The sequence below is a fragment of the Salvelinus namaycush genome, chromosome 40 (assembly GCF_016432855.1).
Source record: "Salvelinus namaycush isolate Seneca chromosome 40, SaNama_1.0, whole genome shotgun sequence".
Taxonomy (NCBI): domain Eukaryota; kingdom Metazoa; phylum Chordata; class Actinopteri; order Salmoniformes; family Salmonidae; genus Salvelinus; species Salvelinus namaycush.
Genome location: NC_052346.1, coordinates 10,798,967 through 10,871,055, shown reverse-complemented (window position 1 = coordinate 10,871,055; position 72,089 = coordinate 10,798,967).

Genomic DNA, 72,089 nt, shown 5'->3' with positions numbered 1-72,089 from the left:
TTATTGCTCTTCAATACTCCTCTGGAGTTTGCCATTGAGAACGAATGACCTGCATAAAGATCTCTCATCAGGGGACGAAAAACGTACGTTTTCTCAATGAAAAAACAAACCCAGCATATTGATTCGCTTTGATATAACATCCCTTAACTCCTCTTGATGATAGGCAAAATTAAAATAAATGTTCTTACCAGGTGAGTTGTGAGTTGAATGTGAATGATACAGTTTCTACATCCGAACACCAGAGGGTGCTGTGGACACATGAATGAACCCAAGTGGATGCTTAGTGGCCTGGGAAAACCTGGCTTGGAGCCTCATGGGGCCTCATTTCTACCTCTGCAACACTGTCGTGCAGAGAGCTAACACTGAACAGAGCCAGCAGAGACAATACAAAACAAGACTTTATTCTCATTTGGTTGGTCACGTATGCTTTCCGTGTCGCCCATTCTTACTCCAAACCGAGACCTAGCCCTCCGGTGTAGATTTTTGTCAGAAAATAGATTTCCACCATGTTTTTACTCTAAGCCTCCCTCAACCCGTTCCATATTCACGACCCTCCATGTTTGCTACTTCCTGGGGGCAGCAGGCGAAATCATGTCTTTTAGGAGATGAATGTCCACATTCACTCCCGGCAGTTAGTGTGCTGAATGCATGCCAGAGTGATACAAACAACCTGGGGATGTTGGTTAAGTTTAATATCCATTTGGCGGTGCGATTTTATGGGTCAGCACGGCTCCAGTGAGACGAGCGTCAGTCGAGAGACTCTCCATTGCACACCTTGAATTATAAATCTGATGCATAGCAATGTAATCCAGCTCCATTCGCTACAGAAGACTGCAACCAAATAGCATTGATACTATCTATACATTGTATCATTGGGGTGTACACTAACTGGGCCAACTGCTCTGCAGATACTGAGTAGTAGATGGACACAACTAGACTACATCTCTAAACGTTAACTCAATCATTTGGAGTCATAGAGGTGCAGTAAAAGGTTGTCCATTAAATAATAATGACTAATGAACAACGGAAAGATTCTACCTTCTGGTGGTGCAAAACCTGACCTGATTAAAACACAAGTGTAAAAAAAATGTGTATGTATGTGTATGTGCACAAACTCAGTGTGTGTGTGTGTTTCTCTGAGTTTGTGTGTGCATGTCTGCGCATGCCTGTGTGCGTGTGTGCATGTCTGTGTGCATGTGTGTGTTTCTGTGAGAGTACATGTGTGTATGTGTGTGTGTGTGTGTGATTATGCATGTTTTACCATAGTCTCTGATATTCTTCTCACCACATCTGACCTGTAGATTGACAGGAATTTCCAGGGGTACTGAGGAGGATACCGTAAAGCACTTCGTAGGAATAGTCAGCCAGCAACACAACAGGGGATTCAAGGCATCACTCCTTCAATCAACCTGTAGAATTGGAGTGAGCTGCTCAACAGCGGCCCACTCACACTCCAGGGCACAGAGAGGGGATTTCAGAGCCTCACAGGTAGCCCTTTGTAGGCCTGCCAAATCTACGGGAGGGAGGTGGAAGCCGATTTCCACCCCGAGTCCATCTCTCCACCCCTCTGTCTGGACGAGTTTGAAGACTTTTAACCTCAGCCTTCCTTCTTAGGGGTGGGGATTATTCATGGGGATCTAAAGCTGAGATCCTGTGAAATACCATTGGGATTTGACTTCCTCTTACTGTATATTCTCACTATAGGTGTATAGTTCTGTCTACAGTTGAATGATATTTTGAATGAATATAAAAGGTATCGAAACAGATGAAAGCACTTATCACAACAGTGCCATGAATCGACAGTATGCAGATGGGGTATTAGGGATCAATAGTTTGTTAGTCTCTCCTGTTAGACGATCTGTCAAAGGTAAGTGAATGTGCCCATGGACTCTTTGTAAAATGCAAACCTAATGGTTGGATCAAAGGTCGAGCGGCGGAGACCAGCAGTTAAAAATCGATGGCCGGATTAATCTCGTTCCACTGTGCAGCTATTACAGCGGGGGAGTGATCACTAGACCATGGCAAAGGCCAGCATTCGTCTCTGTAATGATCAAATCTGTCGGATGACAAAAGGTCCACTTTTAGGAACCACTGCAACATAGACATAGGCTCTCCACCTTTTCAGCCTTGACAAAGATGCACTTCGATTGAGACGTATGCCAAACACTGTGAGGCATTATTCTCTCTGACATGCTACTGTGCACCTCTATTTCCAACACCTTATCCTTACCATTAAGTGATGAGCACATGATTTTTCATTGACACACCTCCCCGCTCTCACACACAGTGTGATTCCATGGCAAGAAAGAGGGGTGGAAGGATACCGTGAGTAATCCTAAACCTGAAATTGTAATCTTAACTGGCTATTTATAGTCCTTTAGTCTCAACCCTAGCACCCAATAAAACCCCTCAATCTCCTTCCTTACCAACTTTTTTTATAGAAGCAGATTGGCATGGAAGGAAGCAGAATTGAATGGAAACTATTCAAATTGAGACTTTTCTGTATTATTTTCAACCAGAATCCCCTGACAACCAGAGCTGGCCTTTCATATTAACCCTGGCTCCCTCCCCTCCTCCCCCTCGAACCTCCAGCACCAACCAACCACCAGCCTCCAAGGGATCAATTGAACTACACATTCAATGAATTCTTTGGCAGCTCCTGTATTTCCTTGGAGAAACCACTCCTCTAGCTATCCGTCGAGGGGGGAAAAAGAGAGCAAAAAACGAGGAGAAAAAGCGTCAGTTTGCTCTGGGATGTTTAGCGCGTGGCTCTGACTGGTCTTGGCAAAGGAGTTGCTGCGTTCACTCCCAGCAAGGCTAAATACAATGCTGTAAGAGGAAATGAAAGAGGGCCAAAGGATAAGATCAGGAAATACAATAAGGAGCTGTCTTGTAAACAACACCTTGATGGCAGAAACAGATAATACAAGGAAGTGTATTGAACAGCCATTACATTTTTTTCTGACATGTATGTTTGCAGTTTTTTCAGGGTGTGTTTGTGGCTTTTCAGTTTTTTTTAAACTGGTTATTTGCTATTCATTAGAAAAGTTTGAAGCCTAAAAAACAAGTTTAAATTGTGTTTAAACAATTGCTTGTTTAAAATCACCCTATTTCTCGTTCCACTCATGATACATAAAGCACTTTCACGACATTCACCATGCTCATGAATAGCATACATAAGCAAAGATTTGGCATTATCATTGATTTGATTCATACATTAAGAGGCCACCCTTGAAGATAATGAACTTAGCTGGTGTATGCATTATTCACTCAATAGGACAAAAGAATAATATTAGATATTAATATTTGTTTTCGGGTGATTAGTTGTGGGTGTGTGAGAACCTGTTTAGAAAATATGATGAGTGTGAAGACCCTGACGGGAGGATCAACTTTATAGGGCAGAACAAGTGAACCGTTCCACCAGCGTATAAGACGACCGAAACGATGCTGTGACACATTTACTTCCTCAGGCCTCATCTCACCAAGTGGTTGTAGCACACTAATGGAAGAATATTTATAAAAGTTATCTTCCAGCATAATATATAATATAATACATGCCACTTAGCAGACGCTTTTATCTAAAGCGACTTACAGTCATGCGTGCATACATGAAAGATAACTACTTCATTTAATGGATCTAAAGTGCCTGTAGGCCCGAAACATGGAATAGTTATGAAAAGCCAACTGACATTTATTCCTGATTATTATTTGACCATGCTTGTCACTTATGAACATTTTGAACATCTTGGCCATGTTCTGTTATAATCTCCACCCGGCACAGCCAGAAGAGGACTGGCCACCCCTCATAGCCTGGTTCCTCTCTAGGTTTCTTCCTAGGTTTTGGCCTTTCTAGGGAGTTTTTCCCAGCCACCGTGCTTCTACACCTGCATTGCTTGCTGTTTGGGGTTTTAGGCTGGGTTTCTGTACAGCACTTCGAGATATTAGCTGATGTACGAAGGGCTATATAAAATAAACTTGATTTGATTTGAATAGCTAGTTCCATCTCTCACATTATGGAGGCATCTCTTTCTCCTTCTTTCGATTGCAAATGAGAGTTCAGGCCAACAATAACAGCAGCAGCAGCAGCTGTATGTCTGTCGAGGAGGAAGTCTGTGTTCTTCTACAATAGCTGACAGAGCTGCGTTTGTCCACGTCAGCAGTTTATGTGACAGCCCGAGGAAGTCTTAAAGTACTGATCTCCAGGATTGGATGGAGTCGTTTGATCATCACAACACTGTACTTCTTCCAGTACTTTCAGGACTCTCAGCCCCTCTCCTCTTGAAGGTTCGAGGAGCTTCTACCTACATAGCATTGTTGTCTGGAGGAGTGGTGCTGATGGTGGGAAGACTATTGTGTTCTAATAGCCTGACCACCCACACGCACACGTTTGTTGAGTGACACTTTATCAGTGGAAATGTTTCTGCGATGTCCCCATAATTATAAGTTAACTGCACCCACACAACTCGTGCGGGCACTTTGAAGATTCTTTATGAAGGCTGAGAAAGTTTCTGCATGAGGGGAATAAAAATAAAAATGTACTTTTCTTAATGTTGACTAGTGACCGTTCATCTGGTATTGTTATTTGATATGATCTGTTGGAAAATATCTATGTACTGTACATGGTGTACTGCACATTCCATGCAAAAATACGAGTTTTTCCACATCATAGCAGCAAAATGTATAAGATACTACATTTAGTGGGGCATCTATAAGTTAGTTATCACGTCACTTGGTTTCATCATAACAGTTTACAACACAGTTTTAAGAGCCATCCGAGAATATTAGAACATACTCCAGGCCAAGTGGAGGCTGCTGAGGGGAGGACAGCTCGTCATAATGCCTGGAATGGAGTAAATGGAATGGTATCAATCACTTGTTGGATACCATTCCATTGACTCCATTCCAGCCAGTATTATGAGCCGTCCTCCCCTCAGCAGCCTCCACTGCCCCGGCCAGGTCCTCATTTTATCTGATGAGCAACGATGGCCACACCGTCGCCATTCCTCGCAGCTGGTAAAGCTCAAGAGCGACAACACACACACACAAGCCTCTCCCAACCTCCCAACACCCGTGGATGTGTACTGCATGAGTCTCTATGAGTGAGAGGTGAACTTCCGATTAAACACTACTCGCCGCCACGATCATCCTTCCTGCCTCTGTGACATAAGCCCTGGCATTTAGATAACTTAGCTCTTTCTGAATCACTGCCTCTCTCTGGAGCTCACAGTAGCCTCCTCCCCGGCAGCCAAAGACATGGGGAGGAGGATAAGGGTCCATCAGACAAGAAATAACTCATTAGGGTGAAAATATTCCTCCTTCCTCACCTACACCCTTGACTTTGTATCTTCATTCCTGCTCTCTTCAAATGTCTTTCAATGTTGTTCACTTATTTGCAATTTTCCAGTTCAGTGGAACCTCTCTCTTTAACGTCGAATGACAACACGCTCTTCTGAACATGTCCATGTACAAATTACCTTGACTAACCTGTACCCCCGCATAATAACTCGGTACACACCGTGATAAAGCCTCGTTATTGTTATTTCATTGTGTTACTTTTTATTACATTTTTTACTTTAGTTTATTTAGTAAATATTTTCTTAACTCCATTTCTTGAACTGCATTGTCGGTTAAAGGCTTGTAAGTAAGCATTTCACGGTAAGGTTGTTATATTCGGCGCATGTGACAAATACAATTTGATTTTAACCATCTGGAATAGAAAAGACTGGACTTCCATGCATTTTTTTTTATTCCCCCATGACTGGTAGACTCATTTGTTAGATAACTTTGTTCTGGCACACTGCGCCTGAATAAAAAAAAAAATAAGTTCCCAAGGTGATTATAAATATTGTCAGTCCTGGTAGTAGGTCAATTTAAAATGTTGCGACTCTTGAGACCCGGGGCAGATTTCTCCTCCTCCACTCTTTGCGTGAGCTTGTCAACACCCCAAAGTCACTTTCGCTGTCTTTCTTCACAACGGAGTTAGCGAAAATTGATTCTACCTCATTGCCTAAGCGACCTCTGAAACCGACTTCTGTGTCGGGCCAACCTGTGCTGACAACCCCCCACTGGAGTAAAAAGTCGGCACATGGGCGCCAGCTCCCTGCTCTATACACCACACCGCTGTCTCCATGCCCCAGGATCCTCTCTGTTCCAATCCTGATTGACTTCCCTCTTGCTCAAAGCCTGCCAGCTCTGTAGGTCATTCAGCTAGTAGAAAAGAGACAAAAAAATTGAAAGAGAAACAGGGGAGTGAGTGAGAAAATTTAACAAAGAACCCACACTGGCTCTCACAGTGTGGTGCTGGTATATCTCAGTCTCTGTAGACTGTGGAGCATGGCAGAGTCTGTCCATCTGTCCATTTGTCTGTGGCATGGTGAAATTCACTTATTTTATGTCTGGGTATGATCTGAAAGGGAGACGCATTTGCTTGGGGAGAAAGTTAAAAGCATCAAGGAGAGTCTAATATGAAAGTGAAAGTATAGTTTGTGGTTGTGCATTTTCAAGCAGTGTATTAAAATGACCTTAAATGAGGAAGTGCAACCGCTACCCAGGGACTGTAATGCTATATTGTTTTTGTCATGACTGTTTCTATGCACTTTCAACAGTATCCACTTTCTATGCAATTATAGGCACAAATGGGTTTTAAATGGGCAACACTGAGTAAAATAACTACGGCACTCAGTCTCCGTAGCAAAGTGTCTTAAATTGGAGTTGAACATGTGGGTACTCGACGTCACATGTCCTCCTCCTCACCAGCTAATTGGTATTCATTAGCAGGCAAACGTCAACAGAACTTGGCACTAACGAAACATCCTGTTACTTTATGTTTAACCATGGGAGAGCAGGGGGAGCATTAGCTGTAGTAGTCTTTGAAAATAAGCTGTTTGGAAATGATGTGAGTGTTAATTGGGCTGAGGACATGCTCACTTTTTCTGTCTTCTGGGGACTGCCTATGTAGTACCAAAACCCCGGGTCTAGCCAATCAGCATGATACAGTTGCTCCGTTTTCCTGTCAGAACAGTTTGTTCTAACATAACACACCTCTCAAGAGTTCAGAGCTTTCATTTGCTTTGTAGGTATTTTATTTGGGACTTTTTTCTCTTGAGACATTTTTAAATTTGGCACGCACTTCAGAGTCAAATAGGACTACCGAATTCAAAAGAAAAATGTAAATAGCAAAGTGGGATTTTAAAAATGTAACGTTAATTCTCATTACAAAATGAACATCGTTGGAAAATAATCCTTGGCAGTTAAAGCAGGGAATGTGCTAATATTTCCACAAGACTAAATACGTCAAGCATGACTGGAGGGATCCGGGAAGTAGGCCGCCCGCGGAGGGAAGGGAAGTCGACGTGAGAAGATCACTGTGTAGGTGTGAAGGGAGACTGGGGCATCTGACGCAGGCAAGAGAGGATGGGCTGTGTGTGTATGTAAGTATGTATGTATGTGTGTGTGTGTGTTTGTGCATGTTTGCGCGTGGCAAAGGTACACCGGCACAATTTGTAAAATGCAAATATGACCCAATCAAACACGCAGGAGAGGGAGAAGAGTGAGACAGAGTGTAAGACAGAAATAGAAATGTGATTCTACGATAGAAATAGAGAAAGAAAGTGGGATAGAGGGATATGCAGAGAGAAGGTAGGAAGAAGTAAGGGAGGGAGGGCCCAAAATGAAAGCGTTGAGCAACTTTCAGATGAATTATGAATTATTAACAACCGAGGGAGAGAAACCCTCTATGGATTCGAGACGCTGTACTGATGTGTAACTGTGGTAAAAGCAAGAGACTCTTCATACGGTGACTCTTCAGGACTTTGCAGAGAACAAGATACCTGTTGCTGCAATATGTATCCACGTCTTGAACACCAGTTGATGAGCGACTGCTGAAATTAATGATGGCTCTCTATTTCAAATACATTTCATATAAAAGATTCAGGATGGCTAATAGTAGTGGAGAATTACTTTACTCTGTTGAAGCAGGTGATGACACATAATCAGGAAACATAATGACTGTATTCTAGGATCAGTTTGGCCTTTTAGATAATAATGAATGATATTATATAGACAGAGGGGACCTGATCCTAGATCAGCACTCCTACTCTGAGATTCTTTGTGAAATGTGGCCTTGAACATTGAGAATCGGCCGTCAGGCTTTTGTGGTGCTGTCCGTGGTTCTGAACCTCCTCCGTCCCTCCACCGTCTTTCTCATTTGTTATCGTTAGATACACGGGGGGAGATGATTTGCAGTTCCTCAGTAATTGGAATGACCAGATTGTGGCCGGTGCGTGGGCAAAGATAGAATAAAGAACACATCCACCTTTGAAAAGCAGTCAAAACAGAAGGGGTACCAGAAGAGACACACACACACACTGTACACACACACTTGGGCACAAACACACAACATGCATGAGCACACACACACACACACACACACACACACACACACACACACACACACACACACACACACACACACACACACACACACACACACACACACACACACACACACACACACACACACACACACACAAACATGGAAAGATTCTGCACAGTTTATTTGGAAGATTCTCTCATTCATTTGTAACTCGCTTTCTCCTCCTCAACCAGGCAAAATCTTTCTTTGTGACGAGCCCTCATTACAGTATCTCTTCTCAAACACACACACAAACACGTCTGGAACTGGGCACCAAAGTCAACAGAGCTCCTTTAATATGTGGGTCTGAGCAGCAGGGAGAGAGTGAACCCTGCGGCACCACCAGGGCTGATTTCAGTGACCCGGGCCACTCTGTGAGATCTGTGAACTGTGTGTGTGTGATGTATGTGCAGTGGAACCTCTGAGGAAAGAGTTCGCTATTTGAAGTGGAGCAAAGATGAATCAGCTCCACTCCCCAGGCCTGGCGACCTTCAGATCTCAGATCTGTATTTGACAGTGGTGGAAAAAGTACCCAATTGTCATACTTGAGTAAAAGTAGAGATACCTTATTAGACAATTACTGAAGTAAAAGTGAAAGTCAGCCAGTAAAATACTACTTGAGTAAAAGTCTAAAAGTATTTGTTTTTAAATATACTTAAGTATCAAAGTATATGTAATTGCTAAAATATACTTAAGTATAAAAAGTAAAAGTATAAATCATTTCACATTCCTTATATTAAGCAAACCAGGCATTTTATTTGTTGTAATTTAAGGACAGCCAGTAGCACACTCCAACACTCAGACATCATTTACAAACTAAGCATTTGTGTTTAGTGACTCTGCCAGATCAGAGGCAGTAGGGATGACCAGGGATGTTCTCTTGATGTGTGTGAATAGGACCTTTTTCCTGTCCTGCTAAGCATTCGAAATCTAACAAGTAGTTTTGGGTGTCTGGGAAAATGTATGGAGTAAAAAGTACATGATTTTCTTTAGGAATGTAGTGAAGTAAATATACACAATATAAATAGTAAAGTAAAGTACAGATACCCCAAAAAACTACTTAGGTAGTGCTTTAAAGTATTTTTACTATTTAAGTACTTTAACCCACTGGTATTTGACCTGGATGATCAAACCATTTCCTTCAGACAATGCATTTTATTTCAAAGTAAGCCTCTCACTGTGTGTATGCTGTTTTTTTGGGCAGGGTGGGTGGAGAAGTTTAGCTGTCTACAAGTCAGTGGATATCATTTAATTTAGAAGAGAGCAGACAGTGGAATTATTAAGCTACTTCAGTTGTGTTTACCAATGAGCCAGATTGAGATATGAGACCACATGTTTATGTACACATTATAACATATAATTTTAATAAGACATTACAGGAAACATTTTCCTCTACTTTTAGTTGTGCACAAATTCCATCACTCATACTGTATATATTCAGTATTTATCAGATTATTACATAAATTATATTTATCTGCCGGACAGTGGCAGTATTCCAGTCCTTCCAGTCTATAGTGAATGGTTGTGTTGTTTTCAGCTTTTGACAGGCAGCATAAGAGCTGAGGCTTAAATGACCGCTATAAGTGCATCTGGCTGAAATAAAGTAATTGGGAGTAATTTCCTACCGAAGCCATTACATCCATTGCTTCAAATGAGAAATTCAGCTTGACATTTTGAAAAACGCCAAACCTTTCAAGACATAACTTTCTTTCCACTGCTCCCTTCACTCTCTTTCTATCAAATATACCCCCTTTCTCAAAATCCCCTGCACTTTCTGCAGATGAGCCCTCCCAAAAGTAGCTGCAATTACATTCGAAGCCCAGGGCAAGGGATAGGAGTGGAGGCAGGCGGAGAGGGGAGAGAGAAGGGGGATGGGGGTGGTTAGCTGTGTGCGATTGGTCATGCTTACCCCCTCTACTGAACCTCAAAGAGACTGAGAAATGAGAGAAATGGGATTGGCTATTCTCTTCCCCCGGATGAAAGAAATAGACTGGGGGACTGGGTCTTTGGTCACCGCACCCCGTGGCCCAAATGATGACTCATGGCTTTAATCTTGTTTGCTCGGAATTGATGCTTCTGTAGCCTGAGTTCCTACACAAGCTGCCGTAGCCACTCCATACTGCAGACTGGCGCCTAGGCCTACCACATAACAGGAAGAGGATGAAAGAGGCATGCAGCTAATGGAGGACAAAAGCCGGTCAGAAGAGTCGGTGTTTCTGTAAAAGATGAGAGTGCTGTTTCAAACAGGAAGTGATGATGTAGCCTTTCCTGTCATGGACTCTTGGCAGGACGTTGCTTTCAGCATTACACCTTTGTTAACAGAGGTGCTGCAAATCTGAACCTTTCTCCACAGATCCCCTTTAGAAATCCTTTCATTTAGTTTTCCAAGCCTGCTGGACTTGCTACAACATATCATCCCAAACCAGGACAATTAGAAATAATTGCAAATAGCTCACAGTCATTCTGCCTTCCAGAAAATACTCATTTCATCTCCTTTACTTCTAGGAAATATCACCGATTCATAATGCTCATATATGAATTGGCTTCGCAGACACAATTTCACAATTGCCCAATTTAGGACGAAAACGAATGAGTTCTGTTTGCCATACTATTGAGGGACTTTGTGTTATTTTCTCTTTGTATTAGTATTATAAATATGTCTGGACATCATCGTTATTGAGCACCACTTGGACTGTCTACTTTAAGAATTTAGGACAGTTTCCAATGAGTACTTTGGGCTGTTATCGTGAGATTGGGTTATAGTAAATATGGAGGCCTTTTATGGCCACGTACATAACTCTTGATTTCTAAGGACAAGGGCTCGGGGAAGAGTTGCCACTGCTCTGTTTATAGAATGACATTAAACCCCTGGGATTCTCCTGAAAAATAATCAACCCACACCAATAAAAAACAAAAGCAGCTTAATGAGCAAAAGGCTTTCACAAACCCATTATCAGAGGGCTGGAAAGACTAAGGCATCGTACAATTACAAGGCCCTACACTTATCTTGTCGCTGCAGATTCCTGTGGAGGGGAGAAATAAAGTGTCCTGTAAGATTATAATTACTGAGACTGCTGGCATGTCAAGGGAAAGGCAGGACAATGATTCGCTGATTCTCAGGACTTACTGTCATGCCAGGCGAGATATATCACGGTTTATATGATTTATAATTCTGTCACTCCGTGTTAACCATTATGTATCACCAAAAAATGCCATGTTACGATGATTTGCGTTTTGTCCGTATGGTGCTTATTGCTACAGATTCATATTTTTCCCCCGGTGGTTTTAACTTTATCTCTGGAATGGGTCCGTCCACCTGCTTGCCACCACTTTGCAGCTAGCGGATCAATTAGTGAACAGTTAGCATGAGAGTAGATGAATTGGAGAAGGTGTGCAGTGTGTCTGGTAAAACACTGAATCGTAGTGCTCTCGGTCCTGCTGGTGGGTCACTTAATGTGGCCCATTTCATTCTAATTGATCTGAATGTAGGACTACACCGCAGCAGTCTTTTTACCAGTTTCGAATTAGACACTGGAAAAGTTCTACCAAACGGAACAAAAGATCATACTGCCAATAAATACACTTTAAATCACAGTAAGGCCAATATCGTTGGCTAGTCACAATTCAACGAAGGCCTGTACCTCAGGAGTCTTTTCACATGCTTTGAACTGCAGACTGGAAGAGTTCTACCAAAAGTGCACACAACATCATACCGTTAAATAATACACTTTTTGGACCATTGACTATAGAACAAACAGACCCAAACAAAGGCTTAAAGAGAGACTCCAGAAAAAGCACAGAAAAGTTTGTTCAGTCAAAATAGTATCAAGGCCTTATTGCTGAGAAGGACAGCTTCCGAACATCCAAACTGACCCAGTGATTATGTAATTGACCTTGCGCGTCTAGGATTTTAACTGTCACCTGTCGATGGATGTTGGATTGAACTGCAAAATCCCAATGCTTGACCGAGCTGTACAAAGTGAGGCCAAATTGCCGTTATCATAGTTTGTCACCTTGGCAACCACAGTTTATCCAATGAAATGCAGTTGCATCAGTGCATTCTGTAAATGCCCTAGGCATACAGAACAACACGGTACGTACCCAGTCTTTCTTTTCTGTTCAAATTTGGTATTTTGGAGAAAAGAATTACCGTCATGCATTATGTTCTTATAAAATTCTTGCTCCAACTTCAAAAAAATGCATGACCCGCTGTGTCAGAGGTTTTTATTTTTTATCTTACCAGGTAAGTTGACTGAGAACATGTTCTCATTTACAGCAACAACCTGGGGAATAGTTACGGGGGATGAAAGAGCCAATTGTAAACTGGGGATTATTTGGTGACCGTGATAGTTTGAGGGCCAAATTGGGAATTTAGCCAGGACACCGGGGTTAACACCCCTACTCTAACAATAAGAGCCATGGGATCTTTAATGACCTCAGAGAGTCAGGAAAATCGTTTAACGTCCCAGCCGAAAGATGGCACCCTACACAGGGCAGTGCAATCACTGCCCTGGGGTATTGTGGGATAATTTTTAGACCAGAGTGCCGCCTACTGGCCCACCAACACCACTTCCAGCAGCATCTGTTCTCCCATCCAGGGACTGACCAGGACCAACCCTGATTAGCATCAGAAGCAAGCCAGCAGTTGTATGCAGAGTGGTATACTGCTGGCTTACAAGAGGTACTTGTACTGCCCTCACTTCATCCCACTATTAAATAGACCAGGGTCCAAATAATCAAAGCTTGATGGGGAGTTGGTTTGGGAAACCCTGAAATGAGAAAAGCTGCATAACGCCCACTGGTTGCACTGACAGGGCAGGGCCAATGTAGACTTGAACTGGGTACAAACCATGGTAACAATTTAACCACAGAATTACAAAATAGGTTGTTTATTCCATGGTCATTACAATGTTATTACAGTTTCAATAAAAAAGGAACATTGCTTGAGGGGTTCACAAAATCTAGTAGACGTATTGAATTTACGTTGTGTGGGTTAGATACATGTCAAATTTAAATAGGTATAGCACAGAACACGGTAGATTTCTAGCAAATACACAGACATCAGTCAGGAAGTTAAAGCTTGGTCGCAAATGGGTCTTTCAAATGGACAATGACCCCAAGCATATTTCCAAAGTTGTGGCAAAATGACTTAAGGACAACAATGTCAAGGTATTGGAGTGGCCATCACAAAGCCCTGACGTCAATCCTATAGAAAATGTGTGGGCAGAACTGAAAAAGTGTGTTCGATCAAGGAGGTCTACAAACCTGACTCAGTTACACCAGCTCTGTCAGGAGGAATGGGTCAAAATTCACCCAACTTATTGTGGGTGTAACGGTCGTTCTCCTCCTCTTCGTCCGAAGAGGAGGAGTAGGGATTGGACCAAAGCGCAGCGTTGTAATATGACATAATGAATTTTATTAAAGTAAAGAAGAAACACGAAAACACTACAACAAACTACAAAACAAATAAACGATGTAGACAGACCTGACTTACAAACTATGAAGAACGCACGAACAGGAACAGACTACATATACGAAACGACAAACGAAACAGTCCCGTGTGGTAGACATACAGACACGGAAGACAACCACCCACAAACAAACAGTGTGAACAACCTACCTTAATATGGTTCTCAATCAGAGGAAACGTAAAACACCTGTCCCTGATTGAGAACCATATTAGGCTAAATGACAATGAACCTAAACATAGAAACACATAACATAGAATGCCCACCCCAACTCACGCCCTGACCAACTAAACACATACAAAAACAAGAGAAAACAGGTCAGGAACGTGACAGTGGGAAGCTTGTGGAAGGCTACCCAAAACATTTGACCCAAGTTAAACATTTTAAAGGCAATGCTACCAAATCCTAATTGAGTGTATGTAAACTTCTGACCCACTGGGAATGTGATGAAAGAAATAAAAGCAGAAAAAAATCCTTCTCTCTGCTCTTATTCTGACATTTCACATTCTTCAAATAAAGTGGTGACTCTAACTGACCTAAGACAGGGAATTTTTAGTAGGATTAAATGTCAGGAATTGTGAAAAACTGAGTTTAAATGTATTTGGCTAAGGTGTATGTCAACTTCCGACTTCAACTGCAAATCTAACCATTCAAAACGAATACAATCTGAACAGCATAATAGAATATTGCACCATATCAAAGAAAAATAAATAACAATTTGCAAAACTGCAGCATCCCATAAATTTAAATAAATGTAAAAAAGAAGGATGCTATTACACATGTGCATTTAAAGTATAACTTTTTTAATGTATATAAACTAAGTGCATATAAATGTAACAATTCAAAACGAATACAATCTGAGTAACATATGAATAGAATATTGCACCATATCAAAGAAAATAAATAACAATGTCCAAAACTGCAGCATCCCACTTAAAACATTAAACTCATTCCTCTTTTCTCTCTCTTCTTTATTGCCATGTTATATCTAGCAGCACACAGCAATGCTGACCATATATTGCATTTATGAGAGATTTTCATTCAGAAATGCAAGCTGCCTCACTTTTGAGGGGCTGATGTGTTTTTTTCTCTCAGTAATTATTTGTCCCGTTTTCGAGAAGACCTTCTCAGAAGGAACGGATGTGGCCACTATGCAGAGTCTCCCTGTCATGACTTTAGTGAGCCGTGGGTAGACAGAGGCCTTGTTCTTACACCAGGTCAGAGGATCTGCAGATCTTTGGAGGAGGGGCTACTCCAAATAGGAGCTCCATTATGGCATCTGCTGAGGGATTCCTTCGTGCTGCATCCCCAGTTGCTCTCTCGTCAAACAGCATCCAAACAGCAGACGTTTGTGGCACTACTGCTGGTGCTTCTGCTCCATTTGATCCCTCTTCTTCCTGTTGCCTTGGTGCCTGAGCCAGCTGACTGCTGGTGCTGTCCCTCCCTGCTGCTGAGGTTTTTCTTTGAAGAGCCTCATCAATCGCTCTGGCATCACTGAAGGCTAACTTCTTAAACCTGGGGTCAAGTGCACAGTTTCTGATAGCATGTGATTATATTCCATTCTGTGGAACTTTCTGTCCATTGATGAACATAGGGTGTCCATCAACTCTGTCACATGTCCTGTGGTTACATTTGCTTCTCTCTGGCGGCTGGCTGTGATTCGCTGCAGACCCTTACACAGGAGTATCATTTTTGAGGCTGTCACATAGCTGGAAAGAGACAACAGTATCTTATTAGTTCAGGTTCATGTTTTGTCTACTGATACTACATTCTCATCTACTGCTCATATACATATATAATACTGGATTAAATAATGATGTAGTAATAACTGCTTACTGTACCTCTCTCCACTGATCTCCACAGTGACCTGCTCAAAGGATTCCAGGACTCTGCACAACTCCTCCACCACCTCCCATTCCTCTTGGGTCAGAGCATCAACAGGTGCATAGACAATGGCCAGGGTAGAGATGATGGCATCCTTTCACTCAAGAAACAGCTTCAACATATACAATGTTGAATTCCAGTCTTGTTTAGGCCTCAGCTCAGGCATCCCCATCTTGCGTTGTGTAGACTTAGTAGTTTAGTAGTTGTGTAGTTTTTCAGCACCTAAGTGCTCCTGTGTAAGTATTCCACAGCTGCTTTTACTTTGTCCAGTGGGCTTCATCACCTTCAGAGCATCTCTTACAGTCAGGTTGATTGTGTGGGCAAGACATGGATGATGGGTCCATTTGAACATTTATGTTAGCTGTGTTGTCGCTAACACAACAGATCACTTTTCCATCTTCTTGCCATTCTCTGGCCACTCTCAACAGTTCCTCTGCCAAGTTCTCCGAGGTGTGTCTGTCGCTGAACTTAAAGCAGTCCAGAAGACAGCTAGACATCGAAAAATCTTCAATGAAGTGACATGTAACCGACATGGAAGAAGTGGTTACCCTTAATGTCCAGCAGTCAGTGGTAAGGCAAACTGCAGTAGCTTTTTGGACTCTTTCCCACACTGAATCCTGCGTGCTCTCGTACAGTTGAGGAATAAGTGATTTTGAAAGGGTTTTCCTGTTTGGAATTGTGTACATTGGATTTAGACTATTGTTATAATTTCTAAAACCTCTGTCCTCCACGATCGAAAATGGCTGGAAATCGGTGGCAATCATTTTAGCCAAGCAATATCAATTTGGCCTTGTTTTGCTACAGACATAGACTTTGGCATAAACTGGTCCATAGAAGATTGTGTTGCTGTGGGTCGCGGAGTAGGACTACTTGACTGAGTAGATACATCTCCACGTGTGGAGGTGCTGGCACCACCACTATCACTAGCAGGCCCAATGGTTTCTCGAAGCTCCGCTACAGCTAGCTTCACAGTTGGGTGCACAGTTCACATATGCCGGTGTAGGTTGTGCGTAGAACCGGCTTTATATGAGATTTTGTTTTGGCAAATTCTACACTGTGCTCTAACATTGTCTACATTACTAAAATGCTTCCAAATGCTACTGTGCTTCCGACTCATTTTCCAGCTGTTGTTTTCACAGCTGTCCCTCCTCTTTCTCCTCAGCTGCTAAGTGTGTGACTGTGAGTGAGTTGGCTCGGCCCTCCCTCACGCAACTTTGATTCATTGGTTGACACGGCGTGTCTGATTGACAGGAACAACAGGTGAGGCTGCTAGTCTGAGCAGACAGTCAGAACGAATGTGTGCGCTTGAGCATTTAGGCCTATATTTTATTTATTTATTCATTCTTTGAATTAGTTAATTATTTTGATTTAAATCTTTTGATTATTTTGTATATTTTTACAAATAGACTTGGCTCTTCTGATATGTTCGTGACCGACCCATCACTACCATGTTCTCCTCTTTTAAGGAGGGTCACAGGTGTGCTCAATCACCTCGTTAACCTGTAAGCAGGAAGACAAACGTAATGAATAACAGAGCACATTCAACACAAATGCAACACATAAAAAGCAACTAATCCCTTTGAAAATGTGGCATCGATATGTATCAGAAACATTTATTCTAGTGTCAAAATTGACTACAAAGTGTTCTCCACGTTCTGTTTTTTGGTCTTATTTCTTGTTTGTTTCACAATAAAAATAATACAAGCCCCCCAAAAAATCAATTTTAATTCCAGGTTGTAAGGCAACAAAATAGGAAAAAAGCCAATACTTTCTGAAACCATTGTAGGTCCCTAGTGGGGTTGTTTCCCTGAGAGATCTGTAAGAGGGACAAAAGTCCCAGCCGCAGTGGCCGTGAGGCAGTAGAGTGTGTGTGGATGGATAAATTGTCATGCTTGTGTACTAGTACGCTAGGTTGTAGAGAATTAGTCCATGGAGAAGGACTGAAAGAAGGGAATGTGGATAGTTATAAAAGGTGGCCTATACGTTCTGGAGGAGAGCCACATTCATGGTTAGAAAAGCAATAAAATATTTTAACGTTGTTTGAACGTGATTTGTGTGTATTAGCAGTAGCAATAAATAGAGCGGTTGGTTTAGGCCCTATTGGGGCGGGGACACATGACAGATTATGTGGAAGCAGGAAGACAACTGTGAATAATTCTGGTTATGTGTGTTGTCAACAGCAGTGATATTTCATGTGTGTCACTGGTAGAAGACATTAGGTCCCCTGTATTCTCCAGTAATAAATTGGCAGATGCTTTAGTTTTGGTTCTAATACAAGGTATCAGGTCCAGTGACCAAATTATTAGGCACCTATACCATAACTACTCTCCGGGAAGTGAGTATCACTAACTGAAAAATAGTAACAATTGGCATGTATTAGAGCCGTGGGTGAGGAGAAACACCCTGGTCGCCATAAATAATAACTATTTATGGTGACTGACGGCCACGATTCTCCCTTTAAAGAGGGGCAGGAAGACAAGTTTAATAAAGCCATAGAGGCTCTGAAAGAGGCGCACAAGCAATCTAAAATTCGTCTTGAATATGGAAAAAATTTAGCAAACTGGATATAATTGGTCAGCATTTCCCTGCTGATGGAAAATTCCAAACAAATAAAGAACTCAGAGATGCTGTTGTGGTATGGCACAATGAAATTAATGAGAAATCGCAAGCTCAATATTCAAGCGTTTTGATGTTGACAGAAGAGTATAACCGATAATACTCAAATTAAAGATATGCAGGGTCATCTTGTCCAGGTGACTAACAAGTATGAGGCAACTAATAAAACATTTGAAATAACAGATCTAGGACCTCGCAAGGGCTCTGAAAAATAATCAAAATAAAGTCCAACAACTTAAGGCTGCCCTTCAGCAGCATCAGAACACCTGGGGGGGGGGGGGGTATATAGTCTCGCCACTTCCCCACCGTTCGCCCCGGGATATCATGTATATCATGATGGAGAGGCAGCAGAGGGATCATAGATCTGAGGGATCCCAGAAAACATTGAGAGGTGCGCCCGGTTCGTACTCATGCAGTTGTGATGACTCATTATCCCGGGCAGAGACTCGCAGAGGGACGGAACCTCGTTCTGCCAGATAGCCAAACTATAACATGATTTAACAAATGTAACACCAACACCAGCCACTGAGTATTGGTGAAATGCATAGCATAATGAAAGAGTCTGACCCTGTTAAAGAGGGTCAGGTGTTTATCCGTTTCCTGGAAGAATGTTTGGATTCCACGCTGGTGATTATAGTAATGTTATCCGTTCCCTATTGCCGAGATCAATGTTGGCATAATTAATCGGAAACTATCGTACTCCTGCCTGGTCATCCTCTCGTGAGGCATGTGACCCAGTAACTTCTTAGTCACAAATTGAAATATACAAAGGGAGCTCCGAAATCAAAATATTTGTGACAGCTATTGGAAATATTTTTATTCCGCCCTGACATTAACAAAATGTGCAAATGCACTCAGGGTCAAAATGAGGGGGTACGTAAGTACGTTGATAGGATGGAAGATTCGTTGTGCACTAATCCGGCACTAGCAGATAATTTTTATGAAAATTCAGGAATTTGTACCTCTGCTTTGACAGCAGGATTGAAACCCACTGTCAAAACTGCTATTTCAGGGGTGGTGGACCAACACTTCACATGGGTGGAGAGAGTTCAAGATGCGTTGAGAGTGGAATCTAATTCCGCTCACTTTGCGGTGCGTGTAGTCGCTGCTCAACATACCCCAAGTACCGGTAATAGATTCAAGAGTAAGACAAATAAAATCAAGCGGAGAGGTAAATATGACAACAAATACATTCGGCAGCAAAAAGCCACCAAACCTCGTCACCAATTCGGCGCATTTGGCCATTGGGTGAGAAACTGCACGGTGGTGCCTGAGCCCTCTGTACCGTATCATTTTGGGGTAAATGTGGCTGTACAGACATTTTCTTCACTGACTAGTGAGCAGCAGCAAGCACTCATGAAAGCGGCCGGAGTTGGGAATAACACATAGATGTATTTTGCGTCTGTGCGGTTGTCAAATAGGTCAAATTTACGACAGGGAAAAGTATTACATTCAGCAGAGTAACAGGGGCAGAATCGAAAGCGATATGACTACTTGCAAGCTCAGAAAACCTTGGGGGGGGGGGTTTAATTTCATGAGACATTTTATTTAGTCTTATTCTGAAATAGATTTATAGAATTGATGAAAGGGAGGAGGGCTCAAGATAAGTTAGAGTGGAGTTTACCTCTCTTGGGTGGGAGGCAGTATTTTCACGTCCGGATGAAAAGCGTACCCAAAGTAAACTGCCTGTTACTCAGGCCCAGAAGCTAGGATATGCATACAATTGATAGATTTGGATAGAACACACTCCAAAGTTTCTAAAACTGTTAAGATAATATCTATGAGTATAACAGAACTGATATGGCAGGCGAAACCCCGAGGACAAACCATCCCCCCCCCAAAAAATTCAGCCTACCACTATTTTCAATGGCTGTCACGTTTATTATAAGGCGAAATCCTCCCAGATTGCAGTTCCTATGGCTTCCACTAGATGTCAACAGTCTTTAGAAAGAGTTTCAGGCTGTTTTTTAGAAAAATTAGCCAGAAATTGTATTTTTTCTAGGTGGCTCCCATTTTGGCTGTAGTGTTTCCAAGCGTGTGAATGAGAGCACGTTCTTTGGTATTTTTCTTTTTTTAAGCTTTATTTTGATGCATTACACTTGTGATTTTATGAAAGTTAAATATTTATCATTCTGTCGCTACCGTCCCACCTGCCCATAAGAAGTTAATATGGTGAGTAATTGTTAGTAGAGTTATGAAAAAGCAATTCTGTCAAGTGATTGGAGTTACCAAACCTAAAATGATCTTTTAAAATATTGTTCATGAACATGAAGGTCATGGTAATACGTTGGTTACATAAAATCATGGGGGAAAGGTGAGACCAGTCATATACAGGAGTAAATCATTAGACTCGGTGGCAAGATAAATGTCGCCCTGTCTAAGGGTAGTACAAGCGAAATAAAGTGTACATAAATGTTGGTATGGATTAAAACAATTAATGATTGGAGGGAGGACAGTAGACTTATCATTATTTTGTTTTGTTTGTAATTAAAACTTCTGTGTTGCTGATTAATATGTAGCATAGTGAATACTACAGAAATGTACACTTTCTCTTCCAGGAGAGGATGGGGTGTCCTTATCTCTCTCTTTGAAATGTTTCCCGATACTGTTGTCTTGGGAGAGCAGTTAGTGAATTTCTGCAGTTCTATAAAGTATAAAGGTATCCGATCCGGCTGTAAAGGGAGCTCCGAGATAAGTAAGGCCTGACTGTTTGTTTTTGCCCTACGTTTTACCACACACACCAGCACACACATACACAACCCGCAGGTTATGAGTATTTGTTAGTGGTGTTAATACCATGTTTGATTTATTGTGTAGGGTATTTTTAATTTGGTTGTAAACTGGGTATGCAGAATGATGGAAATGTTTGAAATCTTTTTAAATGGTTTCTGAAGTACAGGGAAAGAAAAGGGAAAGAAAATAATGAATGGTGTTGGGAGGCCTGATGAGGCCTAACCTTTGTCCTGATTTTCTGGTGAGGCCTGATCAACCTAGAAACTAGAAACTAGAAATGACAGCGACACTGGGTGAGATTTAGGTATAATATGAAGAAGTATATTGCTGTTGTTGTTTTTTGGTTGTTCTTGTTATTGTCTTTGTTTCGATACAAATCTCACCATATTGCGTCTGCTGTATGGTCTAACTCCCTGACCCGATAACTCTGCGGTGAGGTTGCCAGTATGATAAGAGAGTATAAGCCAATTTGGAAAATGGTTTCAACAGTGTGTTGGTATGCTCTCAATCTCACACAAATGATCAATGAACCTGCCAGGTACAACACCAAATCCGTAAACACGGGCACCGTCATAGATATCATCCTAACCAACTTGCCCTCCAAATACCTGTTATTCTTTAAAAGTGCCTTCCTCACCATCTTAAATAAGCATGCCCCATTCAAATAATATAGAACCAGGAGCAGATATAGGCCTTGGTTCTCTCCAGACCTGACTGCCCTTGACCAGCACAAAAACATCCTGTGGCGTTCTGCATTAGCATCGAATAGCCCCCATGATATGCAACTTTTCAGGGAAGTTAGGAACAAATATACACAGGCAGTTAGGAAAGCTAAGACCAGCTTTTTCAAGCAGAAATTTGAATCCTGTAGCACAAACTCAAAAAAGTTCTGGGACACTGTAAAGTCCATGGAGAATAAGAGCACCTCCTCCCAGGTGCCCACTGCACTGAGGCTAGGAAACACTGTCACCACCGATAAATCCACTATAACTGAGAATTTCAATAAGCATTTTTCTACGGCTGGCCATGCTTTCCATCTGGCTACCCCTACCCCGATCAACAGCCCTCCACCCCCCACAGCAACTCGCCTAAGCCTCCCCCATTTCTCCTTCACCCAAATCCAGATAGCTGATGTTCTGAAAGAGCGGCAAAATCTGGACCCCACAAATCAGCCGGGCTAGACAATCTGGAACCTATCTTTCTAAAATGATCTGCCGAAATTGTTGCAACCCCTATTACTAGCCTGTTCAACCTCTCTTTTGTATCGTCTGAGATTCCCATAGATTGGAAAGCTGCCGCGGTCATCCCCCTCTTCGAAGGGGGAGACACTCTAGACCCAAACTGCTACAGACCTATATCTATCCTACCCTGCCTTTCTAAAGTTTTCGAAGGCCAAGTTAACCTTTTATGGCTGCCATCCCGCTACCGGGATGATATGACTACAGCGAGTGGAAGTGCAGGGCGCCAAATTCAAAAAGCAGAAATCTCATAATTAAAATTCCTCAAACATTGATTTGTCTTATATCATTTTAAAGGTAATCTTGTTGTTAATCCCACCAAAGTGTCCGATTTCAAATATGTTTTTCAGCGAAAGCACTACAAACGATTATGTTAGGTCACCACAAAACCACAATAAGCACAGCCATTTTCCCAGCGAAATATAGCTTTCACAAAAACCAGAAATAGAGAAAATGAATCACCTTTGATTATTTTCATCAGATGACACTCATAGGACTTCATGTTACACAATACATGCATGTTTTGTTTGATAAAGTTCATATTTATATAAAAAAATCGGAGTACATTGATGCGTTAGATTCACTAGTTGCAAAAACATCAAGTGACTTTGCATAGCCACATCGTTTCAACAGAAATACTCATCATAAATATAGATGATAATACAAGTTATACACATGGAATTATAGATATACCTCTCCTTAATAACCTGTCTTGGACTGGGGTTCCGCTAGCGGAACATTTCACAAAAATTGGCGAAATGACATTATTATAAATATTTAACTTCAATTAAATCAGAAGTGTTATACACCAAATCAAAGCTATACCTCTTGTTAATCTAGCCACCATGTCCGATTTCGAAAAGCTTCACTGCAAAAGCGATTATCGATCAGTAAACAACACATTAGGTACAGTTACAGCAAAGTAGATTAGTCACGAAAGTCAGAAATTGCAATAATATTCATCAATTACCTTAGGAAATTTTCTTCTTTTGGCAATCCTAAAGGTCACGACGAAACAATGAAGTGGCGTTTTGTTCGATATAATCCATTTTTATAGCCTAACACGAAACATTTTGTAAACGGCTTGTGTGGAAAATTCAGCGTCCTTCAACTTTGAACGTAACATTCATTGTAATTACTCACTCTAAACGGACGTTTATCCAGTCATGTTCGGTTTCATTGCAATCCTCTGTTTGTTAGTAAAACAACCAAACTTCATGGTTCTTTTCCCGGGACATATTGACCGAAAGGAACTGATTTGAACACACCAAACAACGACCTCATTACGCGCCAATCAAATGACCTGTTCTTCGTTGATTGACTGTATTTCGGACCAATGACCACTGATCTTCTTGAAATCTAGCTGGATAGATAGCCAATGAACTGAGGTAAATGGGAACATGTAATGGTTCGACCCGGGAAGAATAGCCTTTGTTGTAAACTCATGCGTACACACAGCCATTCGCCATTGAAAATTCTACAAGAAGCAGCCACGCCGGTTACGCGCCGCAACAGTTTTTTTTAGAGCATTTTCAGAGCAGAATAATGGCAAATAAATCAGTCAAATCGAAGACGAAGACCAAGTACACGGACCTACACGATATAATTGACGAAATAGATAGAGATAGTGAAAGTGAACACCAAAATGAATCTAGTGAGAATGAATCCTTTGATTCTGAATTTGAGGAGATGTTCCTCTACGGGGAAGACGCAGTTTTGGATCGGTGAGTAACGTTGTTTGAAATTAATAATATCAAATATTATTCATTTGAGTTGTTTGAGATATTTGTATTTTATTTGCCTTATATAAAAATATGACTAGGACATGAAATATAAAGTACACAAGTATATTGAAATGTAGAAAGTACATATTGCTCTACATTGTGGGTGTATGTCTGTGTGTCTGTGTGTCTGTATAATTATTACCTAATTGTTTACATGTATTTTATATCTAAAATGGAATGGACAACACCTCACCATAGTCACAAATTGTATATATAATATGTGTCTGTGTGTCTGTATAATTATTACCTAATTGTTTACATGTATTTAATATCTAAAATGGAATGGACAACACCTCATCATAGTCACTAATTGTATATATAATATGTGTCTGTGTGTCTGTATAATTATTACCTAATTGTTTATATGTATTTTATATCTAAAATGGAATGGACAACACCTCACCATAGTCACTAATTGTATATATAATATGTGTCTGTGTGTCTGTGTCTTTATTTCACAGTCCCAGCGATTCTGATTGGGAGCCAAGGTGCAAATCCCCCACTGAAGCTGGTCCATCCAGCTGGACCCCTGCTGTTTCCGGCACCACACCTACCCCCGCCCGGCCATCAAGGGGTGGTAAGCCGGCGGCAAAGAAGCGGAGGAAGGGCAGCGTGGAACCGTCCAGAGCGTCCAGCGTGGAACCTGCCAGAGCGGAGGAGGACCGTTGGCACTCTGTTCTGGAGGAGGATGTGGCCCCACCATCTCCACTTTTCCGACCATAACGCCCAGTAGGCCCTCAATTGGACCTAACTTCCAAATACAGCCCCATGCAACTTTTCCAGTTGTTTTTCACCTCGGCAGTTGTTGATACCCTGGTGATGAACACGAATAAGTATGGCGCTAAGAAGCAGGAATGCAAGACAGAGACATGGAAGGCCATTTCCATTTCAGATCTGTTTTGCTACCTTTCTATGGTCATCTACATGGGGCTGGTGAAGTTGAAAACCCTGAAAGACTACTGGAAAACTGCACCCCTCTATCAACTGCCTTTCCCCTCAACGGTCATGTCTTGCAAAAGGTTTCTGACAATTTCACGGGCGCTTCACATCAGTGACCCAGAAGTTGATAAGGACAACGAGACGAAACGAGGCACGGCAGGGTTTGATAAGCTCTGCAAGATTAAACCTCTCTACCACGATATCGTTGAGGCATGCAAGACATATTTTCAGCCCGCCCAGAACCTTTCCATAGATGAGAGAATGGTAGCCTCAAAGGCCAGAATTGGCCTAAAACAGTACATGCGTAACAAACCGACAAAATGGGGTTACAAGCTGTTTGTTTTGGCCGATTCTGCGTGTGCATACACGTGCAATTTTTTTGTCTATGAGGGGAAGAACACTTGTGCGAGCGGTAAGGGACTCAGTTATGACTCTGTGATGCAGTTATTAGATTTCCAGCTGCTAGGGAAGGGCTACAAACTATTTGTAGACAACTTCTACACAAGCCCTACCCTGTTCACAGACCTGAGGAAACTGGAGATGTGGGCCTGTGGCACCATTCGGACCAACAGAGTGGGCTTTCCAAAAACCAGGGTGAACGACATGCCTAAGCGGGCTGAGCGGGGTACCATGAGATGGATCCGTGAAGATGGCCTGCTCTTTGTGAAGTGGATGGACACTAGAGAGGTAGTCATGTGCTCCACTATTCACAAGTCCTTCGGTGGGGATCACGTTGTTCGACGTTTGAAAGGTCCTACAGGCGCTTGGACCGCCAAAAATGTCCCCATTCCAGCTACTGTGAAGGATTACAATAAGAGCATGGGAGGTGTAGACCTATCGGATGCGCTGATAGGATACTACAATGTTCTTCACAAGACCATGAAATGGTACAAGACTTTGTTTTATCATTTCATTGACATTGCTGTGGTGAATTCCTTCATCCTCCAGAAGGAAATGGCCAAGAACTGTGGACAGCCCCCCATCTCACAGCTAGCCTTCAGGGAGCTGCTCATCCAGGAGCTTGCTAACTACAGCAAGAACACTGTAGCACCTTCTGTCCCCTCTACCTCTGTCCCTTCTGCTCCAACCAGTGGTACGCACATGCTGAAATTCATCATTGCAGGCAGGAATGTGCCTCAGGGAAAAAGGGGCTCAGTAGGGCGGCTTCGTTGTGCCCTGTGCCATAAGAAGTCCCCTGTCACCTGCACCACCTGTGCTGTGACCCTCTGTTTCACACCAGAGAGAGACTGCTATGGGCTATGGCATCAGGAGCGCAACATTGTGTAGAGGACTGAGAGTCTTCACATGATTGAACATTGAAGTGTAAATAGTTACCCTTGTTATTTTTTCTTTTTTTGAAATATTCATTTTTTTTTTCTTGAATTTTTCAAATATATATGTTTTGGGGTATGTTATAATAATTGTTTTGTATTTTGTATATAGTTATTTGTATCATTGTACCAATTCGGCCACTTGGGTACATTTGGGAAACTTGTGAGGGACACCTGGGTGACTTCATGCTCAATGGCATGTACCTCACTCATTCCTGAAGGTATCTATCTGAAACCTTGGTCAAATAATTTTGCCTACTTATGTTCTGATTTGAAATGATCCCCAGTATCATAACTGAATGTTTGGCCTTTCTTGTTGATTTTAAAGATGCAACAACAGTAAAAGAACAAAAAACGTCTGTTGATTTCCTTGTATTTTCTTCTACCAGATCTATTGTGTTATATTCTCCTACATTCAATTCACATTTACACAAACGTCAGAGTGTTTCCTTTCAAATGATACCAAGAATATGCCTATCCTTGCTTCTGGGCCTGAGCTACAAGCAGTTAGATTAGGGTATGTTTTCAGGCGGAAATTGAGAAAAGGGGGGGCTATCCCAAACAGGTTTTAATGCAACCGCTGTGTCAGATTTAAAAAAAACTTTACGGAAAAATAAACCATGCAATAATCTGAGACAGAGCTCAGAACAATAGCCAAATTAGCCGCCATGTTGGACTCAACAGAAACCAGAAAATACATGATAAATGTTTCCTTACCTTTGATGAATTCATCAGAATGCAGTCCTAGGAATCCCAGGTCCACAATAAATGCTTGATTTGTTCGTTAATGTCCGTTATTTATGTCAAATTAGCTACTTTGGACACGTTTACCAAACGCCAAACCCAAAGCGTGTCCACTACCGACCACTATAACGTGACGAAATGTCCAAAAGTTCCGTTACAGTCAGTAGAAACATGTCAAACGATGTACTGAATCAATCTTTAGAATGTTGTTAACATACATCTTGAATAACGTTCCAACCAGAGAATTTCAACGACTTCAGTTGACCGATGGAACGGAGCTGACTCTCACGTGAACGCGCGTGTTCAATGCGTGATCACCTCCTGCCAGAGCTCACTAATTCCTGTCTCCTTCGGCCCCCCTTCACATTAGATTCATCAGACAAAGTTCAATCAATATCTCTCTGTGATTTCAATGAGAGCTTGGTTGAAAATTGGCACCCCCAGAAAAAATACAAACAGGAAGTGGAACTTCTCAGGTTTTTGCCTGCCATGTGAGTTCTGTTATACTCACAGACATCATTCAAACAGTTTTAAAAACGTCAGAGTGTTTTCTATGCAATATGAATAATAATATGCATATATTAGCAACTGGGAATGAGGAGCAGGCCGTTTAATATGGGCACCTCTGTGCACCTTTCATCCAAGCTACTCAATACTGCCCCTTCAGCCATAAGAAGTTAACAAAATGATTACCGACCATTTCGAATCCCACCGTACCTTCTCCGCTATGCAATCTGGTTTCAGAGCTGGTCATGGGTGCACCTCAGCGCGCTCAAGGTCATAAACGATATCATAACCGCCATCGATAAGAGACATTACTGTGCAGCCGTATTCATTGACCTGGCTAAGGCTTTCGACTCTGTCAATCAAAACATTGTTATTGGCAATCAAATGATTGCCTTGCCTGGTTCACCAACTACTTCTCTGATAGAGTTCAGTGTGTCAAATCGGAGGACCTGTTGTTCGAACCTCTGGCAGTCTCTATGGGGGTGCCACAGGGTTCAATTCTCGGGCCGACTCTCTTCTCTGTATACATCAATGATGACGCTCTTGCTGCTGATGATTCTTTGATCCACCTCTACGCAGACGACACCATTCTGTATACCTCTGGCGCTTCTTTGGACACTGTGTTAACTAACCTCCAGACGAGCTTCAATGCCATACAACTCTCGTTCCGTGGACTCCAACTGCACTTCAATGCAAACAAATGCAAGTAAAACTAAATGCATGCTTTTCAACCGATCGCTGCCCGCACCTGCCCGCCCGTCCAGCATCACTGCTCTGGACGGTTTTGACTTAGAATATGTGGACAACTATAAATACCTAGATGTCTGGTTAGACTGTAAACTCTCCTTCCAGACTCACATTAAGCATATTCAATCCAAAATTAAATCTAGAATCGGCTTCCTATTTCGCAACAAAGCATCCTTCACCCATGCTGCCAAACATACCCTCGTAAAACTGACCATCCTACCGATCCTCGACTTCGGCGATGTCATTTACAAAATAGCCTCCAACACTCTACTAAACAAATTGGATGCAGTCTTATCACAGTGCCATCCGTTTTGTCACCAAAGCCCCATATACTACCCACCACTGCGACCTGTACGCTCTCGTTGGCTGGCCCTCGCTTCATACTCGTTGCCAAACCCACTGGCTCGAGATCATCTACAAGTCTCTGCTAGGTAAAGCCCCGCCTTATCTCAGCTCACTGGTCACCAGAACAGCACCCGACCGTAGCACGCGCTCCAGCAGGTATATCTCACTGGTCACACCCAAAGCCAATTCTTCCTTTGGCTGCCTCTCCTTCCAGTTTTCTGCTGCCAATGACTGGAAAGAACTGCAAAAATCACTAAAGCTGGAGACTCTTATCTCCCTCACTAGCTTTAAGCACCAGCTGTCAGAGCAGCTCACAGATCACTTCACCTGTACATAGCCCATCTGTAAATAGCCCATCCAACTATCTCATCCCCATACTGTATTTATTTATTTATTTATCTTGCTCCTTTGCACTCCAGTATCTCTACTTGCACATTCATCTTCTGCACATTCTACCATTCCAGTGTTTAATTGCTATATTGTAATTACTTCGCCACCATGGCCTATTTATTGCCTTACCTCCCTTATCCTACCTCATATGCACATGATGTATATAGACTTTTTCTACTGTATTATTGATTGTATGTTTGTTTATTCCATGTGTAACTCTGTGTTGTTGTATGTGTCGAACTGCTTTGCTTTATCTTGGCCAGGTCGCAGTTGCAAATGAGAAATTGTTCTCAACTAGCCTACCTGGTTAAATAAAGGTGAAATTAAAATATATATATATTTTTTAGTTTTGTAAGGTTGGATACTCTTCCAACCCCACTAATCTCTCCCCCATTCCTAACAGCCAGCAAACACAGGACAAACCTCCCAGAAGTTTGCGACCAGTGACGGTAAATGGAAAGTGTCAGGAGGTTGTTGCTTATCAACCGTTGGGACCCAAAGTTTACACTGTAACGAGGGTGTTCACAAAGGGGTGGGGGGTAGATCGGCCTTGGGATGAGTGATGTGTACCTAACCTGAGCCCAGGAAAGTATTATCCACAGGTACCGACTTTAGCAGAGCATAGGAGGTCATTGGAGATGTTGGTGGCTATGGAACCAGGTATGATTTGGGAGACAGGTAGGGAGTATCTGAAAGGTTCAGTCCTAGATATATCAGTGAACCATGAAGGCAATAGGAGAGCAGGTGACATATTCCATACAATAGCTATTCTCACGGCAGTCACTGTAGGCACAGTAACTGAAGGAGCTGTAAGGACAGTAACTGATGGAGCAGTAGGGACAGTAACTGAAGGAGCTGTAGGGGCAGTAACTGAAGGAGCTGTAGGGACAGTAACTGAAGGAGCTGTAGGGACAGTAACTGAAGGAGCTGTAGGGGCAGTAACTGAAGGAGCTGTAGGGACAGTAACTGAAGGAGCTGTAGGGACAGTAACTGAAGGAGCTGTAGGGACAGTAACTGAAGGAGCTGTAGGGACAGTAACTGAAGGAGCTGTAGGGACAGTAACTGAAGGAGCTGTAGGGGCAGCTGTAGTAGTAGTGAAGGATGCTATAGTAACAGCATGGAGTTGGACTACGGTGCAAATGAGGGGTATTTTGAAATGCGCGTCATGGGCAGTGTTATTAGTAGGAGGGGTTACCTTGGTAGCATTGTTGGGATGTCATCTTCTGAGGGTGTTGATGTTGAAATGTATATGCAGTGCTGAGTTACCTCAAGATGAGGTAAAGTTGATTAACCCTTTCATGCGTGAGTTCCAAATATCTCTAACGATCGCCCCAGCATGAGTTTTTTTTAATGCACGTGATGTTAGAACGTTCTCACCATTCCAGTACATTTAATCTGCGCTGCCCTCAAACCAAGGCAGTCAGCCTGTTTTTTTTTTATAGGCTGTTTTCAGCTTGTCAATTTCAAAAATTTTTTTTTCTAAGAACAGTTTGAATTGAGGTGTGATCCACCTCATTCATTCACATAAAAGTAGTCATTTTTACTTTTGCGTACAAATACATTTTTTAGACATTTCTGACCCGGACAAAATTCCCCAAACACTTCCCAATTTTTTGTGCAGTTCAAGTCTGCAGACATTTGCTCATCTCCCGTGTGCCGTCCTGCACACACGTGTTCACATTTTCCGTCTGTTGCCTGCATTGCAGTCATAGTTGTTTCCGTTACGAATAATAACTTTGGAAATGTGTGGGTTTCTATCAAAGTAAGTGCCTTATTTTTTTAAATTAGTTTCTGCATATCGTGTTATGTAGTTTCTACTGTAGCATAGTATTTGTGTGTACATTCCTTATAACCGTGGACACACAAGGTAACGTTAATTAATTTCATAACCTTCATGGTGTTATACTCAATGATTAGGTAGCTAGCTACATTCTTCTATTAGCTCTGGAAATCAATGCTAATTGCGTCAGAGAAGTATTAGCATGTGTTGTATTTTGAATGTACCCAGGCCTTATGACTCCCAAGTGGCGCAGCTGTCTAAGGCACAGCGTCTCAGAGGCGTCACTACAGACACCCAGGCTCAAATCCAGACTGCGTTGCTATCAAAGTAAGTGCCTTATTACGTTATAATAGTTTCTGTATGTCGTGTTATACCGTTTCTACTGTAGCTCACTGTGTATGGAGCATAATATATTTGTGTATATTCCTTATGACCGCTGACACGCGAGGTAACGTTACTCATTTCATAACCTTTATGGTGTTATATTCAATCGTGCTTATGTAGCTAGCTACATTCTTCTATTAGCTCTGTAAAACAATGCTAATTGCATTCAGAAATATTGTCTTGTTGTAATTTGAAGCTTCCCTGGAAAATATTTTAGCGACCCGCACAGACTGTGTGTTAGGCTAGGAGGTGGTTGTGTTGTACTTACCAGTACCCAGTGTTCGCGGGGTCCGACATGCCAATCAACCTGCTATCTGCCAATCACGGGAATGCCTGGAATGTTCTGATGCCGGGCATCCTGGCGGTTGGCGGAGTGGCGTGGAGGGGGGTTTGGCAGGGGATGGAGCATTGGAAGTTAAGACCAGGTTTAGCCTTTGTTCTCTCTCTTACGTCTGGCCTTCACAAGAGAAGGTCACGGCTGGCTTGTGGGTTATCTTTAATTTATTTGGCGTGGGCTACGTCCAAACAGTAGCCTGTGTAAAGTTGGGTTAATAAAACGTCAATTCGTAAACTCAATCCTCTGTCTGACAATTGTTCCTTTATGATCTAGTCAGGTCATTACAATATCTTCTTGTATCACTTGGTCGTTTTCTGAGTGCATTCCACAAAGCTGTTTATCATGTCCGCCTTATCCACTGCTCCCACTTTGAGGTTATAGTCAAGCACGCAGTCTGGTTTGATTTTTCTCTCTCTCCTCAGGTGGTCCACCTTCCCTGTGGCCGACATAGTTGCTTTATGGACAGTGGAGAGGACATAGATGTCTCGTTTGTCATGCCACTTTACTGCCAGCTGTTGACATTTCTTATTTTGTATAAAGGGACATTTAGGATGGCAGTAGCATTGTTGATGAAATGCAGTCATCGTAGCAGAACTAGGAAGCGGTCTTGGGAAAAGAGGGTGGCAAAGAAGGGAGTTGCAAAAATAGGATCTGTGCTCTAGTATTCTCTTAGGGAGTTCTTCTTTACTATCCCCATGAGGACTGTCTCCAGGAAGGTATACATTTCACTAATTGTGGTTGTCCCCCCCACTCATGGCTCTCTCTTCTTCTGTAGCTCCAAGGCATGGCGATTGGTCTCTACTATGTCTCCCACCAGCTCCTCTGTCAGAAACAACTTGAAGCACTCTGCCTCAGATGGAAATGGCAAGGGGCGTTGCACTCCAGACTGGGACTCCACAAAGCAAACAGCAGGGCCAGGAGGGGTGAAATTGCTGTCAGCCTTCCAGCTACCACAGAACTCCCGTACTTCATCCATTGTCGGTCTGCCTCCATCACCACCAGCATCTTCAAAGGGAACTGGGACTTTGTCAGTGGACAAGGGGTCCTCAGATTCAAGGTGCTCAATGGCTGAGGGGCAGCTCCTCACTGTCAGAATCTGATTCCTGACTTTCATACTCAGACTTATTGTCAGAATTTTTTTAAATATCCAGAATTTCCGCGTTTGTGAGTTGTCTCCTTTTTGAAAGACATTGCTAATGCTACAGCTTAGCTCACTAGCTACATACATAAACAACACTGAATGGCTCAGAGTGGGAGTGAGAGGTTACGTGATTGACTGCAGGCACGCGTTATTTGCATCAATAAATCACTATCACCTTCCCTGTGGCGGTGATAGTGATAATACTACTGCAGTATTTATGCTGCAGTAGTTTATGTGTTGGGGGGCTAGGGTCAGTTGGTTATATCTGGAGTACTGCTCCTGTCTTATCCAGTGTCCTGTGTGAATTTAAGTATGCTCTCTCTAATTCTCTCCTTCTCTCTTTCTTTCTCTCTCTCGGAGAACCTGAGCCCTAGGACCATACGTCAGGACTACCGGGCATGATGACTCCTTGCTGTCCCCAGTCCACCTGGCCTTGCTGCTGTTCCAGTTTCAACTGTTCTGCCTGCGGTTATGGAACCCCTACCTGTCCCAGACCTGCTGCTTTCAACTCTTAATGATCGGCTATGAAAAGCCAACTGACATTTATTCCTGATTATTATTTGACCATGCTTGTCATTTATGAACATTTTGAAAATTTTGGCTCTCTCTAATTCTCTCCTTCTCTCTTTCTTTCTCTCTCTCGGAGGACCTGAGCCCTAGGACCATACGTCAGGACTACCGGGCATGATGACTCCTTGCTGTCCCCAGTCCACCTGGCCTTGCTGCTATTCCAGTTTCAACTGTTCTGCCTGCGGTTATGGAACCCCTACCTGTCCCAGACCTGCTGTTTTCAACTCTTAATGATCGGCTATGAAAAGCCAACTGACATTTATTCCTGATTATTATTTGACCATGCTTGTCATTTATGAACATTTTGAAAATATTGGCTCTCTCTAATTCTCTCCTTCTCTCTTTCTTTCTCTCTCTCGGAGGACCTGAGCCCTAGGACCATAGGTCAGGACTACCGGGCATGATGACTCCTTGCTGTCCCCAGTCCACCTGGCCTTGCTGCTATTCCAGTTTCAACTGTTCTGCCTGCGGTTATGGAACCCCTACCTGTCCCAGACCTGCTGTTTTCAACTCTTAATGATCGGCTATGAAAAGCCAACTGACATTTATTCCTGATTATTATTTGACCATGCTTGTCACTTATGAACATTTTGAACATTTTGGCCATGTTCTGTTATAATCTCCACCCGGCACAGCCAGAAGAGGACTGGCCACCCCTCATAACCTGGTTCCTCTCTAGGTTTCTTCCTAGGTTTTGGCCTTTCTAGGGAGTTTTTCCTAGCCACCGTGCTTCTACACCTGCATTGCTTGCTGTTTGGGGTTTTAGGCTGGGTTTCTGTACAGCACTTCGAGATATTAGCTGATGTACGAAGGGCTATATAAAATAAACTTGATTTGAAACTTGATTTGATTTGATTTATCAGAAAATGTTTTGTGTTCGATTATTTATATATTTACTGTTTTATTCACATGTTTTCAAGTAGCGGTGATAAATCATGCATTCCGATTCTTGCATAGATTGTAATGGGCACATATTATGTGTGTATAATTCTTTTTTGAAGGTTGTACTGATTATGGTGAGCTAAGCTAATTCCAGCTATGTGTGTGGAGCCATGTTTGTTGATATACAATGCATTCTGGGTTTCACGTAATCGTCTGTTGGACCAAAGATGCTATAACAAAGTGAGGTGAGTAAGGGTTCACTCCTTTTTTGAGAACTTCAGGAAGTGAATGGTGGGATGTGAACGATGGTAGATGACACACCCCTTCAAAATGCATACTATAAACAGACCAAACTCATCTTGTCTTCTCTTGTTATCTTTGGTTTCTGTGAGGAAAAAAAGCATGGCGGCACGCTGAAACTAAGCGTCGGAATACTTTCGATTTCTAGAAAGTGTTTTACTCAATTATTTAGATCAATGATGAGCTCACCCGTGATGTGATTAATTCTAAATAGTAATTGCTATTAGCTAATTCATGTTGTAGTTTGTCAGCCAAGAATTATACAAATATGACCGCTTGTGTTGCGTCAATCTTTTCTCAGTTAGCGCTAGGACAAATGTAGCCTACATTTTTCCGGTTTGTATGATTGTGTTATGCTATAGATACCTCTGTGAATATCTGAACATTGCATCCAAAAATAAACTGCTCACATTCTGGACATAACTTTGTAAGGACTGTGTTTGCGTAAATAGTTTCTGAAAAAAATGTGTGGCCAGCTGAAATGTTGATTGTTGCGTCATTCGAAACTGGCCGTTCTAAATAAGCGTTCTAAATAAGCGTTCTAAATAAGCGTTCTAAATAAGCGTTCTAAATAAGCTTTCAAATCACACGGGTGTGATTGTGCGCTTCAGGGACCACTGTAGAATGATCAAACCCATGTGATGGTACGTGTGAAAGAGTTAAGGCCACCGCACGTGTATATCGGGTGGCCATGGAGGAAGAAGGAGATGGGGAGCGAAGTGAAAATGACATGGCTTGGGAACACCTCTTGGAACCTGTGGCCTGACCTGGGGGAAGACTGGGTAAAAGCATGAGGAGGTTTTTAACTTCTAGTTCCTCCCAAACCCGGATCCGGGAGCACCCCCATCAGTAAAAAAGCTGACTAGCATAGCCTAGCATAGCGTCACAAGTAAATACTAGCATCTAAATATCATTAAATCACAAGTCCAAGACACCAGATGAAAGATACACATCTTGTGAATCCAGCCATCATTTCTGATTTTTAAAATGTTTTACAGGGAAGACACAATATGTAAATCGATTAGCTAACCACGTTAGCAAAAGACACAACTTTTTTTTTCCACCATTTTTTTCCTGCATAGGTAGCTATCACAATTTCGACCAAATAAAGATATAAATAGTCACTAACCAAGAAACAACTTCATCAGATGACAGTCTGATAACATATTTATTGTATAGCATATGTTTTGTTAGAAAAATGTGCATATTTCAGGTATAAATCATAGTTTACCATTGCAGCCACCATCACAACTCTCACCAAAGCAACTAGAATAACTACAGAGACCATCGTGTATTACCTAATTACTCATCATAAAACATTTCTGAAAAATACACAGCGTACAGCAAATGAAAGACACAGATATTGTGAATCCAGCCAATATTTCAGATTTTCTAAGTGTTTTACAGCGAAAACACTTAGAATGCTCCCACTTTGAGGTTATAGTCAAGCACGCAGTCTGGTTTGATTTTTCTCTCTCTCCTCAGGTGGTCCACCTTCCCTGTGGCCGACATAGTTGCTTTATGGACAGTGGAGAGGACATAGATGTCTCGTTTGTCATGCCACTTTACTGCCAGCTGTTGACATTTCTTATTTTGTATAAAGGGACATTTAGGATGGCAGTAGCATTGTTGATGAAATGCAGTCATCGTAGCAGAACTAGGAAGCGGTCTTGGGAAAAGAGGGTGGCAAAGAAGGGAGTTGCAAAAATAGGATCTGTGCTCCAGTATTCTCTTAGGGAGTTCTTCTTTACTATCCCCATGAGGACTGTCTCCAGGAAGGTATACATTTCACTAATTGTGGTTGTCCCCCCCACTCATGGCTCTCTCTTCTTCTGTAGCTCCAAGGCATGGCGATTGGTCTCTACTATGTCTCCCACCAGCTCCTCTGTCAGAAACAACTTGAAGCACTCTGCCTCAGATGGAAATGGCAAGGGGCGTTGCACTCCAGACTGGGACTCCACAAAGCAAACAGCAGGGCCAGGAGGGGTGAAATTGCTGTCAGCCTTCCAGCTACCACAGAACTCCCGTACTTCATCCATTGTCGGTCTGCCTCCATCACCACCAGCATCTTCAAAGGGAACTGGGACTTTGTCAGTGGACAAGGGGTCCTCAGATTCAAGGTGCTCAATGGCTGAGGGGCAGCTCCTCACTGTCAGAATCTGATTCCTGACTTTCATACTCAGACTTATTGTCAGAATTTTTTTAAATATTCAGAATTTCCGCGTTTGTGAGTTGTCTCCTTTTTGAAAGACATTGCTAATGCTACAGCTTAGCTCACTAGCTACATACATAAACAACACTGAATGGCTCAGAGTGGGAGTGAGAGGTTACGTGATTGACTGCAGGCACGCGTTATTTGCATCAATAAATCACTATCACCTTCCCTGTGGCGGTGATAGTGATAATACTACTGCAGTATTTATGCTGCAGTAGTTTATGTGTTGGGGGGCTAGGGTCAGTTGGTTATATCTGGAGTACTGCTCCTGTCTTATCCAGTGTCCTGTGTGAATTTAAGTATGCTCTCTCTAATTCTCTCCTTCTCTCTTTCTTTCTCTCTCTCGGAGAACCTGAGCCCTAGGACCATACGTCAGGACTACCGGGCATGATGACTCCTTGCTGTCCCCAGTCCACCTGGCCTTGCTGCTGTTCCAGTTTCAACTGTTCTGCCTGCGGAAAAGTCTGAAATCGATGCTCTGTTCTACTTCCTGCCTATAAATGGGCATGATACGTATGAGTATACATGCACGTCATACACCTTCCCCTGGATGTCAAGAGGCGGTGAGAGAAGAAATTTAGTGTTTATCTTGGTCTGAAGTGGAATACAAGCTCTTTGTATGACGTGTCCCCCATTTCCGGTATTCTGGAGAGCGCGAGGTGGTACCTGGATTTGCCTTCTGTTTAGCTGCCGTTATAGGCGACTACCATCTCCGGCTTTGATTTTATTTGATACATGTGACCATATCATCGTAAAGTATGTTTTTTCAATATAGTTTAATCAGATTATTGAATTTTTTTCGGGAGTTTTGCCGTGTTCCGTTCTCTGACTTTGTTGACGATGGAGAGATCCGTGCCTCTTGGCTAGTGTGCTTGCTAAATCGAGAGGGAAAGTGGCCGTTCTAAATCCAAACAACGACTGTTCTGGACAAAGGACCCCTTGTCCAACATTCTGATGGAAGATCAGCAAAAGTAAGAAACATTTTATGATGCTATTTCATATATCTGTCGTAGATGTGAACTAGTCGTCGGCGCCCAAGTTTTGGGTACTCTAGCTATACCGAAGCTGGATGTCGTAATGAAGTTATTTTTTAGAATTCTAACACGGCGATTTCATTAAGAACTAATGGATCTATCATTTCCTATACAACATGTATTTTTTAGTTAAGTTTATGAATAGCTATTTGGTCAGAATATGTGTGTCATAAAAAGTGTCAGAAAAATATCCAGACGTTGTGGGAAATAGTAGCTACGTTAGCACATTGTATAACCACTGATTTCAGCTCTAAATATGCACATTTTCGAACAAAACATAAGTGTATGTATAACCTGATGTTATAGGACTGTCATCTGATGAAGAATATCAAGGTTAGTCAAAAATTATATATCTTTTACTGGTTTGTCACGATCGCTAACTTTTACTGCTGGGAAATGGCTTGTATTTTTGGCTATTGTGGTAAGCTAATATAACGCTATATTGTGTTTTCGCTGTAAAACACTTAATAAATCGGAAATATTGGCTGGAATCACAAGATGCCTGTCTTTCATTTGCTGTACACTATGTATTTTTCAGAAATGTTTTATGATGAGTAATTAGGTATTTGACGTTGGTGTCTGTAATTATTCTGGCTGCTTTCGGTGCCATTTCTGATTGTAGCTGCAATGTAAACTATGATTTATACCTGAAATATGCAAATTTTTCGAACAAAACATAGATTTATTGTATAACATGTTATAAGACTGTCATCTGATGAAGTTGTTTGTTGGTTAGTTTGGTTGGTTCTTGGTTAGTTAGGTCGGCTTTGTGTATGCTACCTGTGCTGTGAAAAATGTCTGTCCTTTTTTGTATTTGGTGGTGAGCTAACATAAATATACGTGCTGTTTTCGCTGTAAAACATTTTAAAAATCGGACATGTTGGCTGGATTCACAAGATGTGTACCTTTCATTTGCTGTATTGGACTTGTTAAGAACCGAAAGAGGAAATGGAGAAAGTCAAAAGTTCCAGCTGAAATGGTATCACGACTCAGGATATGACCCAGATGCAGACACGGGAGGCGGATAGTACAGTTCTCAGATTTTATTTTATTTTATTAGGATCTCTTTTAGAGACTAATCTTCCTAATCTTCAGATGATTTATTAGAAACACGGGGCAGGCAACGGGCAGGTCAAGGGCAGGCAGAGGTTTGTGATCAGGTCAGAGTCAGGCAGGTACACGACGGCAGGCAGGCTCAGGGTCAGGGTACAATGGTCAGAACCGGGAAAAACTAGGAAACGGAACTAGAGAAACAGGAAGGCGGGAGAGAATGCTGGTAAGACTTGACAAGACAAGATGAACTGGCAACAGACAAACAGAGAACACAGGTATAAATACCCAGGGGATATGGGAAGATGGGCGACACCTGGAGGGGGGTGGAGACAAGCACAAAGACAGGTGAAACAGATCAGTGTGTGACAAATGGAGGAAGTCAAAAAAGCCAGCTGAAATGTCATTATCAGTTGTCTGACGAGAGAGGGAAATAAGAGTGTGCATAGTGTGATTATAGAACAGAGGCCATAAGTCTCAGAGGTGTAAACCTAATAATCAACTGTGAATGTTAATCATGTTTAATTCTTTGTTATTTTATAAGTAATTTCAAAGTTTATGTGATGTTGAACAGTATGGCATTACTATTCAAATAGGAGGGACCATTGGGTTGTAATTTGAAATACTTGCTACACCAGAAGTTAATGGTTATATGTATGAGGAATGTATATGATGGGGTCCATTGAGGGTGGATAAGAGCCATGGGCCTAGGAAGTTACTAAGTAAGGGAAAAGGTAATCACATGTTTGCGGTCACTGATAAGGGTGGATAGATGTGGATTAGTGAGGAATGTGGGCTGAGGTCAGGTCACATGAAGGGAGAAGGAGCAGTTTATTATCCACATCACTTAACTTCTTGCGACTACAGGGGGTGCTGTTCCGAATTAGCATTTTGTCGTCTCCAAATTAAACTGCCTAGTACTCAATTCTTGCTCGTACAATATGCATATTATTAATTCTATTGGATAGAAAACACTTTCTAGTTTCATACAAAGTTGGAATGATGTCTGTGGGTGACCCAGAACTCTTTCTACAGCGAAATCCATGACAGACAGTGAAAGGTCTGAGAGCGAAGCTCTGGTTTCAGATCAGTTTTTAAGGTCTCTGTCTATCCTATGGAATGACACGAACTGCACCCGCCTTCCCCTGGATGTCAGTAACCAATGAGAAGTGGAATGGGCCTTCTGCGTAGCTCTCAGAGGTTATAAAGGACCAAGGAGTGAGGGTAGCCCCCCTTTCGACGCTCGCCTTTACGCAGGAAGACACCTCCGGATGCCATTTTCAAAGGCTCGGTTATCAACGTAAAATGTATCCGTCTGTAATTTAATTCGATATAGGACTTAGAAACATCATAAGGTAGTTAATTTAAACCGTTTTATAGCAATTTATATCCGTTTAGTGCGATTTTGATGCATTTCTATGTGAAGCACCGGGCACATTTCGGGGTCCCGGTCGAACGTTAGCGGGCATTTAGACGGACAAAGGACATCTTTCGACCAAAAGAAGATTAAACCCAAGAAAGAATACATTGCCCAAGAATCTGATGGAAGAACAGCTCAAAGTAAGCAATATTTAATATGATAAATCGTTGTTCTGTCGAAATATTTTAAACGCATATTTCGCCATTTTGTTTGTTATCGCGTCACTTGGCGAACCCTGTATTGAAAAGTAAGGATAATTTTAAAAATGTAAGTCAGCGGTTGCATTAAGAACTAATTTGTCTTTCGATTCCTGTCAACCCTGTATTTTTTAGTCAAGTATATGATTAGCTTTCAATTAAACTAGATCACTCTGATAGATGACGTCAGACATATTGAGGCTTGATTTCCTAGTATTTTTATTGTGTAACCACGGTTTTGTATGGCTAAATATGCACCTTTTCGAACAAACTGTATATGTATGTTGTAAAATGATGTTACAGGAGTGTCATCGGAAGAATTCTGAGAAGGTTAGTGAAAAAATTAATATATTTTGGCGATGATAACGTTATAGCTCCCTTTGCCTTGAATTCATGCTCTACTAACGTTTGTACATGTGGTATGCTAACTTATCGATTTATTGTGTTTTCGCTGAAAAACGCTTAGAAAATCTGAAATATGGTCTGAAATCACAAGAACTGTGTCTTTCCATTGCTATGCTTTGTCTATTTTTATGAAATGTTTTATGATGAGTAAATTGGTCATACACGTTGCTCTATCTAGTAATTCTAGTCGATTTGTGATGGTCGGTGCAATTGTAAACTGTGATTTCTACCTGAAATATGCACTTTTTTCTAACAACACCTATCCTATACCATAAATATGTTATCAGACTGTCATCTGATGAGTTTTTTTCTTGGTTTGTTGCTATCAATATCTTAGTTTAGCCGAATTGGTGATAGCTAGTGGTGGAGAGAGAAAATGGTGGACAAAGAAAGATGGTGTATTTTGCTAACGTGGTTAGCTAATAGATTTACATATTGTGTCTTCCCTGTAAAACATTTTAAAAAACAGAAATGATGGGTTTATTCACAAGATCTGTATCTTTCATCTGGTGTCTTGGACTTGTGATTTAATGATATTTAGATGCTACTATTTACTTGTGAAGCTATGCTAGCGATGCTAATCAGTGTGGGGGGGGTGGGGGGTGATCCCGGATACGGGGTTGAGGTTCGGTAAAGGTTAACTTCCTGCCTAGCAACAAAGATGTAGTGTTTAGAGAAAAGGAGGAGACTCCGCCTAAAGGGGGATATAAATACTTGTGCTGGTGGGAACATGTCTTTGTCTAATGCAGCTGTGAGACCTAGTGGGTGAATTAACTTGGTTTGAGCTTTACTAGTCATCTGTGAGTTTTGCTCTGTTTATTTAGAACCTAACAAAGGTCGAAACAGTTTTGAGTTTTATCCCAATTCACATTCATAACCTAACCTGGTGGAACCAGCCTGATCGCTGTGTTTACCAGTCTATTTCACTTCACATATCATGATATCTGAAGTGAAATAGAAAGCTGAATTCAGCAACCAGGTTGGTTCCACCAGGCTAATCATAACCACCATTGATAATGTAATCAGTGCTCTGTGTGTGTGTTTGTGTGTGACAATTATCTTTGATGAGGGGCCATGAGCTTATCTACGCTGCCATGCCCATCAATGGCATGGCTGGCAAAGACCAATGGCTGGCAAAGACCTTACCTCATTCCTCACCTCTTGCCTGCTCACCAACGGTTGTTGATGAAGGAGAACAGAATTTGTTAGGATTAGTCTGGCCAGTATATGTTTGTTTGTCAGATATCACCTATTTAGGATATCTGATATCTGCCATTGGTAATAGAACAGTGACTATGTGTGTACAGTTGAAGTCGGAAGTTTACATACACTTAGGTTGGAGTCATTGTTTTTCAACCACTCCACAAATGTCTTGTTAACAAACTATAGTTTTGGCAAGTCGGTTAGGACATCTACTTTGTGCATGACACAATACATTTTTACAACAATTTTTTATTGACAGATTATTTCACTTAAAGCTCACCGTATCACAATTCCAGTGGGTCAGAAGTTTAGATACAGTAAGTTGACTATGCCTTTAATAACTTCTTTGGGGTAGGGGGCAGTATTTTCACGTCCGGATGAAAAGCATGCCCAGAGTAAACGGCCTGCTACAAAGCCATAAAAGCTAGAATATGCATATTATTAGTAGATTTGGAAAGAAAACACTCTGAAGTTTCTAAAACTGTTTGAATGATGTCTGTGAGTATAACAGAACTCATATGGCAGGCAAAAACCTGAGAAATAATCCAAACAGGAAGTGGGAAATCTGAGGTTGGTCGATTTTCAACGCAGCTCCTATTGAAGACAAATGAATTCTCCGGTTGGAACATTATTGAAGAATTATGTTAAAAACATCCTAAAGATTGATTCAATACTTCGTTTGTCATGTTTTTACGGAATGTAATATAACTTTTTAAACTTTTCGTCCGTACTTTCCGCTGGACTTGCCCATGCGTCGTGAGTTTGGAAAGTGTACTGAACGCTAGAACAACAAGGAGGAATTTGGACATAAATGATGGACATTATCGAACAAAACAAACATTTATTGTGGAACTGGGATTCCTGGGAGTGCATTCTGATGAAGATCATCAAAGGTAAGTGAATGTTTAGAATGTTTTTTCTGAATTATGTTGACTGCACAATATGGCGGATATATTTGTGTCTTGATTGGGCTCTGAGCGCCGACTCAGATTATTGCATGGTTTGGTTTTTCCGTAAAGCTTTTTTGAAATCTGACACAGCGGTTGCATTAAGGAGAAGTGCATCTAAAATTCCATGCATAACAGTTGTATCTTTTAGCAATGTTTATTATGAGTATTCCTGTAAATTGATGTGGCTCTCTGCAAAATCAAAGGATGTTTTGGAACTTCTGAATGTAACGCGCCAATGTAAACTCAGATTTTTGTATATGAATATGAACTTTACCAAACAAAACATACATGTATTGTGTAACATGAAGTCCTATGAGTGTCATCTGATGAAGATCATCAAAGGTTAGTGATTAATTTTATCTCTATTTCTGCTTTTTGTGACTCCTCTCTTTGGCTGGAAAAATGGCTGTGTTATTCTGTGAATAGGCACTCACCTACCATAATCGTTTGGTTTGCTTTCGTCGTAAAGCCTTTTTGAAGTCGGACACTGTGGCTGGATTTACAACAAGTGTATCTTTAAAATGGTGTAAAATACATGTATGTTTGAGGAATTTTAATTATGGGATATCTGTTGTTTTGAATTTGGCGCCTGTCACGCCCTGACCGTAGATTGCTTTGTATGTTTCTATTTTTTGTTTGGTCAGGGTGTGATGTGGGTGGGTATTCTATGTTGTATGTCTAGGTGTTGTTTTCTATGTTTAGGCCTGGTATGGTTCCCAATCAGAGGCAGCTGTCAATCGTTGTCTCTGATTGAGAACCATACGTAGGTAGCCTGTTTTCCCACTTTTGTTTGTGGGTGGTTGTTTTCTGTGTCTGTGTTTTCACCATACAGAACTGTTTCGATTTTCATTTCTTTCATTCACTTTGTTATTTTGTATTTTTCGTGTTCTGATATAATAAATTATCATGGACACTTACAACGCTGCATTTTGGTCTGATCCTTCCTACTCCTCATCCGATGAAGACGAAGATCGTTACAGCGCCCTGCAGTTTAACTGGCTGTTGAAGAGGTGGGACGCTACCGTCTCACGTACCCTAGAGAGGTTCAACAACTTGGAAAATTCCAGAAAATTAAGTCATGGCTTTAGAAGCTTCTGATAGGCTGATTGACATCATTTGAGTCAATTGGAGGTTTACCTGTGGATGTATTTCAAGGCCTACCTTCAAACTCAGTGCCTCTTTTCTTGACATCATGGGAAAATCAAAAGAAATCAGCCAAGACCTCAGAAAAATAAATTGTAGACCTACACAATTCTGGTTCATCCGTGGAAGCAATTTCCAAATGCATGAAGGTACCACGTTCATCTGTACAAACAATAGTACGCAAGTATAAACACCATGGGACCACGCAGCCATCATACCGCTCAGGATGGAGACGCATTCTGTCGACTAGAGATTAATGAAAAGTGCAAATCAATCCCAGAACAACAGCAAAGGACCTTTTTGAAGATGCTGGAGGAAACAGGTACAAAAGTATCTATATCCACAGTAAAATGAGTCCTATTTCAACATAGGTTGGTAATGGTTCACATCAACACCATTATCCCAGAAACTCTAGACCTACTCCAATTTGCATACCGCCCAAACAGATCCACAGATGATTCAATCTCTATTGCACTCCACACTGCCCTTACCCACCTGGACAAAAGGAACACTTATGTGAGAATGCTTTTCATTGACTACAGCTCAGCGTTCAACACAATAGTACCTCTCAAAGCTCAACACTAAGCTAAGGATCCTGGGACTGAACACCTCCCTCTGCAACTGGATCCTGGACTTCCTGACGGGCCGCCCCCAGGTGGTGAGGGTAGGTAGCAACACATCTGCCACGCTGATCCTCAACACTGGAGCTCCCCAGGGGTGCGTGCTCAGTCCCCTCCTGTACTCCCTGTTCACCCATAACTGCATGGCCAGGCACGACTCCAACACCATCATTAAGTTTGCAGACGACACAACAGTGGTAGGCCTGATCACCGACAACGACGAGACAGCCTATAGGGAGGAGGTCAGAAACCTGGCCGGGTGGTGCCAGAATAACAACCTATCCCTCAACGTAACTAAGACTAAGGAGATGACTATGGGCTACAGGAAAAGGAGGATCGAGCACGCCCCCATTCTCATCGACAGGCTGTAGTGGAGCAGGTTGAGAGCTTCAAGTTCCTTGGTGTCCCACATCAACAACAAACTAGAATGGTCCAAACACACCGAGAGAGTCGTAAAGAGGGCACGACAAAGCCTATTCCCCCTCAGGAAACTAAAAAGATTTGGCATGGGTCCTCAAAAGGTTCTACAGCTGTAACATTGAGAGCTGGTTGCATCACTGCCTGGTACGGCAATTGCTCGGCCTCTGACCGCAAGGCACTACAGAGGGTAGTGCGTACGGCCCAGTACATCACTGGGGCTAGGCTGCCTGCCATCCAGGACCTCTACACCAGGCGGTGTCAGAGGAAGGCCCTAAAAATTATCAAAGACCCCAGCCACCCCAGTCATAAACTGTTCTCTCTACTACCGCATGGCAAGCGGTACCGGAGTGCCAAGTCTAGAACAAAAAGGCTTCTCAACAGTTTTTACCCCCAAGCCATAAGACTCCTGAACAGATAATCAAATGGCTACCCGGACTATTTGCATTGTGTGCCCCCCCAACCCCCAACCCCTCTTTTTACGCTGCTGCTACTCTCTGTTTATCATATATGCATAGCCACTTTAACTATACATTCATGTACATACTACCTCAATTGGGCCGACCAACCAGTGTTCCCGCACATTGGCTAACCGAGCTATCTGCATTGTGTCCCACCCACCCACCACCCGCCAATCCACTCTTTTACGCTACTGTTACTCTCTGTTCATCATATATGCATAGTCACTTTAACCATATCTACATGTACGTACTACCTCAATCAGCCTGACTAACCGGTGTCTGTATGTAGCCTCGCTACTTTTATAGCCTCGCTACTGTTTATAGCCTGTCTTTTTACTGTTGTTTTATTTCTTTACCTACCTATTGTTCACCTAATACCTTTTTTGCACTATTGGTTAGAGCCTGTAAGTAAGCATTTCACTGTAAGGTCTACTACACCTGTTGTGTTCGGCGCACGTGACAAATAAACTTTGATATAATTTAACCTGAAAGGCCGCTCAGCAAGGAAGAAGCCACTGCTCCAAAAGCACCATAAAAAAGCCAGACTACGGTTTTCAACTGCACATGGGGACAAAGATCGTACTTTTTGGAGAAATGTCCTCTGGTCTGATGAAACAAAAATGGAACTGTTTGGCCATAATGACCATTGTTATGTTTGGAGGAAAAAGGGGGATGCTTGCAAGCCGAAGAACACCATCCCAACTGTGAAGCACGGGGGTGGCAGCATCATGTTGTGGGGGTGCTTTGCGCAGGAGGGACTGGTGCACTTCACAAACTAGATGGCATCATGAGGGAGGAAAGTTATGTGGATATATTGAAGCAACAAGACACCAATCAGGAAGTTAAAGCTTGGTCGCAAATGGGTCTTTGAAATGGACAATGACCCCAATCATACTTCCAAAGTTGTGGCAAAATGGCTTAAGAACAACAAAGTCAAGGTATTGGAGTGGCCATCAGGAAGCCCTGACCTCAATCCTATAGAGCATTTGTGGGCAGAACTGAAAAAGTGTGTGCGAGTAAGGAGGCTTACAAACCTGACTCAGTTACACCAGCTCTGTCAGGAGAAATGTGCCAAAATTCACCCAACTTATTGTGGGAAGCTTGTGGAAGGCTACCTGAAACTTTTGACCCAAGTTAAACAATTTAAAGGTAATGCTTAAATACAAATTGAGTGTATGTAAACTTCTGACCCACTGGGAATGTGATGAAATAAATAAAAGCTGAAATAAATCATTCTCTCTACTATTATTCTGACATTTCACATTCTTAAAATAAAATGGTGATCCTAACTGACCTAAGACAGGGAATTTTTACTAGGATTAAATGTCAGAAATTGTGAAAAACTGAGTTGAAATGTATTTGGCTAAGATGTATGTAAACTTCCGACTTCAACTGTATGTGTTCACAGATTCATCTATGGAGCCAGCACTTGGAGACTTGCAAGATGATGTAATGGAGTCCTGACTGACAGACAGGCTTGATACTGATATCTCTGAATGGAGAGAGACCTGGCACTTAGCATAAACATTTTACTACACAGAACTTTCACTTGTGTTGTCTTTTTAAAATTATTGAATGAATGGTATCAGTCAATATGGGGAGGGAGAAACCCTGTGTATTCTGCACCAGTATCAGGGAACTCCTGATGTATACGGGACACCACACATGACAGTTTGACCACTCAGACATGTTTGCCAAGGTAGCCCCGTTACGACCAGACAAAATGCAGATAGGCATCAGTATCGGTATCAACTGGGAATGACAATGAAAGGTGAAAGGCGGACATTGTTATATTAGCAGAACACTGCTTCTATGGTATTATGTAAAGGGTTGTTTAATGTACATGGACCTGTTACAGCTGCTTCTAATAAAGTATCCTGCCTCTCTCCTGAAAAGATACTGACCTTCCAGTAAGTGCCCAATTTCATCAATTGAGAGTGGTTTATATTTGGGAAGACTGATTTGTGTTGGAGATGCTTTGCTAGAGATGAGTCGTTTGTCTGTTTAGAATTGTACCGAATTACTTTCCAAACGTCTAGACCACTTTCCAACAATGGCACCCACTTAGCTTTTCATCTCCAACGTTTAAAAGATAATCTATGTCCCTGTACCGTGTCGTCTCTCTGAGCAGTGTGGCACCCATCCTAACATCGCCCTAAACCTTAATTTCCTGTAGCTCAATATGGCTTACATTGGAGATTGACATGAAGAATACATACAAATGAACCCAAGTTAGTATGCCAGGGCTACTTGAGGATTTCCCGTTCATGGCTTTCTATCCAGCAGACCAGTTGGAAGATAGGGATTTTATATGCTGTCACTTAAAAACACATCTTCGCCAGTTTATGGGAAAATGGTGGGGCGTTTTTTAAGCTACGGGAAGGCTCAAGTAAATCATCCAGAAATTGACATTTTAAGGTTTCAAAGCTTTTCCCTCTGAGAGAAAGCCAATCGGTAGAAATTAGTAGAGATATAATAAAATATGGGACAGAGATGGGGAAATTAATTAAAGTCTATAGCTATTGATTTTCATGTAGATTCTAAAGGAGCAGCTCTTGGTCACCGATTCTTTCAAGTCCAAAGCTAAAAGTATGACAGTTAAATGGCTCCTATTTGAGCTGTTTCCTCAGATTCTCCTCAGCTTCACAGTTTTCCCTTTCTCTTTCTCTGCATTTCCATGGCAAGTCTCGCCAACAAATCAAATGGAGTTGGCGTACTCCGGCGGGCCTGTTGTCCAACTCGCGTGCAGCGACGCCAAGTTCCACGACTCGACAGAAAGCAGTTGGCAGCGAACGCGACGAGCGCACACCAAACCAATTAGCTTGGCCACGAGGAGTCATTTGGAGAATTTCAGTCTATGGACATTCTCATGTCTATTGAGGGGTATTTATGTCAAGGGTCAGCAACTGACACTTCATTTAAAGTTTCTGAATGCAGAGCAGAATATAAAGTACTCAGGAGGAAAACAAAGGAATGTAAGGGGATGTCCAGGCATGTCCAAACACTTAGAGGAAAAGCTGTCTGCCCTCGATTGTCGCAGAAAAATAACCTCATCACACACTCCCCATTGTTCCAGCATGGAGGGATGTGTGATGTTTGATACACACGGCAGCCCTTTGAAATGCTCCTGGACAGCTAGTTGACATGAACGGTACATTTTACAGAATAACCGATAACACCTGCTGTTAACTTGGCAGTGGGGGATCTCGGGGTCTGATTGACGTCTTCCATTACAAATTTTCGTTAGTCCAGCTTTATGGGCATTATTGATAGACCACATGCTTGTAATCTATATTTATTGAGTGGACCGTTGATGTCCTTACAGGCCCAGTCGACTTTACAATACACTTTACATACTGTATAGGTGATGGTCTGTACTCTAAAGCAGTAGTCAAAGGTAAGGAAGTAAAGGGGAATTGGATCTATATATATTTATATATATAAATATTATGTTTTGATCAAAGAACATGGGGCAATTAAAGTTACTTGATTTACAGTGCATTTGGAAAGTACCCCTTTCCTTTTCATTTACATTTACATTTAAGTCATTTAGCAGACACTCTTATCCAGAGCGACTTACAAATTGGTGCATTCACCTTATGATATCCAGTGGAACAGCCACTTTACAATAGTGCATCTAAGTCTTTTAAGGGGGGGGGGGGGTTAGAAGGATTACTTTATCCTATCCTAGGTATTCCTTACAGAGGTGGGGTTTCAGGTGTCTCCGGAAGGTGGTGATTGACTCCGCTGACCTGGCGTCATGAGGGAGTTTGTTCCGCCATTGGGGTGCCAGAGCAGCGAACAGTTTTGACTGGGCTGAGCGGGAACTGTACTTCCTCAGAGGTAGGGAGGCGAGCAGGCCAGAGGTGGATGAACGCAGTGCCCTTGTTTGGGTGTAGGGCCTGATCAGAGCCTGAAGGTACGGAGGTGCCGTTCCCCTCACAGCTCCGTAGGCAAGCACCATGGTCTTGTAGCGGATGCGAGCTTCAACTGGAAGCCAGTGGAGAGAGCGGAGGAGCGGGGTGACGTGAGAGAACTTGGGAAGGTTGAACACCAGACGGGCTGCGGCGTTCTGGATGAGTTGTAGGGGTTTAATGGCACAGGCAGGGAGCCCAGCCAACAGCGAGTTGCAGTAATCCAGACGGGAGATGACAAGTGCCTGGATTAGGACCTGCGCCGCTTCCTGTGTAAGGCAGGGTCGTACTCTGCGAATGTTGTAGAGCATGAACCTACAGGAACGGGCCACCGCCTTGATGTTAGTTGAGAACGACAGGGTGTTGTCCAGGATCACGCCAAGGTTCTTAGCACTCTGGGAGGAGGACACAATGGAGTTGTCAACCGTGATGGCGAGATCATGGAACGGGCAGTCCTTCCCCGGGAGGAAGAGCAGCTCCGTCTTGCCGAGGTTCAGCTTGAGGTGGTGATCCGTCATCCACACTGATATGTCTGCCAGACATGCAGAGATGCGATTCGCCACCTGGTTATCAGAAGGGGGAAAGGAGAAGATTAATTGTGTGTCGTCTGCATAGCAATGATAGGAGAGACCATGTGAGGTTATGACAGAGCCAAGTGACTTGGTGTATAGCGAGAATAGGAGAGGGCCTAGAACAGAGCCCTGGGGGACACCAGTGGTGAGAGCACGTGGTGCGGAGACAGATTCTCGCCACGCCACCTGGTAGGAGCGACCTGTCAGGTAGGACGCAATCCAAGCGTGGGCCTCGCCGGAGATGCCCAACTCGGAGAGGGTGGAGAGGAGGATCTGATGGTTCACAGTATCAAAGGCAGCCGATAGGTCTAGAAGGATGAGAGCAGAGGAGAGAGAGTTAGCTTTAGCAGTGCGGAGCGCCTCCGTGACACAGAGAAGAGCAGTCTCAGTTGAATGACTAGTCTTGAAACCTGACTGATTTGGTTTCAAGACTTGGTTTCAAGACTTTTCCACATTTTGTTATGTTACAGCCTTATTCTAAAATTGATAAAATTACTGTTTTCCTCCTTAATCTACACAGTATTCAGACCCTTTGCTATGAGACTTCAAATTGAGTTCAGTTGCATCCTGTTTCAATTGATCATCCTTGAAATGTTTCTCCAACTTGATTGGAGTCTTCCTGTGGTAAATTCAATTGATTGGACATGATTTGGAAAAGCACACACCTGTCTAAATAAGGTCCCACAGTTGACAGTGCATGTCAGAGCAAAAACCAAGCCATGAGGTTGAAGGAATTGTCCGTAGAGGTCCAAGACAGAATTGTGGTGAGGCACAGATTTGGAGAAGGATACCAAAAAATGTCTGCAACATTGAAGGTCCTCAAGAACACAGTGGCCTCCATCATTCTTTAATGGAGTGTGGAACCACCAAGACTCTTCCTAGAGGGGAAAAGGACCTTGGTCAGGGAGGTGACCAAGAGCCCGATGGTCACTGACAGAGCTCCAGAGTTCCTCTGTGCATATGGGAGAACCTTCCAGAAGGACAACCATCTCTGCAGCACTCCACCAACAAGGCCTTTATGGTAGAGTGGCCAGACGGAAGCCACTCCTCAGTAAAAGGCATATGACAGCCTGCTTGGAGTTTAAACCAAGATTAAACTCTTTGGCCTGAATGCCAAGTGTCACGTCTGGAGGAAACCAATCACCATCCCTACGGTGAAGCATGGTGGTGGCAGCATCATGCTGTGGGGATGTTTTTCAATGGCAGGAATGGGAAACTAGTCAGGATCAAGGGAAAGATGAACGGAGCAATGTACAGAGAGATCCTTGATGAAAACCTGCTCCAGAGTGCTCAGGACCTCAGACCGGGGCGAAGGTTCCAACACAATAACGACCCTAAGCACACAGCCAAGACAACGCAGGAGTGGCTTCGGGACAAGTCTCTGAATGTCCTTGAGTGGGCCAGCCAGAGCCCGGACTTGAACCCGATCTAAAATCTCTGGAGAGACCTTAAAATAGCTGTGCAGCGACGCGCCCCATCCAACCTGACAGAGCTTGAGAGGATCTGCAGAGAAGAATGGGAGAAACTTCCCAAATACAGGTGTGCCAAGCTTGTAGCATCATACCCAAGAAAACTTGAGTCTGTAATCGCTTCCAAATGCACTGAATAGGTGTGGTGGACTTCTAGAGGCAGTGATATACTTTTGATTTATGATAGGCACGATATTGTGAGAAGCTTGAGACCCTCTGTTACCGATGTCAGTCAATACTTGAGGTCTTCCACTGCATTTGAAGCTGCCGTCATAACTTAAGTCCCCGAATGTCAAGGGAAATTGGGTGCATGTATGTTCACTCTATTTACAGCTTCCTGTTGATTTTGTTGATTCGTTTTTTTGTCATTCCCAAGGTGGGGTGAAATTGATCCACCTTTTATCCAGACAGGTAGAGCAAGGGATAGAGAGGGAGAGAGTGATGGGGGAGAGAGTAAGAAAGGGAGAAGGAGAGAGAAAGATGGAGAGAGAGATTGAGTTAGAGAGAGAAAACGAAAGAGCGAGAGGCCTGCCTGTCATAAACACACCTGTCAGCCAGCTCTCCTCCGTCAGTCAGACGTGATGACAACTCCCTTCCTGTCTCTGACTCAATCATGTATTGGACCAGATACTGTCACCCTGCGCTGCACATCAACGGGTACCCTGCATGAGGAAACGCACATCAGACCAAAGATGGAGCCATCAATTTGTGAAACGTCGTAAATCTGTTTTAGACTGAAACACCCAGGGCTTTGGCTTGACGACTGGGCTGAAATACAAATACATGGATAACCTGGGCTGCAAAATCATCTCTTTCCAACTCAAGTTGAAATACGTTCACTACATATACAGTACTAGCATAATATATAATTATCAAACATGCACGATTAACCCGAGAGACAAACCAAGCTGTTAGAGGCCAATGTGTATAATGTAACATATTGTACATGTTTTTGGTTGAGCATGCGACCCAAACCAACAAACTGCTGCATAAGCATTCCATCTTATTTCCCTCCAACCACACCAGGCAAATACTACTGACCCATGCAAATCCTGTGTTTGGATAAAACTGCCTTTTTGTCTTCTGGCTGGAGGTCGGTGCCTTTTATGAAAACAATCGATTTATTAATTAACCTCTGCTGTATCCTCTAAAAGGGGAAACATCTGAAGGGGGGGGTTGGTCTGAGGATAGGATATGATAGCAATGTAACTGACCTTTCATTTGACCCAATTTAGGATGATTAATTTGCTGCTGTGTTTTAGCCCGGGGTTAGAAGCAAAAAGAAGAGAAACTTTAATAATTGCTTTTCCGGGACAGTGCGGAGAAAGGGCATAGAAAACTTGATGTTGTGTGCTCCCATCAAGTTCAAACAAACATAACTTCTTTAAGTCAGTCAAAGCACATCGCCGTGTTAGAATACTCTGCAATTAAAGGAGATCCGTTTTGGTGATGGGGACTTTTTAAAGGGGGGGGGTGGGGGTGGGGGGGGGGGTAGGGGGTGAAGGGTTGTGGGTGGACAACAATAGTCCCAATTAAAGGACATGTATCCCCATCCCTATCTCAGCATTTTTAGCATTCTCCCTCTGCTCTCCTCGCTCTGCAATCCCCCCCACCCCTTCATTTGCATTTTAATTCCTGTGCTTGGGCTCATCGCTGGAGCTAATCCTCTGCTAACCTAAATGAGGCCTGTGTTCTGAGCAGCCAGAATCTTCCAAGGCCTCTCTCAAAGCCGTGTTCCTGTCAGAGACATTCTCACCAGCGCTGTTTTACTTTGATGTTTACTCATCAGTCGCACCGCTACTGAGACTCTCTCTCTCATCGTATGCCCTCTGTGACAACCCAGACCCATTAATTCAAAAGTCCTCACACCTTGCTGGTATAGATGAAATGATTCCGCTTTTTAGGGGGGGGAAAGGTTGACAAATATTCACCGGCAGCCACGCAGACGGTTGTCTCACCTAACGGTAAAGAGTTTTGATGCAAAGAGGATTAGGCCTATCTCATCACTATCCGACAAGCTTTATTGGATGTGTAATCGCATATTTGTTTCGAACCCTCTCGACACAAGTGCTGACAAGCTATAGCCAAGCGGAGAACAATTCCATTCTTGGCGAGCACAACCTGATTCTGCTGTGATAGTGATTAACTGAGAAAGGTGGGGAAGGGAAAGGAGAGTGTGTGTGTGTGTGTGTGTGTGTGTGTGTGTGTGTGTGTGTGTGTGTGTGTGTGTGTGTGTGTGTGTGTGTGTGTGTGTGTGTGTGTGTGTGTGTGTGTGCGTGTCTGTAGAGGCGTGCAAGGTGGGCAGATGGAGGGTCGGTGAGAATCGGAAACAAAAATATGTTTAATTAAAGCCTCACAATCTGGAAAGTGTCCTCCCCAGGTACCAAACTATGCATTTTTGGGATACCAACTTTTAAATTAAGAATAAAAAATTAACACATCTGAACAAACATCCATGATGGGGGCAACACAACAGCTGAGCTGCTAGCTGTACTGATTCTCTGGTTCTCTGTGATTCCCTTGGCTAGGTACCAGAGGGAGGGGGAATAGAGGTCTCTTGTTGTTGGCTGAAATAAAGTCGGAGTCAGTTTGGAAGCATCAACAGACACACACACACACATACACTGGGCCCCAAGCTCAGTTTGAGCGAGCGTTCCTCACTCATCATTATTAACACTGCTTAGTGAAGAGGCGATGCCTCATTTGCCCACCCTCTTGTAACCCTATTTAACTCACCACCCACCAGCACTTGCAACACATACACATACATCCTTCTCCTCTCCACACACAGAAATTCCATAGGCACGAAAACACACTGTGTATTGAACAGTCAGTAGGTGGAACACGTCAGCGATTGTGGAACGGCCCATTTAACATTCCACTCACCCTCAAGACCAACCGCTTCAGGGACATCACAATGTGAGAGTGTGTTAACATTCTACAGGCAACTCTACACACAGAGAGAGAGAGAGAGAGAGAGAGAGAGAGAGAGAGAGAGAGAGAGAGAGAGAGAGAGAGAGAGAGAGAGAGAGAGAGAGAGAGAGAGAGAGAGAGAGAGAGGCACAGAAGACCTTGTAGACAAGGTGAGAGAGAGAGTAGAGAAAGAGAGGGAGAGAAAGAAAGAGAGGGAGAGAAAGAAAGAGAGGGAGAGAAAGAAAGAGAGCGAGAGAAAGAAAGAGAGGGAGAGAAAGAAAGAGAGCGAGAGAAAGAAAGAGAGGGAGAGAAAGGTGGATATGGTGAGTGAAAGACAGAGAAAGGGAGGCGTGGGGGAAGGAAGGAAGAGAGAGAAGAGAGAGAGCGAGAGAGAAAGCACGCTGACACATCATGCTTTTCCTAAACACGGCTACGCTTTAGAAAACAAACAACTCTCCTCTTACAGAGGTAATCTTCCTTGTGCTGTTACTGTATGCAAAGCTCTACACCTTTGTAGGTCTGAGGAAGCTTTTCCTGTAGCTCTCTTGCTCGCTTTGCCTCTCTCTCCTTTCTCTTTTACTCACTCTCTGCCTGTATCTGTTTTCTCCCTCTCTCTTTACCACCGCACTCTCTCTCTGTTTCTCTCTCCCTCTCTCTCTTCACCCCCTTCTCTATTTATCCCCCCTCTCTCCGATTCACCTCACCAGCCTCCCATTGAAACGCAGATTGAGCTCAGTGCGGTTGGTCGATAATGGGGCGAACGCGTAGGTGCTACGCTTTAAATAACAGTTAATTACTCGGCACTAGAGATGAAAGCCCTCGTTTGTGATGTCTCCTTGTTGGGAATAATGAAATCCGCCTCACCACAAAAGGATGGAGGGGGGAGGGGAGGTGTGGATAACTCAGACAGCAACTAGCAAGGGCTGAATCAATGCATAGAAACAGAGAAATAGTCCAAAATTAAAGAGAAACGTTGGAAAAGAAGTGTGAATTGTGACGACATGATTTCTTGTTTATCTGTGAAAAATGACACAGGGTTTATTTATAGACAGGCTCTGGTCTAAAAGTATTCTGCTAGCTGTCCATACATAATGGATGTGCATTCATTATGGCTATCGCCTCGTTCTCTCTTCCTCGTTCTATAGCCAAAACAGACACATAATGTCTCCATTTGCTGATATCTGTTTGACTGATGTGTGATCTCAGCAGTGGGGAGAGGGCTGGAATAAGGTGGGAGGGGGATGCTGTCGGACTGTCTGGTCGAAAGTCTTCAGCTCAGACCTTGTGGACTCAGTCGATGGACTAGTATGAATGGACTCTCTTTACGTCTCCCGTCATGGGCGTTCATTACTATTGGATTCAGGGAAAATATAATGTAAGGTCATTATTCATTACCCAAAGGTCGCATTATTTTGGGGTTAAAATAATCTATGCTTGCCTGCTGTCATTCTGTTTTTCACAAACTCAAACCCAAACCTCCCTCCCCCCAACACACACCCCACACCCACCCACCCACCCACATACTCACACTGGCTGGCCTGTCCCATTGCATCCCAAGCAGGGATTACTAAGGGATTACTATTGCTAATAATATACTAATAATGTTACTAAGCCTATTAGTACCCATCAGTCAACAGTCTGGGGGTTCTCTGGTGGAAAGGGCTGGAGGAAAGGACCTTAACCTCCTTCAGCAGGTCACCAACAGGCAGGCAGCCCAATAATGTCACATACAATGTGCCTGTGTTTGCATGTGATAACGGAGAGACCTTTTAAAGGTCCAAGTCCCTAGCAAAGCAGAAGGAGAGCGAGAGAGAGCGAGAGAATGTGTGTGAGATAGACAGAGAGAGAGAGAGAGAGAGAGAAGTCTAACAGACACTGAGGCGTAAATATGTCCACAGAGCCACCTATTTTTCACCTACCTACCAACCAACAGACTGCCCTGCAGTCTGAACTATTCCTTCACTCCTGTGTTGTTTGTTTTGTATTTTAGTCATTTAGCAGACGCTCTTATCCAGAGCAACTTACTGTAGCGAGTGCCCACATTTTCATACAGGCATGAATCACAGGGGACAGGGGACAGGGCACCGCACACATGCCAATTCTGTCGTGTGTAGAGAAGAAGGGGGAGGAAGAAAAAGGGGGAGAGTTGTGTTTTGTGAGAGGAGAAGTGATTTGGGAGGTCCTGTTGTGCAGGGAGGATGATGGAGGGAGGGATGGAGGGGTGCGACACTAGATGGCACTCTTGGGGTGGCACATTTTCTCCCGCTCTCAATCTATCCTCCTCTATCTCCATTTCTCTCCCTTCCCCTCTCTGTTTCTCTTTCTCTCTCAGGCACATTTTGTACATGAGTCCCTGTGCCTTTCTACAGAAATTGCGTTTCCTGAATCGATGGCAAGGTGCTTGAAAAATGCTATGTTTTCCGGAGCACACAGTGCCTGTTTGTTTAATTTCTACATCCTCCCTCTCCTGTGCTCTCGTTCGTTCTGTCTCCTCTGCTCTCTTCCCCACCTTGATAGAGACGACCTCAAAGGTGTTGATATAGGCACAGCAAATGAAATGGCTGTGGTAGTTAGTGAGTTCTGCAGATAAACAGGTACGAGAGAGAGAGAGAGAGAGACTTACTACAAAAGGTTGTTTGTTGTTGCCCAAAGGTGGTGCCAGTTTGAGGGGTTGTTTCTTTATCAACAAAATACAAGACATAATTAGCTTCTCCGTTGCCAAGGAAGAGTAATCACTCTTCCATCTTTTTAGACAAAGTTTCTCAAAGTTTCATCCTAGATCTGCTTTTGTGGATTTGCAAAATCTTTGTGATGATAACTCAATTCCATGCACACAACTGCAAGCTGACAACAAGGCAATTCCTTGTAAACATTATTTATTTTTATTTTTTATTTAACCTTTATTTAACTAGGCAAGTCAGTTAAGAACAAATTCTTGTTTATAATGACAGTCTACCGGGAACAGTGGTTTAACTGCCTTGTTCAGGAGCAGAACAACGGATTTGTCAGCTCAGGGATTCGATCCAGCAACCTGCTGCCCCAAATGAATAACTACGCTTTGACTCCAATTTTTCACTTTAAAATGTATGCCAAACAAAAACCACTGATTTCAATACTTAACAAACCACACAACTCTATGCACAAGGACTACTTTGAACAATTAACACAGAAAATTTCACAAAAACACAATTACCGGGAACAACTGTGCATATGCAGAATTTGGTAACAGAATTATGGTCAAATTTCCCTCCATCTTTTATGCGACCACATTTCCCAAAAACTCTATTAAATAAATAACGTCTCCAAATTAAGATTCAAAGATGTCTGCAGAAAAAATGGGGTATCAGCTATGACATGACACCTTGAATTTGAAAACATTTATTTTGGTTATTTAACTGCAGTAGGTGAAGTGGATTTAAATCAAGAATTACAGTAACGGGTCTCTGATCTGTACTTTACAAAAATACATAGTTATGGATATGAATATATATATATATCTTTCTCTTCTTGGTGATGTATCCTGGCCGTCCTACATGTATCCTGGCCGTCCTACAATCTAAGCTAGATGCACTCAATCTCACACAAGTCATCAAGGAACCTGCCAGGTACAACCCTAAATCCGTAACCATGGGCACCCTCTTAGATATCATCCAGACCAACCTGCCCTCTAAATACACTTCTGCTCTCTTCAACCAGGATCTCAGCAATCACTGCCTCATTGCCTGTGTGTGTACTGGGTCCGCGGTCAAACGACCACCCCTCATCACTGTCAAACGCTCCCTAAAACACTTCAGCGAGCAAGCCTTTCTAATCGACCTGGACCGGGTATCCTGGAAGGATATTGACCTCATCCCGTCAGTAGAGGATGCCTGGTTGCTCTTCAAAAGTGCTTTCCTCACCATCTTAACTTCTCTGGGATAGTTGGGACGCTAGCGTCCCAACTGACAAGCACCCCCAACCCCCCCCTCACTGATTAGCATCGCGTCACAATTAAATAGTAGCATGTAAAAATGTAAATATCATTAAATCACAAGTCCAAGACACCAAATGAAAGATACAGATCTTGTGAATAAAGCCACCATTTCAGATTTTTAAAATGTTTTACAGGGAAGACAAAATATGTAAATCTATTAGCTAACCACGTTAGCAAAAGACACCATTTTTCTTTGTCCACCATTTTTTCTCTCCACCAGTAGCTATCACCAATTCGGCCAAATAAAGATATTGATAGCCACTAACCAAGAAAAAACCTCATCAGATGACAGTCTGATAACATATTTATTGTATAGGATAGGTTTTGTTAGAAAAATGTGCATATTTCAGGTAGAAATCATAGTTTACAATTGCACCCACCGTCACAACTCGACTAGAATAAATACAGCGAGCAACGTGTATTACCTAATTACTAATCATAAAACATTTCTTAAAAATACACAGCTCACAGCAATGGAAAGACACAGATCTTGTGAATTCAGACAATATTTCAGATGTTCTAAGTGTTTTACAGCGAAAACACAATAAATCGTTATATTAGCATACCACATGTGCAAACGTTACCCGAGCATTGATTCAAGCCAAAGAGAGCGATAACGTAATCATCGCCAAAATATATTAATTTTTTCACTAACCTTCTCAGAATTCTTCCGATGACACTCCTGTAACATCATATTACAACATACATATAGAGTTTGTTCGAAAATGTGCATATTTAGCCACAAAAAACCGTGGTTATACAATGACAATACTAGCAAAACTAGCCTGAAAATGTCGGGCGCCATTTTGGACAGTGATCTGGCGTAATGAATAACTAATCGTAAACTTTACTAAAAAATATAGGGTGGACAGCAATCGAAAGACAAATTAGTTCTTAATGCAATCGCTGAATTACATTTCTAAAATTATCCTTACTGTGCAATACAGGGTTCGCCAAGCGAAGCTACACAAAACAAAATGGCGGCTTATGCGTTTGACATTTTTCAACAGAATAACGATTTATCATCAAAAATAGTTCTTACTATGAGCTGATCTTCAATCAGAATCTTGGGCAATGTATCCTTTCTCCGGTCTAATCGTCTTTTGGTCGAAAGATGTCCTCGTCCTGTCGAAATGGCCACTAACGTTCGGCATGTACTGGAAACGTGACCGGCTCTTCAAAGTACGTCACAAAGAAATGCCTCAAAATCGCACTAAACGGATATAAATTGCTATAAAACGGTTTAAATTAACTACCTTATGATGTCTTTAACACCTATAACGAATAAAAACATGACTGGCGATATATAAGTGGCTAAACCAAAACTTGGAAGGAGGCCAGTCCGACGACCACTCTGCGTCGAGCGCACTGTTGAAAAGGACGTTCTTTCCGCTTCAGGGTCTATTTATAGAGCCCGGATTGCGCAATCCACTCCATTCAAAATCTCCCCGCTTACTGACATCTAGAGGAAGGCGTAGGCAGTGTTTGTAGCATCATAGCATTCACAGGGACTTATGAACTGACCTGGGAGCAGGGGCCAAGATTTCTGAAATCTCACTCCCTGGCAGGAAAAGTGCTGTAGAATGAGTTCTGTTTCACTCAGAGACATAATTCCAACGGTTATAGAAACTAGAGAGTGTTTTCTATCCAATAATAACAATAATATGCATATTGTACGAGCAAGAATTGAGTACTAGGCAGTTTAATTTGGAGATCAATTTTCGCAAAGTCGAAACAGCACCCCCTATATCCCAGAGAGGTTAAATAAGCATGCCCCATTCCAAAAATGTAGAGCTAAGAACAGATATAGCCCTTGGTTCACCCCAGACTTGACTGCCCTTGACCAGCACAAAAACATCCTGTGGCGTTCTGCATTAGCATCGAATAGCCCCCGAGATATGCAACTTTTCAGGGAAGTTAGGAACCAATATACTCAGTCAGTTAGGAAAGCTAAGGCTAGCTTTTTCAAACATAAATTTTCTTCTTGTAGCACTAATTCCAAAAAGATTATGGACACTGTAAAGTCCATGGAGAATAAGAGCACCTCCTCCCAGCTGCCCACTGCACTGAGGATAGGAAACACTGTCACGACCAATAAATCAACAATAATTTCAATAAGCATTTTTCCACGGCTGGCCATGCTTTCCACCTGGCTACCCCTACCCTGGCTAACATCTCAGCACCCCCTGCAGCAAACCCTGCCCCCCCCCCCCCCCGCATGTCCTTCACCAAAATCCAGACAGCTGATGTTCTGAAAGAACTGCAAAATCTGGATCCCTACAAATCAGCTGGGCTAGACAATCTGGAAACTCTCTTTCTAAAATGATCTGCCAAAATTATTGCAACCCCTATTACTACCTTGTTCAATCTCTCTTTCGTATCGTCTGAGATCCCCAAAGATTGGAAAGCTGCTGTGGTCATGCCCCTCTTCAAAGGGGGAGACACTCTAGACCCAAACTGTTATAGACCTACATCCATCCTGCCCTGCCTTTCTAAAATCTACGAAAGCCAAGTTAATAAACAGATCACCGACCATTTCGAATCTCACCGTACCTTCTCCACTGTGCAATCTGGTTTCCGAGCTGGTCATGGGTGCACCTCAGCCATGCTCAAGGTCATAAACAATATCATAACCACCATCAATAAAAGGCAGTACTGTGCAGCCATCTTCATCAACCTAGCCAAGGCTTTCGACTCTGTCAATCACTGCCTTCTTATCGGCAGACTCAATATCCTTGGCTTCTCAAATGACTGCCTTGCCTGGTTCACCAACTACTTCTCAGATAGAGTTCAGTGTGTCAAATCGGAGGGCCTGTGGTCCGGACTTCTGGCAGTCTCTATGGGGGTGCCACAGGGTTCAATTCTCGGGCCGACTCTTTTCTCTGTATATATCAATAATGTCACCCTTGCTGCTGGTGGTTCTCTGATCCACCTCTACGCAGACGACACCATTCTGTATACATCTAGCCCTTCTTTGGACACTGTGCTAACAAACCTCCAAACGAGCTTCAACGCCATACAGCACTCCTTCCGTGGCCTCCAACTGCTCTTAAATGCTAGTAAAACTAAGTGCATGCTCTTCAACCGATTGCTGCCCGCACCTTCCCGCCCGACTAGCATCACTGCTCTGGACGGTTCTGACTTAGAATATGTGGACAACTACAAATACCTAGGTGTCTGGTTAGACTGTAAACTCTCCTTCCAGACTCACATTAAGCATCTCCAATCCCAAATTAAATCTAGAATCATTCTCCTCTGTCCTCATGAGGGAGAGAAACTGGAAAATATCTTAATTGGGGTAGGGGGCAGTATTTTCACGTCCGGATGAAAAGCATGCCCAGAGTAAACGGCCTGCTACAAAGCCATAAAAGCTAGAATATGCATATTATTAGTAGATTTGTATAGAAAACACTGTGAAGTTTCTAAAACTGTTTGAATGATGTCTATGAGTATAACAGAACTCATATGGCAGGGAAAAACCTGAGAAAAAATCCAACCAGGAAGTGGGAAATCTGAGGTTCGTCGATTTTCAACTCAGCTCCTACTGAAGATACAGTGGGATATTGGTAATGTTGCACTTCCTAAGGCTTCCACTAGATGTCAACAGTCTTTAGAACCTTGTCTGATGCTTTTACTGTGAAGTGGGGCCGAAGGAGAAGGGATTGAGTAAGGTCTGCCATGAGCTGACCATGCTCTGACCATGCACGTTCACATGAGAGGGAGCTCTGTTCCATCGCACTTCTGAAGACAATGGAATTCTCTGGTTGGAACATTATTGAAGATTTATGTTAAAAAAATCCTAAAGATTGATTCAATACATCGTTTGACATATTTCTACTGACTGTTACGGAACTTTTTGACATTTCGTCTGCTTTTAGTGAACGCGCTTCGTGACTTTGGATTTGTTTACCAAACCCGCTAACAAAAGTAACTATTTGGACATAAATGATGGACATTACCGAACACAACAAACATTTCTTGTGGAAGTGGGAGTCCTGGGAGGGCATTCCGACGAAGATCAGCAAAGGTAAGTGAAGATTTATAATGCTATTTATGACTTTTGTTGATTGCATAATATGGCGGATATATTTGTGTCTTGATTGGGCTCTTAGCGCCGACTCAGATTATTGCATGGTTTGCTTTTTCCGTAAAGCTTTTTTGAAATCTGACACAGCGGTTGCCTTAAGGAGAAGTGCATCTAACATTCCAAGCATAACAGTTGTATCTTTTAGCAATGTTTATTATGAGTATTCCTATAAATTGATGTGGCTCTGCAAAATCAAAGGATGTTTTGGAACTTCTGAACGTAAGGCGCCAATATAAACTCAGATTTTTGGATATAAATATGAACTTTACCGAACAAAACATACATGTATTGTGTAACATGAAGTCCTATGAGTGTCATCTGATGAAGATCATCAAAGGTTAGTGGTTAATTTTATCTCTATTTCTGCTTTTTGTGACTCCTCTCTTTGGCTGGAAAAATGGCTGTGTTATTCTGTGAATAGGCACTCACCTAACATAATCGTTTGGTTTGCTTTCGTCGTAAAGCCTTTTTGAAATCGGACACTGTGGCTGGATTTACAGCAAGTGTATCTTTAAAATGATGTCAAATATATGTATGTTTGAGGAATTTTAATTATGGGATTTCTGTTGTTTTGAATTTGGCCCCCCTGCAGTTTCACTGGCTGCTGAAGAGGTGGGACGCTACCGTCTCATGTACCCTAGAGAGGTTAGAGGTATGTCGGTTTTCGTAATGGATTTACAAGACACTAGGCAATATTTCTTAAACTTACAGAGGGATAATAATTTATCCAAAACTACATTTAAGTGTTGGTATTAGTTGGCATGGATCTTTACTTAAACATTATTGTGTTTTGATGTCACGACTTCCGCCGAAGTCGGTTCCTCTCCTTGTTCGGGCGGCGTTCGGCGGTCGACGTCACCGGTCTTCTAGCCATCGCCGATCCATCTTTCATTTTCAATTTGTTTTGTCTTGTTTTCCCACACACCTGGTTTACATTTCCCTCATTACTTGTCGTGTATTTAACCCTCCAATGTCTGTGTGTGAAATTGTTTGTTGTAAGTGCTTGTGCACATTTTGACTGGTGCGCGACGGGTTGTGTACCCAAATTTTGTATTTCTGGATGCTGTTGGTTTTGATAATTAAACTGCTCCGGTTATTACCCAGTTCTGCTCTCCTGCGTCTGACTTCCCTGCCACCAGTTACGCACCCCTTACATTTTATGTATTTCTAATACCTTTTTAGGACTTTCTGGTAGTTTTCTAAGACCCCTAGACCATAAATACTAGTTGAAAAAGAGCGCCACCTGGTGGTGTTCTCAGATAGAGGTGCCGGTTTATTTTTAGGTACAACTGTCCCAGCGTCCTGGTAAGAGGACAGAATTGACCAGTAGGCGACAGGGATACAATTCACACTTTATTGCCACACCCAAGACAGGCACACACATAGCAAACAGGAAGTGGACTAGGTGGATGTGTTGTAGTGATAGTGATAATATTAGTGGTTTTCTGCACGAAAGACGGATATATATTACAACAATGTGATGGCAGTGTTGGCTATACAATAGTAATAGCAGTGATGCATTATATACAAACCAGCAATGGCATAGCAATGGGTTAGAACATGATAGTAATGGATATAGTAGCGTTAGCGGTGCTAGCATGGTAATATTATTGGTTGGTAATAAATATACAGTATGGTAATAAATATACACAGGGCCTTGTAGGATAAACTGCTACAGAGCAGTAATGCAGGTAAACAGGCTAAATAGGCAGTTTAAAACAGGATGCAATTAGTGACTAGCATAGTATACAATATGTACAGGGGGAGCTAACATGCTAGGCTAGCAGGCCAAGGTCTAGTAGGGCAAAGGCTGTAGGTAATAGCACACAGTAGTATGGGCATTAAGGGCAATTTAGCATCAGTGTTGGCGGTTACATAGGCATGCTAACATGCTAATAAGCGGCCATGTTGAATGTGGCTATGACCATATCAGGAAGTGGCCGGGCCATGATGAGGTCACTGGTCGACCATTTTAGGTCAGGATATACAATAACATGACTGACAGCCATCTTGGTCCATAGGAAGCAATGGGGAGAGATGTTCCCTCATGGTTGAACATAAAGGTACACGGAACTATGCCAAAGGGCAGACTGTGTGAAGTATGTAACATGGGATTACAGATGGAGGCAATCCTGACATATACATATTTTAAGGAAGCATGTATAAGCATATACTAAGAAAGCAATAGCAGCATATAACATGTATACAGATCATATACACATAGACCCTAACAAAGTCCACTTAAATATTCAGTGACGCACTAACACATGGTTGGGGAAGTCCAGGGGAAGCTTGTCCGGTCATGGAATGTCCAGGTATGAGTTGTAGTGGAGGAGAGGAGTTTACAGAGGCCATCTCAACCTGCCCTCATGACAACAACCAAGGCACAAGCAGGAGCTGTTACCCCCAGCAGGTAGAGCCTGTGATTGGCTGGCCCTGGTCAGCTGACTGAGTTCCCTGGCAAACTGCTCCCTAACACATACAGTACCAGTCAAAATTTTGGACACACCTACTCATTCAAGAGTTTTTCTTTATTTTTACTATTTTCTACATTGTAGATTAATAGTGAAGGCATCACAACTATGAAATAACACATATGGAATCCTGTACTAACCAAAAAAGTGTTAAACAAATCAAAATATATTTTATATTATTCAAAGTAGCCACCCTTTGCCTTGATGACAGCTTTGCACACTCTTGGCATTCTCTCAACCAGCTTCATAAGGAATGCTTTTGCAACAGTCTTGAAGGAGTTCCCACATATGCTGAGCACTTGTTGGCTACTTTTCCTTCAATCTGCGGTTCAACTCATCCCAAATCATCTCAATTGGGTTGAGGTCGGGTGATTGTGGAGGCCAGGTCATCTGATGCAGCACTCCATCACTCTCCTTCTTGGTCAAATATCCCATACACAGCCTGGTGGTGGGTTTTGGGTCGTTGTCCTGTTGAAAAACAAATGATAGTCCTACTAATGTCACGGCCATCAACAGAAGTAGACCAAAGCGCAGAATGGTGGGCGTACATATTCCTTTATTTATATGACGCCGACAAAAACGATAAACAATCCAAAACAACCGTGAAGCTAAAGGGCTATGTGCCACAAACAAAGTTAACCTCCCACAAAGACAGGTGGGAAAAAGGGCTACCTAAGTATGGTTCTCAATCAGAGACAACGATAGACATCTGTCCCTGATTGAGAACCCTACCCGGACAAAACAGGGTCCTTCTGTCACGGCCATTGCTGGAAGAAGACCAAGGTGCAGCGTTGTGAGCGTACATTTTCTTTTATTTGTTAAAATCTCGCCAACAAAACAATAAATAACAAATAATAGAACTAAAAAACATAGAATACCCACCCCAAATCACACCCTGACCAAACCAAATAGAGATAAAAAGGCTCTCTAAGGTCAGGGCGTGACAGTACCCCCCCGCCCCCAAAGGTGCGGACTCCGGCCGCAAAACCTGAACCTATAGGGGAGGGTCTGGGTGGGCATCTATCTGCGGTGGCGGCCAGACCGGGCACCGTCGCTGGGGGTCCCGGACTGGGCACCGTCGCTGGGGGCTCCGGACTGGAGACCGTCGCTGGGGGCTCCGGACTGGGGACCGTCGCTGGGGCCTCCGGACTGGAGACCGTCGCTGGGGGTCCCGGACTGGGCACCGTCGCTGGGGGCTCCGGACTGGAGACCGTCGCTGGGGGCTCCGGACTGGGGACCGTCGCTGGGGGCTCCGGACTGGAGACCGTCGCTGGGGGCTCCGGACTGGAGACCGTCTCTGGGGGCTCCGGCATGGAGACCGTCGCTGAGGGCTCCGGACTGGAGACCGTCGCTGGGGCCTCCGGACTGGAGACCGTCGCTGGGGGTCCCGGACTGGGCACCGTCGCTGGGGGCTCCGGACTGGAGACCGTCGCTGGGGGCTCCGGACTGGGGACCGTCGCTGGGGGCTCCGGACTGGAGACCGTCGCTGGGGGCTCCGGACTGGAGACCGTCTCTGGGGGCTCCGGCATGGAGACCGTCGCTGAGGGCTCCGGAATGGAGACCGTCGCTGGGGGCTCCGGACTGGAGACCGTCGCTGGAGGCTCCGGACTGGAGACCGTCGCTGGAGGCTCCGGACTGGGGACCGTCGCTGGAAGCTCCGGACTGGGGACCGTCGCTGGAGGCTCCGGACTGGAGAACGTCGTTGGAGTCTTCGTGCCATGACTCCTCACTGGAGGCTTCGTGCCATGGATCATCACTGGAGGCTTCTTGCCATGGATCATCACTGGAGGCTTCGTGCCATGGATCATCACTGGAGGCTTCTTGCCATGGATCATCACTGGAGGCTTCTTGCCATGGATCATCACTGGAGGCTTCGTGCCATGGGTCATCACTGGAGGCTTCTTGCCATGGATCATCACTGGAGGCTTCGTGCCATGGATCATCACTGGAGGCTTCTTGCCATGGATCATCACTGGAGGCTTCGTGCCATGGATCATCACTGGAGGCTTCGTGCCATGGATCATCACTGGAGTGAGGAGACGTATGGGCAGTCTGGTACGTGGAGCTGCCACAGGGCTCACCAGGTTGCGGAGACATACAGGAGGATTAGTTCTGGGCGCAGGCACAGGACTCACCAGGCTGGAGAGCCATACAAGAGGCCTTGTCCTTGGCAGAGGCACCGGATACACTGGGCCGTGGAGGTGCACTGGAGGTCTCGAGCTTAGATCCTGCACAACCCGTCCTGGCTGGGTGGTTATCTTCACCCTGCAAATGCGGGGCGCTGGCACAGGACGCACTGGGCTGTGCAGACGTACCAGAGACACAGTGCGCAGAGCCGGCGCAGGATATACTGGGCCGAAGAGGCGCACTGGAGGTCTGGAGAGCAGGGCTGGCACAACCCGTCCTGGCTGGATGCTCACCCTAGCCTGGCAGATGCGGGGAGCTGGGATGTATCGCACCGGGCTGTGAACGCACACTGGAGACACCGTGCGCTCCACTTTATAACACGGTGCCTGACCAGTACGACGCTCGCCACGGTAAGCATGGGGAGTTGGCTCAGGTCTATTACCAGACTCTGCCAATATCCCCGTGTGCCCCCCCCCAAAACAATTATTGGGGCTGCCTGTCGGGCTTCCTTGCTAGCCGTGTTCCCTCGTAACGATGCCGTTCCGCCTTTGCTGCCTCCAGCTCCTCCTTGGGACGACGAAATTCCCCAGCCTGCCTCCAGGGTCCTTTACCGTCCAGGATTTTCTCCCAAGTCCATGAGTCCCCCTTACCACTCTGCTTGGTCCTTTTGTGGTGGGAGGTTCTGTCACGGCCATTGCTGGAAGAAGACCAAGGTGCAGCGTTGTGAGCGTACATTTTCTTTTATTTGTTAAAATCTCGCCAACAAAACAATAAATAACAATCCAAAACAACCGTGAAGCTAAAGGGCTATGTGCCACAAACAAAGTTAACATCCCACAAAGACAGGTGGGAAAAAGGGCTACCTAAGTATGGTTCTCAATCAGAGACAACAATAGACAGCTGTCCCTGATTGAGAACCCTACCCGGCCAAAACATAGAAATACAAATAATAGAACTAAAGAACATAGAATACCCACCCCAAATTACACCCTGACCAAACCAAATAGAGACATAAAAAGGCTCTCTAAGGTCAGGGCGTGACAACTAAGGCCAAACCAGATGGGATGGCGTATCGCTGCAGAATGCTGAGGTAGCCATGCTGGTTAATAAGGATCGGTCCCGTTTTTCAATTTTTTTGACATACCCAAATCTAACTGCCTGTAGCTCAGGACCTGAAGGAAGGATATGCATATTCTTGATACCATTTTAACTTCTACTTCATCACAATCCCGGATCCGGGAGCACCCCCATCAGTAAAAAAGCTGACTAGCATAGCCTAGCATAGCGTCACAAGTAAATACTAGCATCTAAATATCATTAAATCACAAGTCCAAGACACCAGATGCAAGATACACATCTTGTGAATCCAGCCATCATTTCTGATTTTTAAAATGTTTTACAGGGAAGACACAATATGTATTTCTATTAGCTAACCACGATAGCAAAAGACACAACTTATTTTTTCCACCATTTTTTCCCAGACTTTGTCGGGAACAATCCTTGTTTGGTTTTAGAATGTCCTCTTCTCCAGTCAATTAGCACGGAAAGCTAGCAAAGTGGCGCGAAGCTCTCCTTCCTGAACAAAGGCACACAACGCAACACGCCTAACGTCCCGAATAAATTTCAATAATCTAATAAAACTATATTGACAAAACATACTTTACGATGATATTGTCACATGTATCAAATAAAATCAAAGCCGGAGATATTAGTCGTCCATAACGACAGCTTTACAGAAGGCAAAACCAGGTCCCTTCACGCGCTCTCCAGAAAACAGGAAACTGGTGACACGTCATGCCGAGAGCTTTTATTCGACCCCAGATCAAGTTATACACTCCATTTCTTCTCTCACTGCCTGTCGACATCTAGTGGAAGACGTATGAAGTGCATGTATACTGATATATATGAAGCCCATTTATAGGCAGGCCCTAGAACAGAGCATCGATTTCAGATTTTCCACTTCCTGTCAGGAAGTTTGCTGCAAAATGAGTTCTGTTTTACTCACAGATATAATTCAAACGGTTTTAGAAACTAGAGAGTGTTTTCTATCCAATAGTAATAATAATATGCATATTGTACAAGCAAGAATTGAGTACGAGGCCGTTTAAATTGGGCACGATTTTCCCCCAAAGTGAAAACAGCGCCCTCTGTCCTCAACAGGTTAAAGCTAGTGAGGGAGATAAGAGTCTCCAGCTTTAGTGATTTTTGCAGTTCTTTCCAGTCATTGGCAGCAGAAAACTGGAAGGAGAGGCAGCCAAAGGAAGAATTGGCTTTGGGGGTGACCAGTGAGATATACCTGCTGGAGCGCGTGCTACGGTTGGGTGCTGTTCTGGTGACCAGTGAGCTGAGATAAGGCGGGGCTTTACCTAGCAGAGACTTGTAGATGATCTCGAGCCAGTGGGTTTGGCAACGAGTATGAAGCGAGGGCCAGCCAACGAGAGCGTACAGGTCGCAGTGGTGGGTAGTATATAGGGCTTTGGTGACAAAACGGATGGCACTGTGATAAGACTGCATCCAACTTGTTTAGTAGAGTGTTGGAGGCTATTTTGTAAATGACATCGCCGAAGTCGAGGATCGGTAGGATGGTCAGTTTTACGAGGGTATGTTTGGCAGCATGGGTGAAGGATGCTTTGTTGCGAAATAGGAAGCCAATTCTAGATTTAATTTTGGATTGAAGATGTTTAATGTGAGTCTGGAAGGAGTTTGGAGTTTACAGTCTAACCAGACACCTAGGTATTTCTAGTTGTCCACATATTCTAAGTCAAAACCGTCCAGAGCAGTGATGCTGGACGGGCGGGCAGGTGCGGGCAGCGATCGGTTGAAAAGCATGCATTTAGTTTTACTTGCATTTGCTTGCATTGAAGTGCAGTTGGAGTCCACGGAACGAGAGTTGTATGGCATTGAAGCTCGTCTGGAGGTTAGTTAACACAGTGTCCAAAGAAGGGCCAGAGGTATACAGAATGGTGTCGTCTGCGTAGAGGTGGATCAAAGAATCATCAGCAGCAAGAGCGACATCATTGATGTATACAGAGAAGAGAGTCGGCCCGAGAATTGAACCCTGTGGCACCCCCATAGAGACTGCCAGAGGTTCGGACAACAGGCCCTCCGATTTGACACACTGAACTCTATCAGAGAAGTAGTTGGTGAACCAGGCAAGGCAATCATTTGATTGCCAATAACAATGTTTTGATTGACAGAGTCGAAAGCCTTAGCCAGGTCAATGAATACGGCTGCACAGTAATGTCTCTTATCGATGGCGGTTATGATATCGTTTATGACCTTGAGCGTCGCTGAGGTGCACCCATGACCAGCTCTGCATAGCGGAGAAGGTACGGTGGGATTCGAAATGGTCGGTAATCATTTTGTTAACTTCTTATGGCTGAAGGGGCAGTATTGAGTAGCTTGGATGAAAGGTGCACAGAGGTGCCCATATTAAACGGCCTGCTCCTCATTCCCAGTTGCTAATATATGCATATTATTATTCATATTGCATAGAAAACACTCTGAAGTTTTTAAAACTGTTTGAATTATGTCTGTGAGTATAACAGAACTCACATGGCAGGCAAAAACCTGAGAAGTTCCACTTCCTGTTTGTATTTTTTCTGGGGGTGCCAATTTTCAACCAAGCTCTCATTGAAATCACAGAGAGATATTGATTGAACTTTGTCTGATGAATCTAATGTGAAGGGGGGCCGAAGGAGACAGGAATTAGTGAGCTCTGGCAGGAGGTGATCACGTATTGAACATGCGCGTTCACGTGAGAGTCAGCTCCGTTCCATCGGTCAACTGAAGTCGTTGAAATTCTCTGGTTGGAACGTTATTCAAGATGTATGTTAACAACATTCTAAAGATTGATTCAGTACATCGTTTGACATGTTTCTACTGACTGTAACGGAACTTTTGGACATTTCGTCACGTTATAGCGGACGGTAGTGGACGCGCTTTGGGTTTGGCGGTTGGTAAACGTGTCCAAAGTAGCTAATTTGACATAAATAACGGACATTAACTTCTACTTGGTCACAATCCCGGATCCGGGAGCACCCCCATCAGTAAAAAAGCTGACTAGCATAGCCTAGCATAGCGTCACAAGTAAATACTAGCATCTAAATATCAGGCACAGAAACTTCAGAGTGTTTTCTATCCAAATCTAATAATAATATGCATATCTTAGTTTCTGGGCATGAGTAGCAGGCAGTTTAATTTGGGCACGCTTTTCATCCAAAATTCCAAATGCTGACCCCTATCCTCGAGAAATTAATTGAAATGCATTCCAGGTGACTACCTCATGAAGCTAGTTGAGAGAATGCCAACAGTGCGCAAAGCTGTCATCAAGGCAAAGGGTGGCTACTTTGAAGTATCTCAAATATTAAATATGTTTTGATTTGTTGTTTTTGGTTACAACATGATTCCATATGTGTTATTTCCTAGTTTTGATGTCTTTACTATTATTCTACAATGAAAAAATAGTTAAAAACCCTGGAATGAGTAGGTGTATCCAAACTTTTGACTGGTACTGCAGGTGTGAAGTTCCCTATGGCACTGAGCAATAGAGTCAGGCTGAGGTGGGGGATGAAAGCCTACCTCATCAGTAAAAGGCTTTTCCAGGGCCAGAGAGAGGGTTAACTAGAGAGGGTTTTAAACGCTAGCCGTTGTCTGTTCCTAATATTTGGTTGAAAAATGTATAGCTGCATTACTAAAAAGAAAAAAATGGACTCCGCTTTCACTTGACACTCAACTTGACATGCTCCTATGAACGTCACATGTTGGTGCTCATAGGTACTTTTTAGATGGAAATGCCCAACACCAAAACCAATATCTATCTCTTTATATGCAGCTGTGAAAGAAAAAAAAAAACATAATTTTGAAGAAAATCCAACTCCCATTGTGAAGAGTCTCTCACAACACCATTGAC